Source organism: Castor canadensis, chromosome 8, assembly GCF_047511655.1.
Source record: "Castor canadensis chromosome 8, mCasCan1.hap1v2, whole genome shotgun sequence".
NCBI classification, from domain to species: Eukaryota; Metazoa; Chordata; class Mammalia; order Rodentia; family Castoridae; genus Castor; species Castor canadensis.
This window is the reverse complement of record NC_133393.1, coordinates 134,128,116-134,198,855: the sequence shown is the minus strand read 5'-3', so window position 1 is coordinate 134,198,855 and position 70,740 is coordinate 134,128,116. Positions and strand designations below refer to the sequence as shown.

At 39.9% G+C, this 70,740-nt stretch overlaps 1 protein-coding gene across 1 annotated transcript; it reads right to left on the bottom strand.

Moving 5' to 3' along the window:
- Window positions 1-32,666: 32,666 nt before the first annotated feature.
- On the bottom strand, window positions 32,667-67,938 carry LOC141425820 (cilia- and flagella-associated protein 54-like). Its single transcript, XM_074084171.1, has 3 exons — window positions 67,788-67,938; window positions 58,202-58,276; window positions 32,667-33,810 (listed from the first exon to the last, which is right to left on the bottom strand). Exons 1-3 carry the CDS (start codon window positions 67,818-67,820, stop codon window positions 33,691-33,693), a joined length of 228 nt encoding a protein of 75 aa, XP_073940272.1. The 5' UTR covers window positions 67,821-67,938; the 3' UTR covers window positions 32,667-33,690.
- Window positions 67,939-70,740: the final 2,802 nt, after the last annotated feature.

The following is a 70,740-nucleotide window of genomic DNA, read 5'->3' as shown; positions in this document are numbered from 1 at the left end:
AGTCTTGTGCTTTTGTCTAGGACTGGCCTCAGATCCAGATCCTCCTACACCTCTCAAGTAGTTGGACCACAGGCATGTACCATTATGCCCACCTTGCTTGTTGAGAGATGGGGGAGGGTCTCACTAACTCTTCTCCTCCCTCCCCCTCCCCCCATGGCTGTTCTTAAACCACGCTCCTCCTGATCGTCCCAGTAGGTAGAATTATAGTCGTGAGCCACGCACACCACCCCCCGAGATTTTATTTTCTAAATATCCTTCAAGCCAGTTCCTACTTTTTATACTAACACACCCTCCCTTCGTCCAGAAGATAATTTATTCCAATCTGGGTCACTGCTCTTATCTCCCAAAGAATCATCTCACCTTCAGGTCTGTCACGTTCTAATACAAGCCCCACAGTACTGGTACAAATCTGGTCACATCACTCCTCTCTTGAATGTGTTTCAATGGCCTCTCATGGCTTTCAGGATAAAGTTCCACATAGCCATTCACTCAGTTGCCAAATATTTTTAAACACTTGCTGTGTCCCAAGAGCTGTGGTAAACTGTGTAGTTGTAGAAAACAAAACAAAAACATAGTTTCTGCCTCAAAAAGTTACCAGTTTTGTTTATGTGTGTGTAGGCTTCAAGTCCCTTGGACAAAGTCATGAGGCACCAGAGACCTCATTGAAATTTGCAATGCAAAGGCTGTGATTCAGGTTTCTTTCACCCTTTCAAATTCTACAGAAAAACAACATCAAATAGATGATCCAAGAGGTCCCAACCTGAGTTTTTTGCCTACTGCAGGCCCACTCTTCCTATTACTCATTTTGTTTGAACTGAGATGAAGCTCTTCAAAAGATTAAAGGAAGATTCTGCCCCAAATGTGACTTTTTGCATTTCTCATAGCTGATTGATATTAACACTCAAGGAGACGCAAGCACCATAGCTCTGCATTTCTATCCCTTGATGGAGGACACTTTGTCTACCTGTATCTGTGGAGGTCCAGCTCTGGGTCAGATAGCTGTCCTGTGCTTTCTAAACACGGAATAAAAGATGTTCTCCCTCTCTTCACTTCTAACACCATGCCAGCAGCTTTGCTATGACATTACGATGGTACAGTATCTAATTGGTTCTGTGCATGCTCCCTGTGATAAAGGGTGCATTAAGTTTGCTTTATATGTATGACTTGCTTTTGAATAAAAACAGCCAAACTCATTTTAAACTTGTGAAAAAAACCTGGGAACCATATCAGTGGAAATCATCCTTCATCTATGGTTTTCTGATTTTCATGAGTCTAGCTAGATGCATCTTTTGTGAAGAAAAAATGCTTTCTGAGCTGTTAATTTGACAGAAAGTTTTGTTCTCATTCACCTGGACTTTCATCAATGATTCCAGCTGATGGGGAGGGGGAGTTTGTCAGAGAAACTATTTTTGTAGGCTGAGTAATAATGGTCTGAGGGTGACTCACAATGCAGGAAAGTCTACATTAAGCGGATTTTTGGATTTTTTTTAAATTGTTCGATATATTTCCTTTCCCCCTGCCAAAGTATAGAGCAGAAAAGGGTTTCTTGGGTACTAGTAAAATTGTTTTCTTATCTGTTTGCTGGCTACTAGGTAGGTTGAGTTTTAATAAATTCACCAAGCTGTACACTTAGAATTTGGGCAATCTTCTGTATGCATCTTATGGTTCAACAAGTTAAAACCTGTAACATCCTCTTCCCACCTAGAGGATAAACAGACATGTGAGCTCACACACACACACACACACACACACACACACTTTCCCTTCATGCAAAGGAGTTATTCTCTAAAAATATCTCTTTCTTATTAAGTTATCAATTCTCTTTCTTTATCAGACTCTAAAGTCTTTGTTGGTACAGTATATTCTTAATTATCTTGTACTCTCTATTGGAGCTAGCATATAGAAGCCACTTCCTAAATATATACTGAATGAATGAATGAGCAAAAAAATGAATGACAAAATTAGATAAATTGGGAACAGATGTCTCATAATAGGAAGATAGTAAATTAGTATTCTCTATAGTATAAAGTATAATTATATTTATAACTACCTTAGCCCTTGGCCAGATTCTACAGGCAGTCATGATTCTAGTAAGTGTTAAAATAATGTTTACCCACCAAACCATCTGATTCCTCAATCTTACCAAATAAATGTCACAAAGAGTAAGGTCTCTGTTACTTACTGTTTGCCTCTGAAGAGTGTTGTAAGAACAGCACTATAGAATACAATGGGTCTTATTTTGGTTTTTGTTTATTCATTTGCTAAAGTTGAATATCACAGATTGTGTAATTTATAAAGAACAGAGGCCCATTTAGCTCATGGTTCTGGAGGCTAGAAGTCCAAGATCATGGTGCAGGTATCTGCAGGACATCTGGTGATAGCCTTTCTTTTAAAAAAAAAAAAAAATTGGGGTGGTACTAGGGATTGAACCAAGGGCCTTGTGCATGCAAAGCAAATGCTCTCCCATTTAAGCTCTCCCCCAGACTCTACCTCCTCAAACCCTGAGATTACAGGTGTGAATTACCACACTCAGCTATGAGATGTTTTATTATTATTTTTTACTGTTGTGCTGGGTGAGGGTACCTTGTGGCATTTACAAAAGTTCTTGCCATATATCAAGTATATTGTACTTGAATTCATCTCCTCTACCATTCTCCTTCATTTCTCCCTCCCCCATTCCTGGAATCATTTCAACAGATATCATTTGCCCATTTACATACATATATACACAGCATTTGCACCATATTCACCCCTCTTCATCATTTCCCCCCTCCTCCCCTCCCCCACTGGTACCAATCCTCTCCCAGGCATGATCTGCTCCACCCTCAGCACAAGGCAATACAGAGTAAGTGAGCCAGAGACAGCATCTATATATGTATGTATGTATTATTCCTTTGATATTTCATTTAATCCATTAACCAATTTGGGAATCCATTAGAGCAGAACCCTTATGACCCAATCACCTCCAAATGTCACTAACATATCACTGATATATGACTTTGAAGAAGTTTCCAATGCTTGAGTTCCAGGGGACATGCAAACAATACAATCAGCTTAGATCTGGAGTGAGAGACACAGCGCAGCAACTGTCCCTCATATCATAAAAACTTGACTTATGTTCTTATGATATTAGAGGGACCTGACAAGATAAGTGCAGCTTGGTCAGTTTGGTTTGTTTCTTTAGTCTTTATGTTAAATAAAAATCCCATTCTTAGACTACTGAAGAACCAATAGAAGAGAACAAGGAAAATGCTTTTTAAGTGTCTCCATTTTTAAAACATTGTTTTAATATCCTATTAGGTGTTTACAAAGTCCCTTGGGAATAATGGCTATTATACCATAATTTGAAAGCAGGGATGGAGGGGAGATACGTTGATTATCTATTTCTCTGTAATCTATTAAGCTTAATGGCCCAAAACAATGACAAACATTTATTTCTCACAGTTTCTATGAGTCAGGAATTGGAGATCAGGTTTGCTGGGCAATTGAGGTTCTAAAATGTTAAGTAATTCTCCCCAGGATTATAAACCTAATGAATAGTAGATTCAGGATTTGAAACCAGGTTCTCTCTTTTATGACTGGGGGTGACTCTGTTGGCCAGAGTACCAGTTAGGAAACGATAATAATAACCCAAGTGAGAAATGACTTCAGACAATTTCAGCTTACATTGTGAGTGAAAATATCTTGGCAGCAGAGGACCAGGAGAGAGGACCTCTTGCCATAGGTGTAGTACTTTAGGAGGCAGCATTCTGGCGCTCCCCTCTCCAGGGAGAGATGTCCACAGCTCTAAGGAGACTGGCTTCCCTTTAATCTCAGGTGCCTAGTGATGCACAGATGACACACGCAGGAATTTCAGGTGCTCAGAGTTCTTGAGCCCGCTCTGAGGATGAAAGCACAGGAGGACTCCAACAGCAGAGGTCGGAAAGATTTTATTTGTAGAGAAGAGAAGAGAAAGACTGCATATTGGAGAATGCAGGGAGACCGGGAAACCAGTGATTCCGTGGGCCAGAGTGGGGAATTATAGCCTATTTTTGCATTGCCTGATGGCAGTAGATGCCTTTCAGATGCAAACAGGCATTTCCAAGGGAGGAGAAGTGTCTCCTTGACCATTTATCACCTTATTGGGACCTCCTGCAGTCTGTCCTTCAGTCCTTCACTAGGACCCTGGAAATCCCTTGGTCATCTCCAGGGCATGGGACTTTTTTGTAGGTCCTTCCTGCTGAGACCATACTTGCTATTTGTAAATACAGCTTTAGGCCTGAGACGTGATCATGAGTGGTTGAAATGTTTGGACAGTCCTTATAGCAGGAAGATGGGAAGAGGTCTACACACCTATGCATGAGACAGCTCACTGTGAAGGTGGTAGAAAGAGAAAGGAAACAGGCCACAGCTGGCTCCTCATGCAGACTAGTTCCTACGCAGAACTCCAAGGACACTGTGAGTACTACTTTGCAATTTGACCTTCCAGGTCATTGCGAAAGAGTATTTGTAAATTAGGAGGACACAATACATTTTAGTGAAAAAAATTGTACCTTGATTTGTAACTTTTATGTGTTTAGATATATGCTCTATGTGCCTCTATTTGTATCCTGGTTTGTCAACTATGATCATATTGGAGATTTATTTTTCTGACCATATTGTTGGCTAAACAATTCCCAAATTCTCACACTATGAATTCCTAGACATATAACAAGCATGCCATTAAATTATAGCCAAGCTTAGAAGAAAAAATAAGAAATTACCAATGAAATGAAGGAAAAGAAACCTAAGGTAGAGATTATATAAACTAGCACTGCAGCTTCACTGGGTGAAGCTTTTGGATTTATTAAGAGAAAGGCATAGGTTTTAATGCCTTGAGGTCTAGAACTGCAGAGAGTTTGCAAGTTAGAACTGAGATCCTTATATAAAGCTGAGACCCTCAAAAGATTGTAGGGTAGGCAGAAAAATGGCTTTCTAAGCATATCCACATCCTAATTGCTAGAACTTGTGACTATTTTACCACACCTGGAAAAGAGGAAAGTAAGGTTACAGATGGAATTGAAGGTTGCTTTATCAGTTGACCTGGCTTACTCAGGTGGTCCCCAGGTCATCACAAAAGTCCTCTTGAAAGTAGAAGGGGAAGGCAGAAGAGGTCAGTTATGTGTGTGAGAGACTTAACTACTATTGCTAGCCGTGAAGGTGTTGTTAGGACCCGGAATCCTATTCCCCCGAGAGACAGAGAGCCAGGCGTGAATGCAATCAACAAAGCAGAGTTTATTGGACTGGCTAGCCAGGGTCGAGCTCCCACACGGACACGCAGGACCGGTTAGGAAAGCAAGACCCTGAGCCTCTTAGGGGGAAATCTTATATAGACTGCAGTGGCATGCATATTTTTGTTATCAACATTAGACAAGCAGGCAGAGCACATCCTGCACGTACTTCACATCTTGCTCGTACCTCACATCTTGCTCGTATCTCACATCTTGCTCGTATCTCACATCTTGCATTCCTCACATTCTATATGCCCTAACTGAGCCCTGCCTCATTGCTTATCTTATCTACATGGGATGTTTGGTACTGGTTTCTCCAACAAGGGGGTTGGGGCCCGCTGAGACCTCATATTCCTTTCATTCCCCCCTTTCTTATGGCCTAAATTGAGGAATCATCCTCGAGAGGATGAAGAGCCTGATATTGTTGGCGGAGGACCAGAAGTTGGATAGTATTAATTCGACTTTTGACAAAAGTCATAAGTCGGTTTAGAATCCAGGGTCCTATGGTAACAAGCAGTAGGATGATTATTATTGGCCCTGCCAGTGCAGATAAAAGGGTAGCCAACCATGGGGACTGGTTAAACCAAGACTCGAACCAGCTTTCCCCTGCCTCTTTTTCTCGTTTTCTTTGTTCCAGGCTCTTTCGGAGTTTAGACATGGAGTCACGAACAACTCCGGTATGGTCAGCGTAAAAACAACATTCTTCCCCTAGAGCAACACATAGTCCCCCCTTTTGGAGGAACAACAAGTCCAGACCTCGTCGGTTTTGAAGTACTACCTCAGACAGAGAAGTGAGGGATTTTTCTAGGTGGCTAATGGAGGTTTCTATTCTCTCTATATCTTCGTCTATGGCTGCGCGCAGCGAAGACATCCCTTTATGTTGAGTAGCCAGGGAGGCTATGCCGGTCCCTGCCCCAGCCACCCCTAGGCTAAGTAGGGTAGCAATGGTTAGTGTAGAAATAGGCTCTCTCTTCTTTCTCTCACCTGTTCCTATATTCCAGTATGAATATAGACTTTCCTCCGAATGATAGAGGATGCGGGGCAGCACAACCACTATAACACAGAATTCTTTAGAGCTGTTAAACACCTTAGTTGATAGGCATGGGGTGAGTCCGGACCGCGAGCTTAGCCACCACCCATTGTCCTTTGGAATTACCCATTTAATAGCATTTCCCCAGGTAGAACTGGCGTTAATAACAGTACATAAGTCCCGTCTGTTCTTTGGCACTTTTCCTAAGCAGGTTCCTTGGCCGTTTACCTGCTGTATGGTCAGACCTCTCTTACGGTCTCCCCAGGAACATTGAGTAGGGTTTTCCTCAGATGAGGTATCGTGAGTGGTGTTTAGCCCTATTGCCTCATAGAATGGGGGCCTCACATCATAACATAACCAACAGGAGTTAGTCATGTTAGGGTTGGTGTGGTTTAACGTCAGGAAGGCAGCACCCACTAGCTCCCAGAGGGGGTCTTTAGATGCGGTCATGAGACTGGGCCTCACCAGGGGAGGGCTGGTTTCTGATGGTCTTGGAGTTGTAACATTAGCCCGAGCTATGGTTGAGGGAAGGTGGTGAGTTGTGGAAGGTTGGGGAGATGGCTTTACATTGGGCGGCCTAAGTACCTTATTGGGGCCTACTGCTGTGGACGGTGGCCCTATGGGCTCAATTTTTAATCTGACCACTATGGTCGAGCCAGCATGTCCACCATATTTATAAAATACAAGTCCCCATACCTTACCTTGTATCCACCCAGGGGTGTCCTTCTTGCCAGTTTCAGTGAAAGTGACCTTGATTCTATCTAGATCCGTGGGCTGGCATTTATGGGTGGGTATTGGAATTCTGTGCCCCCTTAATATCCCATTTACAAAGGCAAATTTGACTAGGTCTGATTTTGATATCCCCCATTTCCATTCACTATCATTGGATGTGACACATGCCCATGACCTACAGAAGGAGTATTGTATCCCCCCACATTCCTGGTTCTTTTTGTGGCCGGGGCAGGCATAAAACCCATAACGTCGGGCTGACTCCGGGGCAGTAGACTTGTAGGCAGGATTGATGTCTCTGAAGCAGAACTGAAGCTCCGGCCACCAAGTTCCTATGGGGGCAGTGCGAGTAGTCTCGTTGAGGGTGGTATGAGTCTCCCCATCGGTGAGTATCCAGGTTTGCTTATAGGGCTGGTGAGGGTTGGTTTCTGCGAGGCTCCCGCTCTGGGCATTGAGCAAGATCAGAGCGATCAGCCACCCCATCCGTGGCTGCTCCTGAAGGCTCTGCATGTTCCCGGGGCCACAAAAGCTTTAGCTTTAATGGGTTGTCTGGGTGCCGCCGTACAGTCCACTCCATGACCCCTTCTTGTTTTTGATGATTGGCTCGACGCACGTGGGAGTGGTGGATCCAAGGTCCGATGCCATCAACCTTGAGGGCGGTAGGGGTAGTAAACAGTACAACATAAGGTCCTTTCCATCTAGGCTCTAGGGTTTTGGACTGATGCCTTTTAACCCATACCATGTCACCCGGGACTATGCCATGTTCCGGAGCCGGGTCCCTCTTAACAGCGTGGTATGCTTGAATTAAGGGCCAAATCCGTTGTTGCACTTTAGCTAAAGCCTGCAACATGGTCAGGTAATTTGGGGCCAGATCACCTAGTTCTGGGCTTAAGGTCCTCTGAATGATGGGGGGTGGAGCCCCATACAGGATCTCAAAGGGAGTTAGCCCATGGACATAGGGGGAGTTCCGGACTCGGAAGATGGCCAAGGGAAGGAGCGTCACCCAATCACCGCCAGTCTCCAGGGCCAATTTGGCTAAAGTCTCCTTTAGTGTCCTATTCATCCTTTCTACTTGCCCTGAGCTCTGGGGGTTATATTCACAATGTAGCTTCCAATTGGCCCCCATAGCCTGGGCTAGTCCCTGCAGGACCTTACTAACAAAAGCCGGACCGTTATCTGACCCAATTGCCTCGGGCACCCCATATCTGGGTATGATTTCCTCTAGCAAAGCCTTTGCCACTACCTGACTCGTCTCCTTCTTTGTAGGAAAAGCCTCCACCCATCCTGAAAAGGTATCTATGAATACCAGCAAATATTTGTACCCAAACTTTCCCGGTTTTACCTCAGTAAAATCCACTTCCCAACTTCTTCCAGGAGCCCTCCCCCGTTCCCGAGTACCTGTATGGTGCCCCTCCCTTCGTCCTGGTTTCATGATTGTGCAGCTGGCACAATCTTCCACAATTTGGCGGACTGCTATGGTCTGGTTCGGAAATCGGAGCTGCGCAGATGTCAACAAGTCTAGTAATTTTCTCCGCCCCAAATGGGTGGACTTATGTAAGTTAGCCAACAGGAATCGTCCGAGTTTTTCAGGCAGAATTAACTTGCCTTCCAAGTCGCTTTTCCATCCGTCTTCCCCTTCTCTAAAGGGGGAGTGGGCTCTCATCCAAGTGAAATCCTCTGTGGAGTATTCTGGTCGGGGGGGTAGCGGAGGGAGCTCTGGGACCGGCACGTCTATCGCCGCAACAGTGGAAGGTTGCCCTGTCTCCATGGGAGGACTCACCATTGCTACTCTCTTTGCTTCTTGATCTGCTCTGTTGTTACCGACAGCTTCCGGCGTCTTGGCAGACTGGTGGCCTGGGACATACATCACTGCCACTGCCTTCGGTTTTTCCACTGCCATTAATAGATGCTGGACTTCGGCTAGGTTCTTTAGATGTTTTCCTTCTGCTGTGCGGAATCCTCTTTCGCGATAGATGGCCCCGTGGACATGGATGGTACCGAAAGCATAGCGGCTATCGGTGTAGATATTGACTCGCTTTCCTTTTGCCCTCTCCAGGGCCTCTGCCAAGGCAATTAATTCCGCTTTTTGGGCTGATGTTCCGGGTGGGAGGGCGCTGCTCCATACCGTATTTCCTTCTTGGTCGACTACAGCTGCCCCTGCCCTTCGGGCTCCATCTTGGAAAAAACTGCTTCCATCCGTGTACCAGTTTAATTTGCAGCCGGACAGGGGGGTATCCTTTAGGTCAGCCCGTACCTGTGTAACTTCGGAGAGGAATTCTTTGCAGTTATGGACAGGTGTCTGCAGTTCCGGGTTAGGCAACAAGGTGGCAGGGTTCAGGATTACGGGATCTGTGAATGTGATCCGAGGGGAATCCAACAAGAGCCCCTGGTAGTGGGTGAGCCTGGCATTCGTCATCCATTTCCCAGGGGGTTGTTTAAGGATTCCCTCCACCGGGTGAGGGGCCGTTACCCAGAGGGCCTGTCCAAAGGTTAGTTTATCGGCTTCTCTCACCAGCACGGCAATGGCCGCTATGATGCGGAGGCAGGGGGGCCATCCTGCCGCTACTGCGTCTAATTTCTTGGAAAAGTATGCCACTGGTCTCTTCCAGGGACCTAGCTGTTGGGTCAAGACTCCTTTGGCTACCCCCTTTTTCTCATCTACAAACAGAGTGAATGGTCTTGTAGGATCTGGCAAGGCTAAGGCAGGGGCCTGCAAAAGAGCGTCTTTTAGCTGATCAAAGGCCTGTTGTTCTCTCTCTCCCCAACTCCAATCTGGAGCTTCTTTGGTGGCCTCATATAGGGGTCTGGCTATTTCCGCAAATCCTGGAATCCAGAGTCTACAGAACCCCGCGGAGCCCAGGAATTCTCTCACCCCCCTAGTGGATGTCGGGGATGGGATAGCCAGAATAGTCTGTTTCATGGCATCAGTCAGCCACCTTGCCCCATCTGCAATCCGATAACCCAAATACGTCACTGACCTTTTACAGATGTGAGTTTTCTTGGCACTTGCCCGATACCCCAGCTCACCCAATTCCGTTAGCAGGTGTTCAGTAGCCTTGATGCACTCCTCTCGGGTTTCTGCCGCTAACAGTAAGTCATCAACATACTGTAATAGAGTGACTCGTGGGTGGCTCCGACGAAAAGGTTCCAGGTCCTGGCTCAGGGCCTCATTAAACAGGGTGGGAGAGTTTTTAAATCCTTGCGGCAGTCTGGTCCAAGTGAGCTGTCCGGATTGGCCCCCATCTTCTTGCCATTCAAAAGCAAATAGCGGCTGACTAATTTCTGACAATGGAATGCTGAAGAAAGCATCTTTCAAATCAAGGGTTGTATACCATACTTGCGAGGGGGGTAGGTGGCTGAGCAAGGTATAGGGATTCGGAACGGTGGGATGAATGTCCTCCGTCCGCTCGTTTACCTTTCGTAGGTCTTGCACAGGCCTATAGTCCCCGCTTCCCGGCTTTCGGACGGGGAGCAGAGGAGTATTCCAGGCAGACTGACAAGGTCGCAGTACTCCTTCCTTTATTAGCCTGTGGATATGAGGGGCTATGCCTCTTCGGGCCTCCTCAGGCATAGGATACTGTTTCACCCAAATGGGGAGAGCAGAAGCCTTCAATTGTATAACTACGGGCGGGAGGTGTTTGGCGAGGCCGGTTCCCGCAGTCTCCGCCCAGGCCGTGGGAAATCTTTTTACCCAATGAGTCATGTCCCCTCCTGGTTCCTGTTGACTCTCAAACAGACGATGCTCGTCAGCCAATGATAGGGACAAGACATGAATCGGGCTCCCTTCTCGATCAGTCACAATTATTCCATCTGGTTCAAAATGGATATGGGCCCCTATTTTGGTGAGTAGGTCCCGTCCGAGCAGGGGAGCGGGGCTCTCAGGGACGACCAAGAAGGAGTGTGTGACCTGGTGTTTTCCTAAGTTCACCTTTCTTTTGGTAGTCCATGTACATAACTGCGTACCGGTGGCCCCCTGAACAACACTTGTTCGTGCCTTGTTCAAAGGTCCATGTGCCTTGTTTAAAACCGAATATTGGGCGCCGGTATCCACCATGAACCCCATCGGCTTCCCCTCCACATGCATTGTTACCCAGGACTCGGGGAGGGGGTCTGAGCCCCGTCTCCTTCAGTCCTCTTCTCCGGCTAGTAGGACTCTGGCCTGCTCTACTGCTCGTTCCCTTTCCCTGTTTTCCCCCGGTCTCCTTCCAAACCCTCTTCTTCCCTTTAACTTAGGACATTCTCTCTTCCAATGCCCCGTTTCCTTACAGTAAAAACAGTGTTCCTTATCCGGGGTCCTGGCATGGCCCCCTCCTCTGGGTTGGTCCCGGACACCCGCTAGGAAAATACGAGCCATTTCTCTCTGTTGCTTTCGGTTTTCCTTAGCCTGGAACTCCCGGTCCTCCTTTCTCAATTTCTCCTGGGCTTCCCTGTCTTCCTTTCTCTGTCTTTCCTCCCTTTCTTCTGGAGTTTCCCTAGCGGTAAAGACCTTTTCTGCTACCTGTAGCATTTCCCTTATAGTCATCTCCCCTAAGTTTTCCTGTTTATTGAGTTTTCTCCTAATGTCTGGGGCTGCCTGATTAATGAATGAGAGTACCACAGCAGACCGGTGGAGGTCCGCCTCAGGGTCAATCGGGGTGTACTGACGGTATGCCTCATGGAGGCGCTCTAAGAAACCGGCTGGGCTTTCGTTTTCCCCTTGAATGACTGCTTTTACTTTTGCAAAATTGGTGGGCCTTCTAGCGGCCGCTCGGAGACCGGCCATAAGAGTCTGGCGGTAGATCCGAAGACGCTCCCTACCTTCTGCGGTCCCGAAATCCCAATCAGGGCGGCGTAGGGGAAAAGCCTCGTCTATGGCCGGTTGGAGAGTTGTGGGTCTCCCATTATCCCCCAAGACGTTCTTCCTCGCTTCGTTGAGGATGCGCTCTCGTTCCTCCGTCGTAAAAAGAGTATTGAGCAGCTGATGACAGTCATCCCAAGTGGGGCGGTGTGTATGCATGATGGACTCCAGGAGATCTATGAGACACTTGGGGGTCTTCAGAAAAGGGCGGGTTCTGCATCCTCCAGTTATATAGATCACTGGAGGAGAAGGGCCAGTACTGAAACTGTTGCCCTCCTCCCGGTCCCCCTTGGCCCACCATCCGGACTGGAAGTGTAGGGACAGTTTCCTCCCCCTGTGTTGATGAGGGGGGCCCGTCTTCCCCCTCCCTTTCCCGGATCCCTCGGGGGCGAAGTCTTCGACCCATTCCTCCTCCTGCTGCCAGTCCTGTTGAGGAGGATGAGGAAATTTCCTCCTCCGGGGCACTGGCTTGGCCAGGGGGAGTCACGTATGGAGGCGGCCGATCTTCCTCTGCCCCTGCGAGGGATGGGTAAAGGGGGGAACTCTCTGGTAAGACCGGAGATGGTGAAGGAGATGCCCTAATTTGAGGACCGGTCAAGGTGGGAAGAGGAAGTTTTTCCTCCTCCTTTATGACCAAGGCGGGCATGACTGGGGTTTTAGCCCCGGGGGCCGAACTGGAGGGGTGGGTCAGAAAAACTGTTAACCAAGGGGGAGGGTTCCTCACCAGATCCTCCCAAACCAAAATGTAAGGAACTTGGTCTGGATGGCCTCGATTGTCTGGCTGAAAAATGACTGCTTTAACCTTAGTGATCAGGTCTAGGGAGAGGGAACCTTGAATGGGCCACCCGACTCCAAAGGTGGGCCACTCTGCAGAACAAAAGGTGTCGAACTTACCTTTCTTGATGACCAGACCCGCATTTAAGGCCCTTTCTTTAACTTCTGGAAAGTGAGAAAGGATCAGAGACTTTGGGGTTGTTTGTCCCTGTCCCATTGTGGAAGGAGACTCAAACACCAAGAGAGATAGAACAAAAAGGGTAAAGGCAACAATAATTCCACACACACACAACACTCTCCAGCACTCGCTCGGACCGGTCCTTCTCTCACACTGGTGCGCACCCCATTCAACCTCCTCACCGTCCAACTGGGATATCAGGCCGAAAGGCATCCACTTGACGGGTGGTCGGTCGACTAGCTCAATTAGTTCTTCACCTGGCGCCAGGGTTCCTAAAATGCTCGAGCCCAAATGAGAGGAAAGCCTCTCCCAATAGGACCCTGTGGTCCTCCTTGCAAGATTCCCAGAATGAATCTCCCTGGGGATTGGCCGAATCCCCGCCGCGGCCCAAATGGAACACTCAAGTTCCTCCAAATGAGGGTCTGGGATCCCCTCCCAACGCCTAGGACTTGGGATCGCCCCTGCTTTCTCGCAGGCAGGTTCTGTCTCTCGAGAAAATGAAATCTCGGTGGGACCTCCAAATGTTAGGACCCGGAATCCTATTCCCCCGAGAGACAGAGAGCCAGGCGTGAATGCAATCAACAAAGCAGAGTTTATTGGGCTGGCTAGCCAGGGTCGAGCTCCCACACGGACACGCAGGACCGGTTAGGAAAGCAAGACCCTGAGCCTCTTAGGGGGAAATCTTATATAGACTGCAGTGGCGTGCATATTTTTGTTATCAACATTAGACAAGCAGGCAGAGCACATCCTGCACGTACTTCACATCTTGCTCGTACCTCACATCTTGCTCGTATCTCACATCTTGCTCGTATCTCACATCTTGCATTCCTCACATTCTATATGCCCTAACTGAGCCCTGCCTCATTGCTTATCTTATCTACATGGGATGTTTGGTACTGGTTTCTCCAACAAGGGGGTTGGGGCCCGCTGAGACCTCATATTCCTTTCAGTGTAAGGAGTCTAGAAACTAGAAAAGGTCATAAAACGGATTCTACCTTGACCTTCCAGAAGGAATCAGACTGTAGACACCTTGATTTTAACCCAGAGACACATTTTGAACTGCTGACCAAAAAGACTGAGATAATAAGTTTCTGGGGTTTTTCTCATCTTTCTGGTACTTCCTCCCTCCCTCCCTCCCTCCCTTCCTCTCTCCTTTCCTTCCTTTCTTCCTTCCTTCTTTCCTTTCTTCATTCCTTCCTTCCTTCCTCCCTCCCTCCCTTCCTCCCTCCCTTCCTTCCTAGTAGCAGTTAGACATAAATACAAAGGGGACCTAAAAAAAGGATTCTTTAGAGTCCTTGACTGGGGGAAAATGTTAGGTATCAGGTAAATGTAAGCAGCCAGCAAGTGTTTGGTGCATGCCTAGCAACATATTGCTCTTAAAGGATAAATCAATCAGCTATACAAAAGTTACCCACATCATCCTGTCCAGAAGGTAGTGGCTGCCAATTCCCACTGCCGGATCTCCAGGTTAAACCAGTTGGAGTGAATACAAGTTACTTTTGGGTCATTAACATGTCATTTTGTTAATGGCACCGGAGCAGTTTGTGATCAGAGGGCTTCCAAATTCTTTGTATCTCACCAGAAAGAATCTATGGCAGGACACGTGGGTGTAAAGGAAGTTTATTAAAAGTTAAGGAAGAGAAACGCAAAGGGAAGCATGTTGGGGCCCAGGTGAAACTGCTTTTCAGGTGTGTTTGAAACCTATGATAACATATGGGAAGGGGAGAAGGAGATTCCTAGCCAATGATCAATGATTGGGGAGGGGAATGGGTGGTTCCTGGCCAGGTGAGGGTGGTTCCGGAGCAATTTTTATCTAATTGTAATTGCAGATTTTCTTCCCCTTCTATTGGGTTTTTCTTAGGTGGTCATGGGAAATCACACGCACAGAATGATTCTTAAGTCATGTCATAATTCTTACAGAACGTTCATGTCAGTCACACCCCAAGGGATGATCCTGGGAAGAACTTGATGCTCCAGGACCTTATGCTTCTATAAATGTCTTGAGTTGAGGCAAAAATAATTGTCACTCTTGACCTCTTTCTAGACAACTCATTTTCACCTCTAAAAGTGCCTTTGTATTCTAATAAACTTTACCGTTCTTAATAAGCTATAGTTTTTACTATTCTGCCCTCCCATCTTACCTGAAATCTTCTGTGGCCAGATGCAAGGATCAAGACAGCTATGCTGACTTTCCAGTCACACTTCTTTTCCTTTCAATCCTCTTTCTTTTCCCTTGCCTCAAATTTGTGTCGTTTTAAGCCAGTTTGTGGTAATTTATTAATCAAAAATAGGAAAATAATGTAGACTTCATCTTTCCTAAAATATTAAACTAGAAGAAGACTGCTGTTAGCTCAGGTTAAGAAGGAAGTTTATCTAACTGCCTTGGGTCTCTAAGTAAAGTCTCCTTGAGAATTCATTACCATGATCCCACCCTTTACTACTTGCTAGGGTTGATATTCCCAAACTCAGAAATTATCAAAATAATGGCTCCCAGGGAGAGGTTCCTGGCAAATGTAAAATCTCCTCTGGAAAGCTCCACCATAGCCTAGGCCACACAAGATTTACACAGATAAAATTCTGATAAAACCCTGGTCAGAATAACAATTCAAATTAAAACAAAAGGGAGAGAGAGAAGAGACAGAGAAAGAGGATTCTTCCTTTATAAACAGATGGATCAGGCATAACAAGCAGCTGAATCAATACCATGACAGTGCCATATAATAGAAAAATATGACAGAGAAAAGAAAATAGAGATGTTTAAAATAATTAGCAACTTTAAAGAAATATCAGAATCATAAAACAAGACACTGAGAGGAAAGAACAGGCAGATTTAATAAGAAGCAAATAGACATTCTAGAGAAAAATAGACTTTGAAATTAAAAATTCTGTGGATAAGTCAAACAGCAAATTTGACAGTATTAAAAACTATATCACCAAACTGAAAATAAACCTTAAGATACTATCCAGAATGTAGTTTTAAAGGGGGAAATGATGAATAATATGAGAAAGATAAACAGAGGAATATAAGAAGATCCAAAATAAGATCCCCAAAGCAGAGAAGAGAGTGAATGGGAGAGTATATTGCATCTGTCACAAATTCAATAGCCATGTCAATCAGGGACCAGTGATGAGAACAGATGGTAATATTCTCCTGAGTCCCATTTATAGCATGATTAAAGAAAATAAAACACCACACATTCAACAAGTACTGTCATTCTTTCCTATATTGTGTACTGTGTGTTTATTCCCTGTCAAAGTATCATTTTCAAAAGTTAGAAACATGACACTTATAAAAATATAAAATGAATATGGGTTTTATTCAACTTATTAATTTAATAAAAGAGGGAAGCTATAAGACGGTGAGGCTTTTTTTGAAAGAAGATTTTTGAAGTGTTAGGAAAGTTTGGGACTGAGACTCCTCCTTGACACACCTTAAGAGCTCCATTGTAATTACAATCAGAAAGAATGGGACCTTCCTTCCTCATAGGTGGGGCACCTGAGAATTAGCATAGGTCAGTTCCTCTCTGACACAAAGGCCAAGGGAGGTAATGACATGCCCAGCTCCTCCCCTGGCTCTAAGGTCATTGGAGCCAGGTAATAACATACACTCACTTGGCTTGGGAACTGCTCACGCCCCTCCCCATTCATTGATTATTGGATGGGAATCACCTTGTTCTTCCCTTCCCATTGGTAATCGTTGGTTTTTAAAGTGCCTGAAGAGCAGAAACACACTCTCTTGGCTTCTGGCTTCTACCTGGGCCCCACCATGCTTCCTTTGGTATTTCTCTTCCCTAGCTTTTAATAAACTCCATTTATACCCATGTATCCTACCATGGATTCTTCCCGGTAGAATACAAAGAGTTTGACATTTGTAATTTAGGCACAAAACTAGATGCAGCTACCAGGCCACTAAATGATAACCTTTGGGTTATATTCTTATCACTTATATTACACTATTATGAATCAAGACCATTTACATTGCTATCAGTTTTTATAAGCTAGCTTCTATCCTTAAAGAGATGTAAGACTTTCTAATGGAAAGTAAATAAGATGTCAAGCAAAGCTTGCTGAAGAATCACACAATGCTCTTTGATGATTACTTTTACGTGCTAATTTGACTAGGCCATGGTTCCAAGGCATTTGGTCAAACACCAGTCTAGATGTGTTGCTGTGAAAGTACTTTTTAAGTGAGAGTAACATTTAAATCAGTAAATTTTTGAGTAAAGCAGACTAGCCTTCATAATATAATCAGTTAAAGACTTTGAGAGAAAAGACTGAGCTCATCAAAGGAAGAGGAAGTCTACCTTCAACCTGCCTGAGGCTTGAGCTGCAACGTCGACTCTTCCCTGATTCTCTAGACTAGGAAGCTGTCTGCAGGTTGTGGTCTTCAATCCTCAAAATTGAGTAAGCTATTTCTCTTCTTCTCCTCCTCCTCCTCCCTTATTCTTTCTCAAATACATCCTATTTATTCTGTTTCTCTGGAGAATTCCAACACACCTCCCACTTGGGCAAGTTAGGCAATGCCCAGCATGAAACTGAACACTGAGAGGCTGTCCAGTAATCCATTTTGCCTATTTCCAAGTTTTGGATAATTTTTCTAAACGTCTCCATAGAGAGTGACAGACTTCTAATAAATTTCATTTAAATATTTATCCACATCTGTCAAAGGAAAAAAAATTACAACAATTTAGTTTGGAGATCTTAATTGAATTTTTTTGTTCTAGAATCAGGCAATACTTCATTTCATATGATAAAATTAGTGTTCAGATGAGATAAGCACAAGAGCTTGGGTTTATGGGCTGAAAAAATAAAGAAGGAACAAAGCCCCAAAAACAGATTAGTCATTTCAAAGTAACTTTCCATGTATGGCAGAGACAGGGAGACCAAACAGTAGAAAAGAATATGATTGGTTAATACAAGGTTGCTTTAGGCCACTTTTTTTGTATAAGGATTAAAGCAGAGGGAACTTTAGTATTATGCTGACTGAAAATAGAAATGTGTTTGTTATCTCTCATTTTTCTTGATTTCTTGAAAGGTCAGATAAAAAGGTTAGATGCTACTTGGAGGCATGGGTGACTCCATTTTGACTTTTACTCTGCTCTGTTAGAGCCCAGTGAAAGATCTTAGTCCAAAACAATGATCTTTTGTAATTTTTATTCAACACACCAAAATTAGTCCTTTATTGTGCTTCTTGAGCCTTTCTCATGGTAACCCCCTCCCCACCCCACCTCCTTTTGGGTACAAGATCTCACTATGTAGCCTAGGCTGGACTTGAACTCAGGATCCTCCTGCCTCTACCTCCTGAGTGCTGGAGTTACAGACTCTCATAATAACTTTGAAGAGAATTAGTATACTTGGGTTGGTAATAAACCACATGATTACTTAATTAAAATTGGTATAGCTAATGTATAATAGGCTCCTTGCATTGTAGTATAAAAATTGACACCAATGCCACAACCCTAGTAAACATTTGCAAGGCTAGCTCCATTTTCCCTGCCCACTTTCAACCCACCTCCCTTCTACAGCCAGATTGATCAGATATGCAAATCTTCCCTTGTCACTCCTTGGCTTCAACTCCTTCTCTAACTTCCCAACCTCCTTACCATGGCCCATTCCATAATTTGTGTACCTGTCTAACCTCTTTTCTCCCAATCCCTTCACCACCACCCCAGCCATGCCAAGACATCTCCAGCCATTTCTGGAGAAGTGCAGTGCAATGACTGCTTATCTCCAAAATGCATAGGTTGAAAGCCTAATTCCCAAGGTGATGGTACTAGGAAATGAACCCTTGGGATGTGATTAGGTCATGAGGATAGAGTCCACATGATTGGAATTTGTACCCTTATAAAAGAAACACCAGAGAACTAGTAGGTCCCTTCCACTGTGTAAGGACACAATTAAAAGGTGCCATCTATAAATCAGAATGTGGGCCTTTCCCAGGCACTGAATTTACCCGCACCTTGATCTTGGACCTCCAGCCTCTGAAAAATAAATTTCTTATTTATAAGGCATCCAGTTTATGGAATTTTGTTATATACCCTGAATAGAGTAAGATGAAAAGTCACACTTCAATTTGCCTTTAGGTCTCCAAATAAGTATTCCGTAAGTCTAGAATATTATCCTATATCTTCACCAGGCCATTTCTTATTTCTGTATCTGGTATTAGTTTAAAAGTTGTTGTAGTCCAGGTTTCCTAGACAACAGAGCCTAAGGCAAGAAATCAGTGGAGATTCTTTATGGAGGGGTAGTAGTATATAATCCAAGGGCAGGCAAGTGTGAAAAAATTGAGCAAAGCAAGAAAGGATTTTAAATGTGTTAGCACACTGGCCATTGCTTCACAGCAATCCTCAAAGAGACACAGTTTTGTCAGCACATATGTCAGCACATATGACCATATGACTCTGACTTCTCAGAGTGACTGTCCAGGAAACAGTGCTTCAGAATGGGAGGATGGAGAAGTGGAATCTATTTGCCCCATCCCAACTGGCTGTTGTTTCCCATTGATTAATGCCTGGAAGTGAGGGATAGGCCAGGGAGAGGGCATCAGAGGGGGTCCACATTTGGGTTCTTGCCACTTAAGAGGGCACAGGCAAGTTACAAGGACATATAAGTCACCTGAGGTTTTTACCCTTACCTCATCTACCTTCCTTCTGGGCCACATAAATTCAGGAAGTCAGAAACAGAAGCAGCAGGATGAAATGATGAGAAGAGTCAAGAAAGCATGCCTTACCTTCTTCTTCACTGCAGAGCACAGGCTTCTTTGGAGGGCGGAGAGACTTTTAATTGGATGGAAAGTTGAAACCTTGAATTATACTGGATTGGTTCTTGTAATCTTGGGTGTGAATTGCAATTCCCCAAATGGGATGTGTTCATGTGTTGAAAGTGACTGGAAAATAATAAAGGATTCTGGCCAGAAAATACCCACTGTGTGAAAAGGACATTCAACAGAGCTTGTTCAACAGAATGTAAGAGTAACAGAACGTAAAAGTAACCCCAGGCCTTTTGGAGGGTTGAAGGAATAGTAAAATAATAATAATAATAATAAAAAAATATTTAAACAAATGAAATTGTTATGCAAACTTCCACACAAGCTGTCAGAATATAACTTCTTATTGCATTAAAAAAAAAATTAAAAACTATATGTGGCTATTTCTATTTTCTACAAGAATTTTGTTTTTGTAAGGTCATCAAGGTGTTTGTTCTATAGAACTCGCAGATATCTTTTAAATTTGACCAAGAGCAGGGTTTCTAAATGGCCTACAGTCTGTGCAGCATAAACCAAACTCAAATTTGAAGCCTTCATGTTACACTCAAAGTAACAGCCACACTAAAATGAAAAAGCATGCTTCAGTATGCAATTGTAGGTGGTACACCATTACTGAAGAGCAAATATAGCTGAAATTCCATCCAGAACAACAGTGTGCCTGTCACCTGCCCTCCTGGTCACATCTTGCAGGTTGGTTTCTGGGACTGGAGTGTGGTTTTGCATGTTTATATGGCCTTTGACTCAGAACTCCTACAACTCTGAATCAGTTCAGGGTATGTGTCATCTTCCCAAACTCAGGCTGTTCCCTAGATACGGGCCAGCAGCCTTTCCTTGATTTCCCCATTTATGTCTGCCTCACACAGAAGACCTCTCGATCTGGGCACAGAAGAAGAAGAGACTTGAGGACTGTCTTTTGCTTCTCACCCTTTCTTCCTCCAGGCTCTTCTTTGCCTTTGTCCCCTTTCTACCCTCTCCCCAAGAAATTAAAGTCCTTTACTCATCCTGCAAACATTACCTCCTCTGGTTACCCTGGTTACCTACACTTAACATGCTATGTCAACAATGAGCCATTTTATCCCAGGTCATCCTTGTGCAACACTAAGAAATGTCAGAGGCTTTGTCATTTCAGCCTCTCTCTTTTTTGCCTGCTATCAATCTCTGAAACCATTCAGCTAAAACAAAAGATTCAGAGATAACAGAAAAATAATCAATAAGCCAGTCCCCTCTCCTTCCCTGCCTAGTTCCCTAGAGAGGTTGATAAGAGGCACAGCAACCCTACTGGGCTTGGGATGGGTCTCTAGGCAACCTCAAAGGGGAAAGAAAACAACACAGTATTTTCCCACTAGATAAACTACCCCTAAGACAGACAGACACAGACAGAAAGACACACACACACACACTTTTGAAAGCAGATACTGCTAAAGTCAATTTTGATTTTAAATAACTCATTTTGTCCTCTTCAGTTCACATTCGTCACGTGAACCATGCCAGAAAATATTTAATAAAGAGCTCTATTTTAATCATTAATTATAGGAATAGACCAGTTGTATTGTATTCTAATGTAACTCGCACTTGTGGATTTCGAAGCGCTCCCCCAGATTTAATTAATCATCAGCTTTGCTAATGAAAAGCATTGCTTCTAACCGGCATGAGTTTGGGTTTCTAATCTGTTCCTTAAGGTCGCCTCATTTTTCTTGAAAACCTACATTTATAATTTAACACCACAGATCTTTCACATTCCCCATTAAGCAATTATTTTGATTACTTCATTATCTTTCACTTTTTTTTCCTAGACTATTTAGGTTGGTTCCTGCCTACCATGGGCCAAGTGTAATTCCGACATTCTCTCTCGCTCCCTTTATTAGCGTGATCTACATTAGCAAGGGATTCATTTTCATTCCGAAGACTGAAAACAATTTCATTATCTGATAAAAATGATCTTCTCATACACTATAAGAAGCAATTCTCCTCATTTATGGTCTCATTAGGCATTTCATCTACCCGATATATCTTCTCAATACTTCTTTTCGGAAGTTATCATCTTGTGACTCAATTCACAATATTTTGGACTAGGGAGTCTCGTTTGCACTTTCTCTTTCCCTTTTCTCTTTTCTTAACGCAATCACTGCCTCACCTCCTCCGTGAACCCATGCTGCTGCTCTATTTTCTTAAAACATTTCATTCAGGCTTCATTCTAATGTCTCACTGTTGTCTTGTGAACTTGTAGTTCGATTGCCCTTCGTATACTTTGAGAACCTTTCAGGCTGGGCCACAGCACACAGATTTTTGTGTCTTTGAGCCTGGCACTATGTCTAGTATATAGCAATGTTATATTGAATAAACAAAGGCCTAAATACACATGTATCCTTATTTTTATCAGGATGTAGTTTTAATTTACTTGAAAACCTGTTCTTTTCAAAACACAGGAGAGAATAAGGAAACTAAGGCAACTTGATAAGAAATTACATGTGTTGGACAAACTAAGAGCAACCTGGAGAGACATACAGATCTGTAAATAACAAGAAATAAAGAAGCTAAACTGCCCTGCTGGTTGCTGAAACATCTCTGAAGCTCCAGGAGGCCACCTGAGTAATGGCAAAACTTCAAAGCACTATGTGGTGTATTTGGATCTCCTCAGTGATCAGACAGGGCAAGATCCAAGCCTTAGATGGACCTTCTGTGCAAGCAAGGCACTGAAAGGTATAACCAGGTCTTCTCAACACATGTGCAAAGGCTGAGATACTGCTGAAAAATTCCTCAGTCTGATAGCACACTTCTTGTTCATTTTTCAGTTTTATGCATCCTAGAGGAGTTAAAAAGAGCAATCAGAATACCTCCTTATTTCACCACACATAGGTTAGGAATGCAAGCACTGCTGAAGCATATCCTGTGGCATTAAGGATCAATTCTGTGGGAATGTCACTGTTCCTCTCTACCTGCTGCTTAGAGCTGGATCCCTAAGGAAGAAGAATTCCAGATATGTTTATTATGGTAAATTTAAAAAGCTATTTAACTTTTAAGTGGAGATGTTGAGTAGGCAGGCAAGCATGAGAAGGCTGGAGATAGGGGAACAGTCTGGGTTGGAGACAAAAATTTAGAGGATTTTGGCATTGAGTAGGGTCATCTTAGATGATAATATAGAGAAAAGCAAATATATGTCAAAGAAAGAGACGTTTTGCTTATAACTGATCATATAATCTTTTAGGTCAGGAATCAGCAAACTATGCCTGTGAGTAAAATCTGTCCCAAACCTACTTTTTTTCAGTCCTTGAGTTAAGAATGGTTGGGGGAGGGAGGGCAATTCAAAAAGTATTATTTCAGGACATATACAATTTTATGATATTCAAATTAGTAAATAACACTCTATTGGAACACAGTCATGCTATTTGTTTACACATTGTCTATGGTTCTTTTGTGCTACAATGGTAGAGTTGACTAGACATAAGTCTTAAGATATTTTCTATCTGGTCTTTTATAGAAAAAGTTTGCTGACCCATTGGTCTTGTGTGAGATAGTCAGTCCTGGGACCACTGTGTGCATTGCTCCATATATAATAAGGGAAGCCATCCTGAAGATGAAATATGGAGGAGACAGTCTGAGAAATGGATCAGAGCCCAGATGTGATGGGGAAACTTCTCATTGAAAAGTCAGCTTTGTTAATTTGCTTTATAGTAAATATTGCTACATACTTGCAATATGTGATGTTTTGGGAGACTTACACATTGAATTTCTTAATAGCTGTTAGTAAACCATTTGTATTTTTGGATTCTGTTTTACAAAATAGGACTAAGTGAGATTTTGCAAATCAGATTATGTTTAAACCATAAGACTATCTACTTTATCTAAAAGAATCTTGAGGTAGAAAATATTGTAAAATCTAAAGTAATTTATTTTTGTAATAAACTTTTTCATATATAAATATTCTCTAAAGTGGACACACATTACTTCAGCATTTCAAGTGAAAGGAAAACAAAATGGACAGTAATTAACTCTCAAAAAAAAAAAAGAAAGAAAGAAAAGCCAGCCTTATATGTGGACTTTTCAGTGACCTAAGTGAATAATTCCCTTTATTTGTGTGATTCAGTTGAAGGTAGAGTTCTATCATCTAAAACTAAGAGTCTTAACTAATACAGTTGTAAGATCTACATGTAACCTCAGTCTTTCTTAACCCTTATTATACCAATCTTGATGCAGATCTATTCCATAGCCTATGAGACTCCAAAGTCATTCTCAAGATTTCTACAAATCCCCAAAGACATCATTGCCATTGTCTTTGGACCACAAACACCATGTCCATGATGTGTGCTATCTATTTTCACACATTCTACCCCATCGTAGTTTCCGAGGCACATACCCACATTTTAGATCAATCATTTTTTGTACATTTAGTCATTTTACTTAAGTTTGAGGAATCATTGAAAGGAGCAACTGCATCAACTTTATTATCTCCTATTGTCTCATAGCTGTCCATTTTTTTCTTTCTCCTTTCGTTACTCTCTTCTTCCTCCATTTCAAGGCAAACTAACTCCTCTCTTCATAGAATTGAGCAACTGTTCCAGTTTGCCTGGAACCATCTAAATTCAAGGCAGTCCTGGTACTGTACAGTTATATACAGGAGGTATGTACTAAGTACACTTGAAGGTGTTTAGGCAACAATGAAATTGCTTAAGGATGCATTTCTCAGAACATATCCCCATCATTAAGTGACACACGACTATACTTGGCAAGATGAAGAGGAGTGTCCTCAGAGAAAAAGCTATTAAATGTGGATCTCACCTATTTTTTCCCCATATTTCAGGGATATTTCCCCAGCACTTTCAAACAACCATTTTAATCTGATTTTATAATTGTTTGCATTGGGTTTATTTTTGGTCCCGAGTTCAGAATTGTTATTGGCAAATGGAGTTCTATAAATTTTACTCTGCTAATACAAGAAGTGAATTCTCGCTATTACTAAAGAAAGCAAAACAAAACAAAACCCTTTGCTCTTTTTAGGCAGAACTGAGCATTCCTGAAAGATGGGATAATACAAGAATGTAATAAAGTAAGAGGTAATAGCTACGGAGCATTCAGTATGTGCCAGACTCTAAGTGTTCCAAACATACTGATGAGAAAACTGAAGTACAGAGAAGTTAAGAAACTTGCCCAAGTTCATGTGGGAAGGAAATCCAGGACTCCAGTTCAGACCTTCTGATGTCATGGATGGCTCTCTTAACTACCATGCTACGTGGCTGTCCAAGCTGGTTGTTTCTTGAGGGAAACTGTTTACAGGGAATTTAAACTGGTGGTAGAGAATGAACTGAATAACCTCTATGGTCCCTTGATATTTATGAATCTAGCATCCTATGAAAATTATCATCCCAAGTGAGTTAAAAATATTGTCATGTCAGAAAAATCATTCTCCATTAATCAGAAACCCAGACAATGTACACATAGGACAGTGTTTCCATTTATACTCTGCTCCTGCAGAATCATTTCTCTTTACTTTATAATTTGACTTCTGGCACCTCAGACAGAACTATGTGTTGTTCTTTGGGCTGCTGCTGTGCTATTTGGACACTGTGCTCATTCTTAATCCAGTGTCAAGACTGATCAACCAGCTTACTTTCAGCAGCTCAAAGCATCAGCCTTTGAAGTCTGAAAAATAGTCATTTGGTATGTTTCTCTATCCACCTTAAATATATTTTAAAAGTATTTTTAACCAGTGAAATTGCTCCAAGGTAAAGGCCACAATGAAGTGTTTTTCCTCATACAAAACTGAAACTATTTTTAAGATCAGTAAAAAAAATATTCCTTTCCTTGTCATCCCTCCCTTGTTGCCTGTCTCCATTTTAAACTAGTTAATCAGAAGTGGATATTATTTTACAAAATTAAAATAACAAATTCTTGAGAAATTAGTCTGAAATCCTTGAAATGACCTATGAACTGTGCTGCATTTTCTCTAGGTTACTGTTAAGCACATGGTTTATTTACAGTATGGTTTCATGAGGACTCCCAGGGAAAACGTTTTGGGGAATTAGTACCAGGCTTAGGAATTCTAGACTCCTCACAACACTGTTGATCCTTGAGTGCATTTTTTATGTTAACACCCACTGCAGAAAAGCATATAACCAAATCTGTGGCCGGTCCCTAGTGGTACAAAGAGTGGGATGTCATCCTTTTAAAAACAAACAAACAAACAAAGAATTGATTCAGTTTCCAGCTCCATCTCACTTTCATATCTTCATTTGTTTTCTTTGCCTAAATTTTCTCATTTGCCTTTAATTAATCATATTCTTGAATTGAATGCATACTTGTAAGTATCTCACTTCTCTTTTTGAGAGCAAATATGGATATAAATAATTAAATAGTCCAAATTTGACTACCACAGTTTAAAAAATAAGAATCATTGAACAGTAAACAGAAACTGAGAAGCAAATGAAAAACCTTAGAAAAAGAGAAAAACCTTCATAAAACAAAAAGGATTAATATCCTTGATATTGAGGAGTCTTAGAGATCAGCTTTTTAAAAGATGAACATAAAAGTAAAAAATTGAACCGGGCACGGTGGTACATTGCTATAATCCCAGCCACATGAGAGGCAAAGGGAGGAGGATCATATGAGGCTGGCCCAAAAAAAAAGTGAGACTCTACCTGAAAAATAACCTAAAATTAAAAAGGACTGGAGATGTGGCTCAAGTGGTAGAGCACTTGCTTAGCAAGTGTGAGGCCCTGAGTTCAAATCCCAGTCCCACCTAAAAAAAGAAATTGAGCAAAGGTCCTGAAAGGGCATGAGGCATGAAAAGTAGAAAAAAAGCAATACAAATGTAGAAAACTGTTCAGCTGTAGTTGTAGTCAAAGAAATATAAATCTTAATTTAATGAGAAACTTCTATAAAATGGGAATACAAGTTCGTTAAGCTCATTATTTCCTTGATATCTGCCTGCCTTGTTCCCTGACCTCAGGCAATGCAAATAAGCATTGCTAAATGGTGAGAAATATGGCACCAGCACCTGTGCATTTCATGGAGGCCTCGGGGAGGAAATGGTAAAGACAGGCTCTGTGGTGGGGAAGATGCCTGAGTCGAGTCTGGATGAAACAATGGGGTCAGTAGATTTGAGCTATGTTTTTTTTAAATTAAGCTAACTAATAAAAATTACATATATTTATCATGTTTGACATGTTGTTTGAATAGTGTATATATCATGGAAGGGTCAAATAGAGCTAACTGACATACACATTGTCTCAGATATTTACATTTTTGGGGTGAGAACACTTAAAATCTACTCAGCGATTTTCAAAAGTATGTTGTGATTAACTAGTCACCACCTTGTACAACAGCTCTTTTGACTATATTCCTCCTAACTGAAAATTTGTGTGCTTAGACCAACATTATCTCCAACCATCCCCCCCCATGATCCTGGCAGCCACTATTCAGCTCCCTCTGTAACTTCAACTTTTTACATTCCACGTATAAGTGAAACCATGAGGTATTTGTCTCTGTGTGCCTGGTTTATCTCACTTAACATAATGTCCTCCAGCTTCATCCATGTAGTCACAAGCGACAGGCAGAATAGTATTCCATTGTGGATATATACCACGTTTTTCTTTCTCTCTCCATTAGTTGTTGGACACTTGTTTCCAAATCTTGGCTATTGTGAACAATACTGCAATGAACATGGGAGTGCCAATGTCTCTTTAATGTCCTGATTCCATTTCCATTGGGTTTACATCCGGAAGTGGGATTGGTTTGGTCAGATGTGAACTTTCAAAGGAAGGGACTGCTTATGTGACATTCTTCATGTGTACAGTCCCTTGCCTACAGTGGACATTTGATATATATTTTTTAAAAATAAAAAAGAGTGAGAAAGTAGTTTTTTTTTCAGGAACCAAAGGCACAGAGTAATGGATAAAATCTATCAAACGAAAAAACAATCCATCAAAAGAACAAATGTATGCTTGAATGAATGAGTTCAGTTTGTCAGGGAAATACTAATGTATTTATAACAGAGAGATGAAACGACCAGCCTCCAAAGGACGAAATGAAGATTTCATTTTCCCTCTTCGATGGATCATTACCATATTGTTTATTACTAAGAAGAAGAACTCTGGACAATTCCTTTGGACCTCATTACATCTTGATTATTCTAATATATTTCCTCCAACTCATCAGGTCTAAACACTCCCAACTTGAGCATTTTCCCAGCCAATAAGCTCTAAAAAGACCCGTCTATGCTACACTTAGGGAGTATGGAGAGTTGCCTCAAATCTTTAGTCTGGACATTGTTTGAAAATTGCTTGTTTGTTTTTCCCTGGCTGTTGGGAAGACGCGACAGGCTAGAAGAAGCATATTTAAAAGTTATCACTGGTTACTCCAGAGTGGTGGGCTTCTGGGTAACTTTTATTTTCTACTTTGCACCTTTAACATTTTACAGATTCTTTCCATTAGTTCTGAATTGCTTTGATAATGCTGAGAAATCAGTCCAAGAAATTCCTGTGAATCTTGTGGGAGAGAATTCAATTAGCAAAGTTATGAAACTACTGAGAATTCTCTGAATCTCAGAAATCTACTGAGTTTTCACTTTGTGGACAATTCAGAGGGAGGCATCAAGGTTGATTGCACTTGGGGCAAATCTGGTTTTAGATCTAAGGTGCTGAACACAAAATATGTGAATGCTATCTTAAATATCAAGCAGGAGAAAACACAATTCATTTCCAATTAATTTTCTATTGTCTCCAAAGTTCCAGCTGAAGACGTACTTGTAATAAAATCCCTATACCTCTTAACCCAGCTTATTAACTAATGAATTTAATTAAGAAGAAAACTGCTGTCAGTAAAGGCTTGTTCTTACCATGCCTGTGTTTATGACAGAAAATATCTGTTGCCATGGAAATGACAGTGTCAAAGTTGCAACTCATAAAGCTCCACTGAAGTGGGAAGCAAAAATAGAAAATGAGTCTTTAGTAAAGAGAAACTTCTTAATATTTTTTTAAAGAATATTAAAACTATGGATGGTAGATGGATCTTACACATGAACCTCCTTTTACATAACAGGCAGTCATGTAAAAAATGCTTCATGTATCTAATTTTGGAAAATCAAATAACTTAAAGAATAATGAAGGAACTTACAATTGATAGAAATTGCACAGGGAATCTGCCTCAATCTAATTAAACATTTATTAAGGCACTACCATTTTATATTAAAATTAATATTTTAATAGATTGAGTTTTCTAAAATTGGGAATAAGTATATAGTTCAACATTAGTCTCAAAATGATTTTTAGTTGTCATTAAAATCCAAAATTAATGGAACCAGATGTGAGCCTCTTGTTGCAGTCATATAATGAGACCAGAATCACAGCTTGCATTTAAGAGTTGTTTACTCTGAATACCTGTGAGTCAATACCTGTACTAAGCTTACCAGCCAAGAAATTAAAGGTATTTGTTTTTAATTATGAAACATATCATGCATTCAAAAAAGTAGAGACCAATATAACAAATATCCAGCTTAAAAAAGAAAATATTACAAATACAAATGAAATCTCTCAGGAGTTCTCCTAGAGCTCATTTTCCCTTCTTTGTACAAGAAGTAACTGCAAGCAGAATTTGGTGTGGACCATTAACTTGTGTTCAAAGTATGTACGGAAATACCACAATGAAGTCCCTTTGTATAACTAATGTATGCTAACAAAAAAGTCAAAAAATTTTAGTATATATGTGTGCATCCATAAATACTATGCCATTTTTCCTGCTTTTAAACTTTATAAAATGTTATCTTCCTATATTTTCTTTTGCAACACTGTTTTTCTTTTGCTCAACCTGCTTTTGAAGTGAGTCCATATTGATACAGGTGTCTCTAATTAATTTACAAATGTTGTTTGGATTCTCTAGTTCATTTTTTTGTTTGTTTTTGGCAGCACTGGGGTTTGAACTCAGGGCCTCACACTTACTAGGCAGGCATTCTTATCACTTGAGCCACTCTGCCAGCTTTTTTTTTTTTTTCTTTTTTTTTTTGTGATTGGTTTTTCTTGAGACAGTGTCTTGGAAACTATTTGTCCAGGGCTGGCTTCGAACCTTGATCCTCCAGATCTCTGCCTCTTGAGTAGCTAGGATTACAGACACCACTGGTGCCCTACTTATTCATTCTTTTATAACTTCTGTATAATATTCTTCTGCCTAACTACACCACTGCGTCCACTGTTTTTTCCCCTAGCCCACAGTTAGATGTGCCCAACCATGTCTAAAACTGAATTTAACCCAAAAGAACGTGGAGCAGGCTCCTACACTATGACACCCTTGAGTCAAGGCTAGAAGACCGTTGTGTGGGAATCTGACCTTACAAAACTATGTAGCAGAGGGCACCTTTAGGAGCCAAGTGTGCAGGGCATCCTGAAGTGTGCTAGAACTCCAGGAAGGCAGACACCCTTCTGCCCACTCATTTAAACTAGGATGGAGGGATTTGCAAGATGTTATCCACAGAAGGAAAGAAGGGGAATGCAAGCCAGAGCTGAAACCAAGTTTCTAGTACTCTCCAGAAACATACCATTTCCTCCTGCAATTCAGTGAAGGAGAACAAGTCAACTAGGCTGGGGAATGTGTGAGATGCCCCCACATGAAATGAACCAAGACCATTGCATTTAAGCCTCTGAATAGCTGGCAGGTGGTCCATTTCATAGCAAGCTCCTGCATGTGGATAAGGAAAAGCTCTGGGAAGCAAATGTGTTTTATTACCTGTCACTTACCTGCGGGCAGTGACTCCTCTTCCCTCCCATTCCCCGCTTCCCTCTCCTTTTCTCCCCCTTTTGGTTTGCTTTGCGCCATTCTCTGTTATAATTAAAACAAACAGAAACACCACAGGTGTCTGCTATAAAGTATTTGCAGATACTGAATACAGCATTAAAAAAAGCAGCTGCAAATTTATAATTTGCTTTAAAAAAAAACTCTGAAAGACATTTCTGGAAATAAACAAATCTTTCATACTGGTAGATTTGGAGTTTAATTTTTGTTTGTACTTCAGCCAAGTGTACCATCATTTTCTCAGTTCCTTGCACAGAAAGTTCCAGCTTTAACTAGTGAGTGCCACTCCTATTTTAGAAGGGAAGTTTCTAAAATGATATTTAAAATAGGGAAACTGTGACTTCAAGGTCTGGTATGGTTTTAGACAGTGTTTTTCTCAGGCAAAACAACACCCAAGAATAACAGCATCTGTAAATAACTGAAAGTGGAGAATTTTTAAAAATGTACTGAAATATTATGTAATCTGCAATAGTTGGAAGGGACATGCCTTCCCCAGAAGAAACTAGTACACTAGCATAGGCAACATTGCACCTCACCATCTTCATGCCTTCTGGAGGCACCTGTTCAGGTCTGAAAGTCAGCTCCAGGGCAGATGATAGGTGTTCCAGTTTTAGGTTGGGGTTCAGCTATGTCTTACGCTCTGTTTACTTACAAATGTCCCAGACCAATACACTGGTGCAAGGGAAGGGGAAGCAAGCTTAGCAGTGAAGAGCACAGAATCCCAAGTCAGGATTTAAATTCTGGCTCCATCTCTGACCGACCGTGATCACTGAGCCAGTTATGTAACTACTTTCCACTTCCTTTCCTCTTCTGTAACACAGGGTCAGTAATACTTTGTGAATCACGGTCATAATTCCTATGAAGACGGGGAGATAATGCATGTGAAGCAATTACTAATACTGCGTGGTAAATGCTCCAGAAAGGGTAGGGAATAATGGTAGTGATCGTGACGATAGAAGTATAAGCAATTATCTTTGCCTCCTTCTTTTCAGAGCACCACAGTACTACTTTGCCTGGGTCACATCCATCGCTCCTTCCATTCACTGGTTCAACAATATTATAGATCTCTACTATGTGCTGGGCATTGTTCTAGGGTTCTATAAAATAGTACAAGTATTGCTAATATTTAAAATACAAATAAGAAACACTCAACTAGTAAAAACTTAACAGACAAGAATGGAAGATGGACATATACATTCTCAGGAAATTATTAGGTGGAAGTGAACAGCATTGGTTGTAGTCATGTCAAACTTTCACACCTGTGTTAAATGTGTGGACAATCTACTGTACGTTCCTTGTCCTGGATGGCTAAGCTTTGCATAATAAATTAAACTCCCTCTATTAAGAAGAACAAACTCTTCAAGTGCTTTCTATCCCAACAGAGACAGTTATAAACCCTAGGCCCGGGCCAAAAGGACTGGGAAGTCTTCATTGAATAAGAGCTATCACCATCCAAATGCTTTCTTATTTGAGTCAAATTTCGTATGAGGTTAGTTATAGTCATCCAATAGAGTTTCTTTGCCTTAAACTCACCAGTAACTGTTTTATTCTTTTCTCTTTCCTTTTGACATTGCTTCCTTTAGGTCTTCTGGCCTCTCCCATTATATCCTGCATGTTTATCTTCCCTGGAGAGCAGGCCATCATCATTCATTCTGCTTATTCTTTTTACTCAGTATTTATTGAATGTCTACCAGTGCCAGAAAATTCTCTCTTCTCAATGACCTGCAATGGTACCCTCTCATCTACTGCTTCAGCCTCAAGTCTTCATCCTACTTCATTCTTAGAGTGATTATCATTTTCCATCATAACTGGACACACTCTATACAGATAGCAGGCAGATTCTTCACACATGAACCATATGCATTTTCATTTTTTTGTCTCTGTTCTCCTACAGTGTTCTTGCTTCTAGCAAAAAAATAAATTTTTTTGAGATAGTGTCTTGCTATATAGCCTAGGCTAGCCTCAAATTTACAATTCTCCAGCCTCCACAGTACTGGCATTACAGGCATGAAGTACCACACCTGGTTTAGCTTCTAGAAAAACTTTATGGCACACTTTCATCCACCAAACTCTTCTCGTACTTAAATGTCTTGCTAAAGACTCACTTCCTTTATGTAATACTGTAGGGCAATTCTAGTTCAAGTCTTCTCACATTTTGGATCTTTATGAATATTTACATTTAGAATATTGGGTACCAAAATAAAGCTACTCTTTTTTTTTTCTTTTATTATCAAGTTAAAGCATCTTAAACTGCTGGTTAACACCTGCTATTACCATTTCTTCATAAAAGGAAGACTTTTTAACACCATTAGAAAGTAGAAAATTCATAATCTTATAATAAAGGACAATACATTAAAACCATTTAGCTTTAAAAAACACACTTTCATTATTCTTTTATTATTGTTTATTTACTTTTTACTATGAGTGTCCATTTGTGGGCCAGGATCTGGGAGGCACATATGCTTCTAGCACTGTTAGATGCTAGAAAATGCATAATCCCCTTTCACCCCAGCAATCATTTTCCCACACTGTGTTATTACATCAGGCCTCGTGCTTAACACATTACTGTACCAATTCATTTAATCTAATAATATAGTAGTCCTGTAAGATGGATACTCATATCCCCATTGTATAGATGGAAAAACAATGGCTTAAGAAGTAGCAAAGCTAGCAAGAGGTTAATTTTTTATTCAAACCAAGGTCTGTATAATTTCAAAGTCAACTCAATAAAATTGTGTGCAATGTACATCTCAGAAGTATAAAATATACTACAAACTTCTTTCCAAGACAAACAGACAAAGTTCCAGAGTTGAGCTTACCACACATTGAGGTTTAATCCAGGGTTTCTCAACCCTGGCAATATTTGGGGCCTGATAACTCTTTGCTGTAGGGGCCTATCTTGTAAATCACAGGATTTTTGCAGCATCTATGGCCTCTACACAGTAGGTGACACTAATACTCTCCTTACAGTTATAACAACCAAAACTGCCCTCAGACATTGTCAAGAGTCACTTAAGGGGAAAACTACTCTCAGTTGAGCATCACCAGTTTAACCCAATCTTGCTGTACAGATTCATCTAAAGACAACCTAACATAAACTACCACAAATATTAGGAGAGCTGTGCTGTGCACAAACATGTTTTCTACAAAGAGCTCTGTAAGATATTGTGCCAAGCAAGAGCACTAGCATTTAATTCAAATACTATTTAAAACGTTCATTGAAATTATATTTTCTAAAGAACTTCAACTTGTGTGAGAAACTAATTTTATTTTGATAGTTTCAGAAACTTATTTCAAACCAAGAAAAACAATGTCAATTAAATCTCTGGAAGGTCACTGTGTAAGGAATGTTCAGGAAATAACTGACACCATCCAGTTGAAGAGGCTTCCTCCCGATACAATACAACCATTAGCAAGATCAAAAAGTCTCTCGAGGCTAAATATAGAAGGCAAGGAGACATCAAATGGGACCTGAAAGAAAGAGAATAAAAGTATTTGTGAAATGCATTGCTTCAAATTGATGACTGAAGTAAAGTTCTCAAAACACCCAAATACAATTTCATAGAACAATTTTACATAAAAAGTACTTAACTTTTGTGCCTAAGGTAAGGCGCAAAGGTGTACTGTTGAAATGTCTCATATGTCATTCAATGTCCTATTACGATTTATAGATCAGCCTATAAAATTTCAAATACTTCTAGAAATAGGGACTGTTTGCATTTATATAATCTCTGTACATGGTTCTGAGTGAAGTACTTTTGGCTGTGTTCCAAATAAAATGCTCTCCTTTATAGCAGGCTGGCAGGTTGATGAAAGTCCCCCTCTCATTTTGAATGTAAGGCTACCACAGTCACAGGGAAGATGGGGAGAAAGTAACCACAAATTATGTTTGGAAATCATTCCACCTTTCGAGGCACTGAGTTGCTAAGGCCAAGGGCGGTGCAGTTAAGTCATCCTGACAAGGCTTAAAGTGGAAAATAAAGACAGCTTTTGAGGTCGTAACATTGGTTATTTACTTGGGGGAAAGGCAAAGAAGAGAGAACAAAAATTTTCAACAGGAAATGAGCATTTACTGGGACCCACTTCATGCTGACCTAAATACTTTTGATAATGAAAGAGTAATGCCCACAAAGAATTTGAGCTTTGTGGATCTGAATCCTGGTATGAAATTACAGGACAAGTTTTATTAATTTCTTGTCTGCTTATTAAGTGAATCATCCATTCCTTTTACTCTCAAGAAAGCATAATGGACCTAAAAGTAGAAGCTGGTTTTTGTTAATTTTTTCTTCACATCATTAAATTAAAAAACTAACAATGTATTCCAGCACTTTCTAGAACTTCAAGAATAAGGAAGCAAATAAATAAAAAGTTAATAACATCTCTCTTCCTTGATCAATCCAGATGTAACCAATGTTTCCAGCTTGGGGAATATTCTTGCATATGACTTTTGCTTTGCTTTTTTTAATGGGATAATTACATTTCCATTACTTGATTATTCAATTAACAACATGTAAGAGAAATTCTTCCTTAATTCAGGAAGGCAGAATAACTACATGCTGGTTAAGAGTGTGCATTCCAGAGGAAGCCAGGCCGATTCAAATTCAGATCTCACCACACATGAACAGGTAAAATATTTTATCTGCCTGAACTTTAATTTCATCATTCATAAAATAGAACTGATATCGTTGTTACAGGAATTGGATGAATGGGCCTAGACAGATAAAACACCTAGAATGGTACCTAACATACAATGACCACTCGATAGAGGCCACAGAATACAACCGTTACTGAGCACATCCTTTTTAATGGCTGCCATCTCCTAATCCAGTCACATATTCTCCAGACTGGTGTTTTCACTTTTGTACATGATTGGGTAAGATACCTTTAATTTCTATATTGCTGAGTCCCTACAGTTGTTTTGCTTAATCAAAGGGTGTTTACCTTTTACATTTAACTTTTTTTTTTTTTGCCAGAATTACTTTCCCAATAGGTTGTGGCAATTAACGTTTCAACCAGAAATACATGAGGGTTTCCCCAAACTCAAGGTAGTCCATTATTGGAATGCTACAAATGTTTATTGTTGTTATTTTTGTTATTTCATTGCCTTTTTTTCAGAAAAGGGGAAACATTTGGCAATCTAATACTAAATGCTTTATTAATTTGTTGAAACTATTTGTGCTTAGCATGTTTATTTGAGTTGTATTTCATTGCTATTTAACTGAACAGAACATGTAGGCTATTTTATAGATGAAACATTCCATGCCCAATTTAAATAGCCTTTAGCAGATGAATTTCAAAGTAGTTTGCAAATAAATATAATTGGTACTAAGATATTCATATTGTCTATTGTATTGTACCTTTCTTATTGTGGTATCCTTCCCATATTAAAACTAGGAATAGGTTTTTTTTAAGTGTCCAAGTCAGTTTTATCTAACATTAGAGTTCTATTCATGACATAATTTATATACTAGATACAAACAGAGCATTTTGACTTCTGACCCTTTCCATTGAAACTCCAGAAACAAGAGGCCATTTGTCAAAGGATGAAGATTAATTGTTGAGTTTATTTATGGAGGCCACAGGTGAAACCTTCACATTACAAGGATAAAATAAAGCAGCTGTCAAGCAGGAGTCACTAATCTATGTTTGTCCTCAGGAGAAAACAAACTGCTCTAAAATGTTATAAACCCCCCCCCACACACACACACGCACACGCACACGCACATGCACACACCTTTATGAACAGCATGGGAATTTAAGCCCTTTGGTGGACAAGTCAAATAACCTCAAATTCTACTTACTTGTATCATGATAAAACAGTATTCTATATTTTCCTATTGCTGGGCACATTTTTAAGGTAAGCTTCTGGCTGAGTTATAACAAATGGAAAGAGTGGAGAAATTATAAGTGCACAATTTGATATATATTTTTTGAAATGAATATATTCCTGAAACTATTACCCAGATCAAGAAAAAAAGCATATACACAAAAGTGTGATTAGCTGGACCTAAAATTAGTTTTCTAATTTATTCTCCCTACCAACAACATATGAGAGCTGCAGTTATTCCACCCCTCCACAAGTTGGGATAATTTCAGCTGAAAACTTTGGCCACTCTGATGTGTTTTGTATGCATCTAGACTCCTCATGTTTTTAATGCAATGTTGCTGATAACTAATGACTCTATACTTATGGTGTATGTCTCTCTGTTGAAGTGCAAGTCTTTCATCCAACTTATTAATAACGTGTTGTCTTTTTCTCATTGATATATAAAAATATATATGATTATATATGAATATATGATTTTTAAATATATTCTACAAGCCAGTCCTTTGCTGTACATTTGCTGGAACTATTGTCTCCCACTTCATGGCTTGCCAATTTGCAGCCTTTCTTTTGAGATCAGTACTTTTTTCAGAGGGTCTTATTTATGAAAGCTTTGCACTACCAAGGTCATGAAGAGAATCCCTATGATTTCCTTTCCTTTAGCAGCTTTATTGTTTTATCTTACAAACTTATTCTACAATCAATTTGGAATTGCTTTTGAATATTATGTAAGGTAGAGACTGAGAAGTATTGCTTTTCCATATGGATATCCAATTGACCCAGACTCATTTATTGAAAAGATTGTTTCTTGCTGACTCCACTAAAGAGTCACCTTTGTCATAAGTCATGTGTCTGGGTCCCTTTCTAGACTCTATTCTATTCACATATTTGTGTATCTTTCTATCTGGATTCTCTATTTATTTGTACTACTCCAGTTCCATTCTGTGTTATGGTAGCTCTTTCATAAGACTTTTGTAGCTAGAAGTTTAAGTTCATCCTCTTTGTTCTTTTTTTAAATGATCATAGCCATTCTAAGTCCTTATATATCATTGTCAATATTCTGACACTACTATAAATGATAGTTTAAAAATTTTCTTTTCTAATTGTTGCTTCTTCTATATAGAAATAAAATTTACATTTGCATTGATATTATATATTGCAACATTGTTAAATGTACTTACATCATCCTAAAAGTTTATCTGAAAACTATTTTGGATTTTCTGTCTGTGAATAATGATAGCTTCATCTCCTCCTTTCTCACACCTGTACCTTTTCAAAATTTTGTATTTCACCAATTAAGAACTTCCATACAATGTCAATTAGAGTGATGGTAATATAATTAACATATGATTCACTGATATGTGTGTGTGTGTGTGTGTGTGTGTGTGTGTGTGTGTGTGTGTAGCTGGGGTTCGAACTCAGAGTTTGCACTTGCAAAGCAAGTACCACTTGAGCCACACCTCCAGCCCATTTTGCTCTGGTTATTTTGGAGATGGGGTCTCATGATCTATTTGCCTGGGCTAGTCTCAAACTGCAATCCTCCCAATCTCAGCCTCCCAAGTAGCTAGGCTTACAGCCATGAGCTGCAGGTACCTGGCTTGACTTTTCAGTTCTGGGGAAAGAGGAAAATTTATTTAATGAATGGCATTGTAAAATTGTCTGCAACTACAGCTGAATCTATGTTTACTACAGCTTATACTATATTTATTAAATTTATTCCTTGGCTTTTATAAATTTGCCACTATTGTGAATAGAGTTTTAAATTCCCATTTTAAATTATTTTTTCTAGAATTAGGAAAATCACCTAAACATGGCTAAGGAAATTTATGAAATAAACATCTAATCATATATTAAAATTAAAAAGCCACTATCATAAAGAGTTGTTTTTGTTTTATTCTGCAATACTGGGGTTTGAACTCAGGGCCTCATGCTTTCAAGGCAGGAGCTCTACCACTTGAGTCACTCTCATCAAAATCATGAAGGCCAGTTTTTCAAGTGTTTAGGTAGATGAAAATGCTAAATTTGCCTCCCAATCAAAGCACACCAGTGCTGTAAATATTAAGACAATCTGAATGTGCTTTGTGGAGTCAAGTTACATCTTTTTACCAGGGAGTTCAAGGTTTAAAAAAGTAAGATTTTCAGAACTTCAAATAAAATTATAAGGCTCAAAGATAAAGTTTTTCTTTGGAGATATTTCTTGATCTGTATGCATGTAATCTTGATTTATCTAGATACTTAAAGTGAGCCCACATAAGTTTTTACAAAGTGAATCTGGAGATTTTAAGTGACTTGCCCTGTGTCTCTCATCTAATCAGTGTCAAGGTCAGGATCCATGCCTGGGTAGACAGCTCCTCAGAACACATTCCTAACCACTGTGTTTGCTTCCTCTCCTTTAGCACCTAATATGGCGGAAGGAGCTCCCTTCCGCCATATCTGCCAACCCCTGCAGGACCCACGCTCTCTGTGAAATGCTCCCACTGCCCACTCCTTTCTCCCACGCCCACCTGACTTCATTCTTCTCAGAGGGCTCAGTAGCACCCTGGGCACCCACACTCTTGCAGCTTAGCTTTTGAAATTTCATGGAAGGTTCTAGGGCTTCATGGGGAATTCCTCAAGTAAAATGAGGATTCAAATGTAATTATAGAATTTTTTTTCATATTAATGTTTGCAGACGATATTACTTGAGTGTAGATATTAGTTCTGGGTGTTCTTCCTACTGTTCTTTAATCTCTTCTTTTCCTCACACTCCAGAAGGGGTAATGTTCCTAAGGCTGAGCAAATAGAGTGATTAACAGAAGTGATGTTGGAAATGTATTGGGTTCATTTTACCATGACCTAGAAAAGCAGCATCTGGATACCTGGCATAAGAATTAAAATTCTTATTTTAGATTTCTTTGGCTTATGTTGACTGTATACTAATATGTACTTTGCCATCTTGCCATTTAGTGATTCTACAGTAATTACTGAATTAAATATTTGTACTTCTCATGACCCCCACATTGAGCCACTCAGAGCTCCTCTTTGAGGCTTAATTTTCCCAGCTCTAGGAATATGCCGGCTGACAGCCCTCACTCTCAACCCTCTCCAACAATTGCTTTCAGCTGAAGTTTATAATCTCTGTTTTGGGGGAAGCTTATATCCAATTACTGGTTGATATGGCAGTAGAAACAGCGGACCCCACCATGATTCACAAGTCTGAAGGGCCATCCCAGCTTTAGAACTCTCCTTGGGGTTGCTCAGTCCTTTGTTGTGACTGCATTTCAGCCCAACTTCTTCTGATGCTTAATCCTGCTTCCTTCACTTTCCCCAAGGGTATTGATCTCATGCGTATTTCCTCATCCTAATAAACTTTTTTTTTTTTTTTGCAGTACTGGGCCTTGAACCCAGGGGCTGTGCATGCTAGGCAAACACTTATCCACTGAGCTATATCCTCAGCCCACCTAATAAACTTCTTGAAAGCTAAATTCCATTTTAGAATATGCTCCCCTACATATATTAGTCAGCTGTCCATCACTATAACAAACTTCTGAGATAATCGACTTATAAAGAGAAAAGATTTATTTTGGTCTACAGTTTTGGAGAGTGTAGTCCATGATCAATTGGTCCCATGACTTTAGGCCTGTGGTGAGGCAACACAACATGGAAGGTGCACATGGCAGAGCAAAACCATTTACCTTATCATGAGCCAGGGAGCAGGCCCCCAATGACCTAAAGACCTCCACTACCCCTTACCTTCTAAAAGTTCTGCCACCTCCCAATAGTGCCACTCTGGGGACCAAGCTATTACCATATGGGTCTTTTGGGGGACACTTAACAGCCAAACTGTAGCACCAGAAAACTGAACCTACAACATGACGGAAAAAAAAATAAGAAATGATCCTGAGTGGGGGGGTGAATATCTAACAGCAGTCAATTGATCCTTATTTATTGGAATTAGAAGAGTCTAAAGGAAGCTGTGAACACACTTTTCAGCTTAAAAGTTTATTTTCTAATGAAGAAGAAGAAAGCATCATATACATGTTACCCACTCATGAGTAAAAATACTTTGTGCAATATAACCTATAGTCAATCACATTTTCTTCTGACCTCTACTATAGTTCATTTACAAGTGAAATAGAACTCTCTAAAACAAAGATACAAGCCCATGTCCTGTACTTAATAAACACAGTCTTCCTCTCAGAAAAAAACTAATTTCCCAGAGTGTAAAAATGTCTGTCAACAGTGTGCAAGCCCAAGGCTTTCCATGAAACACAAAGCTTTAAAATAATTCTTTGAAAATAAAGCAATGAGATAAAGTGAAATGTAATCATATGCAAGTTCTTTATTAGAGTTCATTTTTTCACATGTCTACTCATTATGAAGAATGAGCATTCAGCCTCATGACATGTCAAATATTAGGTGATTCTGTTCAATTCTCTGTCTAGCAGAACTTTTCCTTTAACTCCTCCATGTAACTCCTGATAGTAGGAACCCGGTCCTGAACATGCGTCTGATCCAGCCTTCATGCCCTATACACTTGATTGTTAGATTGTTGGCTGTGTAACTCATGCTTCCTGTTCTACTTAGAGCTTTCGATATTTTAAAGGGAATTTTACCTGTTTGGGACCCTGTATTATTCCTTGAATATTGTTTCTAACATTCCAAAGAGGCTTTTCTTTATGCACAATAGGGTGTTAGACTTCAAATGTTCTTTTCTTTGGGCCTTGGGTCTGAAGCAGTCAGAATAAGTCTGGGTATATATAGCCTAAAGTTTCATTATTTTCATAAGAGTTTCTTTTGGTCTTGAAGGATTGTTTTCTTAAATAGTTCTCTATAAAAACAAGCAGCTGGATTAGTAAGGTCCTTGCCTGGGTCTGGAGTGTGGTAGGAAGGGCAATGTGTGCAGAATGGGTGCCAAGGAGGGAAAAAGGGCTGTGGCAGGAGCCACCAAAGCTACATAGACATTAGTTGGGCTCTGACATTAGGGCTGAGGATGTGCCTCAAGTGGTAGAGCACTTGCCTAGCATATGCAAGGTTTTGGGTTCAATCCCCAGTACCAGGAAAAGAAAAAAAAAAAAAGTAGTGCTTTTTAAGTAAAAGGATTGATGACCATACATATTCACTACCCAGAGTTAGCAGGGACCCCACAGGTTTAGGTCTCAGTCCTGTAAGACTGTCTGCATTGCAGATACTAGCTGCAAATGGGTATGCACTGTACTTACTCTTTTTTCTCCCTGGCCACCTACAAATTTTGGAGTTGTCATGATCCTCCCTTTGAGTTTGCAATGGAATTCAACTTTACTTATGATTATCAACTTGTTATAAAGGATACAACCCAGGAACACCAGATGGCAGAGATACATATATACTGCAAGGTGCAAGGGAAAGGGGGAACTTCGTTCATGCCCTCTCTGTGGGTACCACTTTTCTGGCACCTCCACGTCTCTACCTAGAAGCAACCCAAAACAGTTTCTTTTGGAAGTTTCATTATGAAGGAATGATTGCTTAAATTATTAGCTATTCATGGGCTGAGGGCATAACTCAGTGGTAGAAGTGATGATAATGATGATTAAAAATGAATTATTCTTCTATTCTTAGACAAAATGCCATTTGAACCAATTCCTTGCACAAATGCTTTCTCTACTACATCTTGTCTTTAATTTCCAATTTTCTTGTTCTCTGCAAAATGCCTTTTATAATAATGTTATTTCTTTAAAATTTAATAGCAAAAGATTCCTACCATCTTACCAATATGACCATTTGATCTCCGATTACATGAAAATTCTTTTTCTGTCATATTTAAAATTTTATTAACACAAAAATTAGAGTGATGAAAAGATAATTTCATTCTCAGAAAAGTGTGAAATTTCCTGTGATTTGGTAGAGTTGTATAAAAGCCCTTCTCACCTTCCTAAGAGTTGAGTGTTATATCTGTTAGAGTGGGGAGAATGATATCCATCCTTGCTGGCATGAGGACATTCTTAATCACATAAAGTACAGTGAAACAAAGTATGTCTATTTCTCTCCCATCTAAAACTTTTATTAGGTGGATCACCAGTTGAATGATATTGATTCTTAAGTAAGCTGGAATCTTATCCTTTCTCCTTTGAAATTTGTGTTTTTTCCCAGTCCAGAGAAAATCCAATAAATCATTAACTTTGGAGAAAGGTGATATATTAAGAAGGGTAGAAAGCATGGTAGAGCTACTTATATATGTGAGAATGCTGGATAAAAATACTATTTGCTTTCTTACCTTGAGGCTATTAAAAATTCCCCCCTCCCCACCCACACACATTGCTCTTTCTCTGTTTTAAGGTTTTTGAAAGGAGGCTGTTAAATTCCTCCATATCACAAAGCTCCCAGCAGTTCAAGCTCCAACTTAACAATTACAGTGGAAGGATAGGCACACCTAATTGATTAGTGGAAATGTGTCCCCTCACACCCTTTTTGGTCACTTAACACTTAGAATCAATGAAAAGGCAACTGACATTGTGGCTGAGAGAAGTCAGAATAGGTTTCAGAGAAAGTGCTCAGTAAAAACTCATTAGCTTGAGAAAACTGTAGATATTTTGAACAATATATGGTTTTCCTTTTGGTTGAGAAAAATTATTGGAACAGATAAACACAAGTAATAAAATCTTCATTTCAATAACATCTAGTTTTCACACAGAAACTCATATAAAATATGATTCTGGCAAATAACCTTTAGCTCTAGAGCTTTCAAAACTGCCAAACAAGTTCAAATGTGGGCCAGATTTTAATGAACTCTTTCAGTATGTCCTTCCTTGATTAAATTCCTTTTCCTTCTTTTTACTATTTCAGTCTTTTATTCTCACCAGCCTGACAAAAATCATCATTTCTTTAATGTTGTTCTTTAAAATTGAACTAATTTATAGTTACTTGCCAATTTTTTTTTCCAAAAGACTTTCTTATCTAGAAAAAGAAACCAGAATTCCTCAGGATAATTTGGATTCAGAATTATTTACAAAACAAAAAAAACCAAAAATCATTTTAAAAAAAAATTTCTATGTTGCATGACAAAGAAATTCATCAATTTCATTTGAAGGTCAACTTTATCCGAGAAATTCCCTACTGAAGCCTTAGAACCTCTCACAAATTTCAAAAAAACTGAGGCTGGAAAGGCATGGGTGCCCAGGGTACTGCTGAGCCCCCTGAGAAGAATGAAGTCAGGTGGGCGTGGGAGAAAGGAGTGGGCAGTGGGAGCATTTCACAGAGAGCGTGGGTCCTGCAGGGGTTGGCAGATATGGCGGAAGGGAGCTCCTTCCGCCATATTAGGTGCTAAAGGAGAGGAAGCAAACACAGTGGTTAGGAATGTGTTCTGAGGAGCTGTCTACCCAGGCATGGATCCTGACCTTGACACTGATTAGATGAGAGACACAGGGCAAGTCACTTAAAATCTCCAGATTCACTTTGTAAAAACTTATGTGGGCTCACTTTAAGTATCTAGATAAATCAAGATTACATGCATACAGATCAAGAAATATCTCCAAAGAAAAACTTTATCTTTGAGCCTTATAATTTTATTTGAAGTTCTGAAAATCTTACTTTTTTAAACCTTGAACTCCCTGGTAAAAAGATGTAACTTGACTCCACAAAGCACATTCAGATTGTCTTAATATTTACAGCACTGGTGTGCTTTGATTGGGAGGCAAATTTAACATTTTCATCTACCTAAACACCTGAAAAACTGGCCTTCATGATTTTGATGAGAGTGACTCAAGTGGTAGAGCTCCTGCCTTGAAAGCATGAGGCCCTGAGTTCAAACCCCAGTATTGCAGAATAAAACAAAAACAACTCTTGATGATAGTGGCTTTTTAATTTTAATATAAGATCAGATGTTTATTTCATAAATTTCCTTAGCCATGTTTAGGTGATTTTCCTAATTCTAGAAAAAATAATTTAAAATGGGAATTTAAAACTCTATTCACAATAGTGGCAAATTTATAAAAGCCAAGGAATAAATTTAATAAATATAGTATAGGCTGTAAGTAAACATAGATTCAGCTGTAGTTGCAGACAATTTTACAATGCCATTCATTAAATAAATTTTCCTCTTTCCCCAGAACTGAAAAGTCAAGCCAGGTACCTGCAGCTCATGGCTATAAGCCTAGCTACTTGGGAGGCTGAGATTGGGAGGATTGCAGTTTGAGACTAGCCCAGGCAAATAGATCATGAGACCCCATCTCCAAAATAACCAGAGCAAAATGGGCTGGAGGTGTGGCTCAAGTGGTACTTGCTTTGCAAGTGCAAACTCTGAGTTCGAACCCCAGCTACACACACACACACACACACACACACACATCAGTGAATCATATGTTAATTATATTACCATCACTCTAATTGACATTGTATGGAAGTTTTTAATTGGTGAAATACAAAAGTTTGAAAAGGTACAGGTGTGAGAAAGGAGGAAACGAAGCTATCATTATTCACAGACAGAAAATCCAAAATAGTTTTCAGATAAACTTTTAGGATGATGTAAGTACATTTAACAATGTTGCAATATATAATATCAATGCAAATGTAAATTTTATTTCTATATAGAAGAAGCAACAATTAGAAAAGAAAAATTTTAAACTATCATTTATAGTAGTGTCAGAAAATTGATAATGATATATAAGGACTTAGAATGGCTATGATCATTTAAAAAAAGAACAAAGAGGATGAACTTAAACTTCTAGCTACAAAAGTCTTATGAAAGAGCTACCATACACAGAATGGAACTGGAGTAAGTACAAATAAATACAGAATCCAGATAGAAAGATACACAAATATGTGAATAGAATAGAGTCTAGAAAGGGACCCAGACACATGACTTATGACAAAGGTGACTCTTTAGTGGAGTCAGCAAGAAACAATCTTTTCAATGAATGAGTCTGGGTCAATTGGATATCTATATGGAAAAGCAAAACTTTTCCGTATTGGCAGACATGGCAGGAGGGAGCTCAGAGGATAGTTGGGTGCTAGGGGAGAGGCAGGTGGGCACAGTGGTTAGGAATGAGTTCTGAGGAGCTCTACCTAGGTGTGGATCCTGACCTTGACACTGATTAGATGAGGGACCCTGGGAAAGTCACTTAAAGTCTTTAGGCCTCAATTTCTTACGTACAAAAAATGATGACAAAGTACCTATCTTAACTAGAAACAGGAATCTGAAGTCAGATGCTTAACTTCAGAATGCTCTTGTGTATTAGTTTCCTATTGCTGCCTAACAATTTCCCACAAGCTTAGAGGTTTACAACAATATGGATTTATTCTCTTATTCTGTTCTTATAGTCAGAAAGCCAAAACCAGTTTAATTGGGATAAAGTCACGGTATCAGCTGGTCTGGTTCCTTCTGCTGGCTCAAAGGGCTCGGAGGGCTTCGAGTCCTTTAGGGAAGCAGGCTTCCCTCTTTTCCTTGACTTATAGTCCCCTTTCTCTTAAATGCCAGGCCCATGGCTCCCAACTTCAGTTTCAGCTTCTCTTCCTTTTTTTTTTTTTTTGTGGTATTGGGGTTTGAACTCAGGGTCTACACCTTGAGCCATTCCACCAGTCCTTTTTTGTAATGGTTTTTTTTTTGAGATAGGGTTTTCATAAACTATTTGCCCAGGCTGGCTTCAAACTGCAATCCTCCTGATCTCTGCCTCTTGAGTAGCTAGGATTACAGGAGTGAGCTGCCAGTGCCCAGCTAGCTTCCCTTCTTATGTTGTCAATTCTCCCTCTTAGAAGGGTACTTCTAACTGCATTTAGGGATTACCTGGATGGTGCAAGATGAGCCCCCCATTATTACATCCTTAACTTAATCACATTTGCAAAGTGCCTTTGGCATAGACGGTACCAGGTTCTGGGGGTCAGAATGTGGATTCTGAGGAATACTATTTTTCAGCCTAAAACATGTGATTAAATAAGATGATTTTGTCAATACAAATATATTTATATCTTATCTGTTCAACAGGGTTTTGGTACTTTGAAGTTATTGTATTATTTTTATTTAAAAATTCATGACATTCCTACAAAGGCCTATTGTACCAAAATTATTAGTGTTCAACAAAATACATATGTGCTTCTCTATTCTGCTATATTTCACATCCTTGATATAAGCAGGAATTATAATAGCTATTCTATGATGGCTCTTAGAAATGGTCACCCCAAGAAAAATAGGGGGGAGGGACCAATTTGGGTTATAATACATACATACATAGAAATGTAACAATGAAACTCCCTTATAGCTAGCTTATACAAACCAAAATGGAGAACAGGAAGATCAAACAGGTCCTTTCTGAAGGTTGGCACCGGTGTAAGGGGGGGATACAAGGAAAGGGTGTAGGAGGTTATATGGTGGAAATCTTATGTACTCATGTATGAAAATGGAACAATGAGTCCTGTTTAAGCTATCCCAGGAATGGGAGTGCAGGGATAAAGGAGAGTGATTGAGGGGATGAATTCAACTACGACATAATGTTAGAACTTTGGTAAATGTCACAATGTACCCCCAGTGCAACAATAATTTTAAAAAGGAAATAAAAAAAAAAAAGTAATGGCCACCCAAATTTTTTACCAAAACTGGGACATATCTCAGAATAGACAAGAAGTATATGAGCTGTCACTTCAAATCAGCTAGTACATATTGTGATGCTGGATACTGGAATATATGGTCACCTTCCATAAAAATGTCCTGTAAAATCCTGCAACCCTCTCCTGCAGTGGTTCTCTTGGAGGCCAAGCGGTTCAGATAGCAAAGTTCCAAGTTGGATGGCAGGTGCCCAATATTCATTAGATGTGGAACATCTGGGATTTGGAGTTTACTTGTTAGTACAGCATAGTCTGCTCTATGCTAACTAAAAGTTCTTACACGCTGGCAAGCTTGTTCTTTCCCCACTGCATTTCTGAAGAAGGGAAATTCCATCAGACTAAGAGTTTAACTCCACTTAAAGGTCAGAGCTTTGAATCTCAGCAGCAAAGTTAGAGGACGAATGCTGTAGGTACCCCATAGCTGGGTTCCCTCCTGAGAGGCTCTGTGGGGTCTGCCTGTGCACTTTTGACCTGAGACACAGAAATGAAAACTCCAGAGTTCTAACAATACTTGGCATTTCTTGATGCTTTTTCATGAGGGAGCTCACTGGGCTTAACTTCTGGCAACTAGGAACCGGAGGCTCTTTTTTAAAAAAATTTTTTAGAGCAAATGCTCTATAAAGAACTGAAGTTCACATTTTGTTCCAGGGACTTTGTTGCCTGGAATCAAAGCAGGCCTGGCTTTGTTAGTTAGCGGCTCCCACTGCAGCAGCAAACCAGAGGGCAGACCAGACGTGCACAGTGTGGAAAGAAACTGCTCATGCTGACTTCTCTGTTCACGTCAGCACACACCACAAGCAGCTGCAAACCCCTCTTACGAGGCGGCCAACAATGGCTGGCAATTTCTCATAGAAAAGTCTAACCAAGTCTGCAATTTACAAAGACATTTCACACCCATTATTCATTTAGCACTTTTTAGTATTTGGAGCTGGAATGATTAGATTTTGTCAGTTAATAAGGGGCTGCAGAGAAGAAAGGGGAAAGAAAAGAGGAAGAGGAAGAAGGATAATATTGGTGGAGTAGGAAGAGCGCCACTCACCCACTGAGCACTTAATCTTTACTGTGTGCCAGGCACTGAATCAAGCACTTGGGTTGAATGACAAATCTGTTGCCAAAATCAAATGTGTCAATTTTCACACAGAGGTTTCTTTTCATCAAAAAGGATAATTTAATGGCTATGGAATTATACTAAATGAATAAAGGCCAATTCCAAATGGTTGCACAATGCATGATTCCTCTTAGATAACATTCTTGAAATGACAAGATTATAGAATGGAGAACAGATTGGTGGTTGCCAGGGGTTAAGGAGGAGATGGGGCAGAGGGGAAGTGCATGTGTCTATAAAGGAGTGATGGGGAGCCTTGTGATAAAGAGAAATGTTTTGTATTTTGAGTGTATCAAAGTCAATTCACTGGTTGTGATGTTAGAATGTAGTTTTGTAAGACAGAGCTCACTATAAACTCTCACTCTCTTTCTCTCTCTCTTTCTCTCTCTCTCTCTTTCCCTCTGCTTTACCATGGAGTTACACCCCCAGTCCTCTGTATTATTCCTTATAACTGCATGTGAATTTATAGTTGATTTAAAAAGCATGGTTGACAGCAAAAACCCTTGTTCCTTCCTATTATTGCTTATACTCTCTCTACAACAAAATTAGAAATAAGGGCAAAATAGTTTCTGCTGGGTATTGAGGGGGGGGAGAGGGAGGGGGTGGAGTGGGTGGTAAGGGAGGGGGTGGGGGCAGGGGGGAGAAATGAACCAAGCCTTGTATGCACATATGAATAATAAAAGAAAAATTAAAATAAATAAATAAATAAATAAAATAAAAAGCATGGTTGACAGAATATATAGGGAACTTAAAAAACTAAATTCTCCCAAAACTAATGAACCAATAAAGAAATGGGCAAGTGAACTAAACAGAACTTTCTCAAAAGAAGAAATTCAAATGGCCAAAAAACACATGAAAAAATGCTCACCATCTCTAGCAATAAAGGAAATGCAAATTAAAACCACGCTAAGATTCCACCTCACCCCTGTTAGAATAGCCATCATCAGCGACACCACCAACAACAGGTGTTGGCGAGGATGCGGGGAAAAAGGAACCCTCTTACGCTGTTGGTGGGAATGTAGACTAGTACAACCACTCTGGAAAAAAATTTGGAGGCTACTTAAAAAGCTAGACATTGATCTACCATTTGATCCAGCAATACCACTCTTGGGGATATACCCAAAAGACTGTGACACAGGTTACTCCAGAGGCACCTGCACACCCATGTTTATTGCGGCACTATTCACAATAGCCAAGTTATGGAAACAGCCAAGATGCCCCACCACTGACGAATGGATCAAGAAAATGTGGTATCTATACACAATGGAATTTTATGCAGCCATGAAGAAGAATGAAATGTTATCATTCGCTGGTAAATGGATGGAATTGGAGAACATCATTCTGAGTGAGGTTAGCCTGGCCCAAAAAGACCAAAAATCGTATGTTCTCCCTCATATGTGGACATTAAATCAAGGGCAAACACAACAATGGGATTGGACTTTGAGCACATGATAAAAGCGAGAGCACACAAGGGAGGGGTGAGGATAGGTAAGACACCTAAAAAACTAGCTAGCATTTGTTGCCCTTAACGCAGAGAAACTAAAGCAGATACCTTAAAAGCAACTGAGGCCAATAGGAAAAGGGGAACAGGTACTAGAGAAAAGGTTAGATCAAAAAGAATTAACCTAGAAGGTAACACCCATGCACAGGAAATCAATGTGAGTCAATGCCCTGTATAGCTATCCTTATCTCAACCAGCAAAAACCCTTGTCCCTTCCTGTTATTGCTTATACTCTCTCTACAACAAAATTAGAAATAAGGGCAAAATAGTTTCTGCTGGGTATTGAGGGTGGGGGGAGAGGAAGGGGGCGGAGTGGGTGGTAAGGGAGGGGGTGGGGGCGGGGGGAGAAATGACCCAAGCCTTGTATGCACATATGAATAATAAAAGAAAAAAAAAGCATGGTTGAAAATAACATTAAGGATACATCTATTAAATTATCATTTACTCCTTGAAAATTAGCAAACATTTGGATGGGCTAAAAGTCACTAACGAATGGAGCTAATGGTCAAATGAGTCATTATTTTAAAGAAAAATAAAGATGACCACATTGTATTGAGTGCCTCCCACAGACATTGTACTGTGTTAAATATTGTTTCTGATGTGCTTCCACATGAGAATAGCTATCAGTAATCTACAGATAAGGAACTGAAGCTTCAAGTACAGTAACTTGCTCATGGTCACACACCAATAGGTGGTGAAACTAGGAATCAAACTTTGTTTTTACCCACTAAGATACATTGCTTCTGAGACCTTCAACAGAAACTAATTGACCCAGGGTCTTTAAGGATTAATAACCTGTCTGCAAGGGCAGAACTTGTACTGAGTACTCCTCCCACAATTGTGTGCTATCATGGTGGCTGAGAAAGGAAAATAATGGCATGACTTCCTATGATGAAGGAAGAGTAAATGCACAATCCTCAAGTAGCTACTGTCCAAAACAAACAAGGAACATGGATGGACAGGTTTACACCTGTGCTTTGTGCATTTACCTAAATTTAAAGAACATTTGTCAAAAGAATTTCCAAAGGTTTGTCAAGTGATTCAGCTCTAGGAGGCAAAAACCAAAGATTCTCCTAAAGTGAAAGTATAATTCTATTGTTAAGGGTCCTGTTTTTTAAATTGAGGCTAAATCATTTAACAAACTGAATGACGGAAATGAAACTCCAGTTTTAGCAAAACAGCGAGAAATGAACAGATATACTAATTGTCCCTCACCTCCTCTGAAGTTAAATAAAGTGACCAGCCTTTCAGGAAATTGTCTGAGACTGATGTGCAATTGTATCCAAAATGAAGCCAGGCTTGGTTTATCAAGGAGTACACATACTTCTTGTTATATTTTTATAGTAAATCAAAATATCAGGCTCATGATGATATATCTAAGTACCATTATACCCCTAAGTTGCCCCTCTCACAAAACTGGGACTGGTACTTTGAGCACAGGTAACACAAAGGCTTGGCTCCTTGATGAATGAGAGTGTATTTCACCTTGACACTATTGCCAGCAAATCTCTGAGAGATGAACATTTTGGAAATACTATAAACAGCTTAGCCTTTTCTTAGCAATCTGAGAGCACATTAATAGCCTGGCCTTTTCTTAAGGGCTTTCTTTTTCCCTTAGCCAAATTTGACAGTTCGAAGTGAATAGTGAGTGGATGGAATCAAAGTCAGCTACTGTGTTTTAAAAGCAGTGTGGAACTGATGTCATCTGGCATTGTCTTCAAAAGAATATAAGAATATTAAGTGGATGGCTCATGAACTTACACACAAAGGATACTCTCCACTTGAGGATGGAATAATAATGTCTCACAGAATGAAGATGTAATTCTAGATGCCCATAAAATCTATTCAGACAGCCCTTGGCTGGTACAAAAAAAAAAGAGAAAGAAAGAGGAAGAATGAAAGAAAGAAAGAAACCCTGCAATTCTCAACCAAAAAATGATACATTAATATAATTAATTTTTAATACTTATTAAATACCTACTATGGCATATGTGCAACCTTGCACTCAATGCTGTAAGTGAAAATTAGAATGTGTCATTACTATTACTTGGGAAGTTTTGTTAAAGAGAAACTAAGAGGCATACAGTAATGTTAAAAAAAATAGCTAAAGGGAGTTAAATATCCTAGCACAACCTTAGGATTTAGCATTCTTAAAAAAAGAGAAGAGTAGCTGTTCCACGTTTACAAGAGCACATGCAACCCCACCTAACACCCAGAAAGACAGCAGAGGTTATCTGAAAGGGAGCATTGAGAATTCACTTAGTTGGTCCTCTACACTGTGTGCATAAACACATTCAGCAACTCCATGACGTCACCTCGTATATTTAGGGAAGATCTCTTACCAACCTTAAAAACTGCCTGAGCAGGTTCCCAGGAGCAGCTTCCTCTCAGGAGAGGAACAGGTCTAGAATTTTTGTGAACACTTCATTCGGATGCTGTGGCACAGTAGTTTTCCCACAATATCTGCAACAACAGCTCCCAACCAGCTTGCCCTTCTTACAATTTGACTTTGATATTCTTCCCACAAATGGGTGGAGTCTGTGCCTAACCTTGAGTCTGGGTGGATTTGGAACAAGCAGGGAAGAGTCTTTAGGGAATTTTCAAAGCTAGGGCATAAATGGTGATAGAGATTTTGCCTGGTTCTCTTGGGAGGATCATTCTTGAAATTCAGGCCTCCATGTAAGGAGGTGCAACCAGCCACAGAGGAAGGTCTCATGCTGTGTTGTAGTCCCCAGCCACACTGTGTTCCCACACTCAGCTGACATGTCAGAATAAACTACCAGACCAAATGAGCCTGCAGTGATTCCACCCCTTCCCACCGCCCAGAACCTTCAAGTCTTCCCAGCCAATGCTCCAGATACCATGGGACAAAGACATACTGCCCCCTTCCCCAAATGACACCAACAGAATCCTTGAGCCGAATGTAATGGCAGTCATTTTACGACATTAAGTTTGGAATGCTTTATTGCGTAACAACAGTAATCAGAACAGATGAGAATGGGAACACATGTGGTTAAGTGACACATATAGCCACTCCTGTCACTTGCATTACGACTCCAGCCTCTTGTGAATGTACTGTGTTCTTGGTATTATGTTGTTTTTCTGCTATGGCCACTTCTAAGGGACCCTTCAAGGATCTCATCCAAGTGAACTCAGGTAGCTTTCAGATGATATATAATATTAATTATTTTGCTTAGTATGTGCCAGGCACTGCTAAGAGTTTTATATGTTAATTCACTTAATCCACACAAAAACCCTATGTGAAAATTGAGTCACTTGTGTCAAACCCTACCAAAACAAAAAATATAGCCAGGAAGCTGTGAAGGAGGCTATCTCCTACACATACATCAGATAACAAGAACTATCACAAAAGCTTCTTCAGAACTGCAACCTTGTACAACAGCCACTACAACCTTACACAAAGTACACCTCTTGCAAAGATGTTCACCCAACCTGTTCAACTTTGGACTAACACCATCCTTGTTAATTCTTGTAGCAAAGAACTATTATTTCAAAACAACTTTATTTTGCCTTTAAAAAACTCCTCTTGCTTCAGCCTCCTTGGTTATGCTCACAGTGTTTATTCCTGAATAAAGTTTCTAGTCTTTGGAGAGTCTATTTGTTACACAGGTTGACATCTATGTATTAAGTATTATTTTACAAATAGGGAAACCAAAGTATTGAAGTTAAACAACTTGCCTAAGGTTGTGTAACTAGAAAGAAGCAGAGTTGGGCTGGGATTTGGAGCCAAGCAATTCTGTTCTCCATCCTGTCTATTAACCATCACGTATGCTACTTTGTAAACTGACTCTAACTCTCACTTGGGGACATGTTGTTAATCTAGCCCCTCAACCTACATGGCCAAGAATCCCCAAACTGAAAAAGCTGAGCAGGACTGGCATCAGGATAATGATATGGTTGACAGCAGGCCCTGGAGTCTGCTAGTTTGGGCTGAGTCAGTTATCTGCTGTGTGACTTTGGACAGGTCTTTTAAACTCTCCCCCTCATTTTCCCCAACTTCGTGTACAACAATCATCTGAATCATCTGTTTAAAACTACAGTCATCATCTTCCCCTATGTAAGCATAAGCCCCATCCATTCTTTCTAGACTATCAGACTCTTATGGGCAAGGACCATCTTTGTCATCTCTGATTCCTCCAGTGGCTCCAGTCCTGGGCCTTGCACTCAGCTGCAGTTCTTAAATGGAGATGACTCAGCTGACATTTTTTTTCCCTCATTGTCTCCATCCTTATAGCAAAACCATAAATCATGCCCTCACTGCTAAGCCTACTGCCAGAGCCGAGGCTTGTTTTGTGCCTTATCTCTCAAAGACTTTTCTAATCAGAGGAAAATGCATCCATAAATGCCCTTGATCATGTTTGTATTTTCTGAAGGATACTCTATTACCTTGCAATCACTTTTAAAAGTGATTAAAAACTTTAACAATGGGACACTAACTTAATTTCATAGAGGGAACTAGTAAACCCTTCTAAAAAGATACCAAAGCTATAGTGAGAGACTGTGATAGGAACCGAGGAGTGGGCTCAAGTCTCAGGTCTGTTTCCACTCTGTACTGCAATTGCTTCTGTGACATCTATCACTTACACTAACCTGTGGACTCTCTTGAGGCAGAGACTCTGTTTTTCACTTCTGCATCCCTGTGCCTATCCCAATGGCTGCCACAAGAGGAGGCACTTCACAGATGTTTACTGTACAAATGACTGAAACCGATGGCCCCACATTCAATGTTAATGTCAGGGCTAGAACTGCAATCAAGGACTATATCTGGAAAACGTGTCATGAGTTACTCATTCATTTAACACTTATTGAACACCTGCTAGGGCCAGACACTGGACAAAGCACTGAGAATAAAAAACATAAGATCCAATCTTATTATGCAAGATCCAATCAGCACCAGTAGGGGCGACAAATATGGAAGCACGTCATTGTAACACATTTTCATTAAAAGCTATTAACTGCAGAGCTAGAAGCCAAGGGCTTAAGAAGGAAGTAATGAAGACACCAGCCTTGGTTAACTTAACACAGGTTGAATGTATTATTACCCACTTTTACACAATAACTCATTAAGAGGCTAGCATTATAGAGTGATTATTTAGGACACTAAAAAGTCATAAGGGTTGATAAGGTACAGACAGTAACATAGTGAAATCACTATATCAGACATAAAGGAACAAATGACTAAATAAACTAAGGGATGTTAACATAGTGGAATAATAATTATTTTAATCACTAGTGAATGGTTGATGTCAATATCTTAGCATCAACATATCAAAATGATAATTTGAAAAAATAAGAAAGAACAGAATTGGGCACACTAAATTTGGCCATGTAAAAAGAAATATACATTCATAATGCACATAATAACAAGGTGAAAGTTATTAAAGAATTTATAGATCACATTGAAAATATTTTTTCAGTTCTTTTCTCTCTTTCACAAAGTGTTTCATTGCGATATTTCCATACATACATATAATGTGCTTTGATCAAATTCAATCGCTCTTATACTCCCATCCCCACTTAAATTGAAAATATTCTTAAGAAAGCAGGTTGCATCAGCTAATTTATGTTCGATAGGGACTTGAGAGATAATGGCACATGTCTGGCTATAGTGGTGATTTCTCAGAGTGAAGGAGAAGGAGAAGCACTTCCATTGATGATGAGATAAATTTAGAGCTGCTCCAACCCACCCAGCCTCCTCAAGGTTGTCACTGTGTCATCAGTACTCTTACTTCCCATGTATCTGGTTGGTCCATAAAACAATATGCCTCTATGGGCATTTTTCCATTTCTGTATGAAAGAAGCCAAGTGCTACTGGAGAAAAATCACAAGCCAAGAGGCCTAGTGCCCTAACAAATTTATGACTTTCAAGTCTCAATGGGGCTATCCATTTTGTTATTTGTCCTGCATCCGCCTTTTCACCTACTGCACTCAAAGTCCATGAGATTCAAGATCCTCCCCCTCTCTTGGAAGACTGTGTCCTCAACCTTCTTGCCTCGTTCCAATAGACACACTTGCCTCCACTTCACTGGGAAAACTGAAACCACTGGAGAAACTGCCCTAGCTTCCCATACCTTTTTCTTACAAACTTACTTATATCCCTTCCCACCATGATCAGTCCTAGAGGGTGAAGTGTTTTCCCTCTGCTTCCAGGCCTTTCTCACTTGTGTGACTCAGGTCTTCCTGATCCTTGCCATCTCTTTGACCTGCTCCATCCATTGTCCTTCCAGGTAACCTCTACCCCTCCTAATTCCTTTCCCTTATGACTGCTCTATTGGAACATCCTCCTTGGACTCTGTCTCCCTCAAGTAGTTTTCCTACAGTCCCAAACTGTCTTAAAGATTAATCCACACCACCAATCTTTACTTTCTCATCCTCACTTTCTCAACTGGTCCCACTATTCTAGTATAACACTCCCTGACTCTGGATTTAAGCAGCCCTGTATTTGACTCTTGACTCCTCCACACGTAAGTTGTGAGATCTTTAGAATTCAGTTAATTTTCCTGTGCATCAGTTTCCCCATCTCTAACATGGGGATAGTAATAGTAACCAACTTTAAGATTCTTGTAACATTAAATGAGGTAATGCATTTCAAATGCTTAACAATGTTTGCACATGCCATGTGCTCAATAAATATTGACTATTGTTATTATCACTATTGCTAAAAAATAAAAGAATGAATAAAAAAAGAAAAAAAATTACTGCTAGTAGTATTTGCATTTCAATTATTACTAACATTATTATTATCAGGTACTCTGCTAAAAATTCTGAGTGAAAAACAATAGTCCAACTACACTTGTACAGCCAAGAAAAATTACTGTGCAATTTCTGTATGATGTATCTTATCTCTTGATCGAGGATCACCTTTTTTATCTTCAAACCAGTAAGGAACCAAATTACACAGCAAAATTACATACTGGTGACAAAAATAAAACAAAACAAAAAAAAACAACCCTCCCAACCCCCCCCCCCAAAAAAAACAGCTTCACTAAAGCATGTAGTTTTATTTAACAATTTATTTCTTGGGGTAAGTTCATAAATGCTCATGTCCCAACCCAGCACCGTCAGTCTTTCTTTCAGTGGAAGTACAGCCTGAGGTTCAAGTGGGAGGCACCCTTCCTTAGGTGGGTGAATCCTGCCCTACTGGGATCCCATGGTGGCCTCCTGCACACTAGCCTAATTCCTATAGATTTGACAATAAATTACATCGCAAGCAAAGAAAATGATTACTAATGTTTCTTCTACTTTTAGCTCTTCAAAATAAATTTGGCTACTAAAAATCTAATTAAAATTAGTTGACCAGCGGTTGAAGTGCCTCTTCTCATCTACTATTGATGGCAGAAAAGAACTGATGTAACATTTCTGAAGGGCCATTTGCAATCATACATCAAAATGTATCTACCAATTCAAAAATGGGCAAACGATGGAATAGATCTGTCCCTAAGGAAGATATACAAATGGCTAATAGACACATGACAAGAAGCTTAATATCATTAATCATCAAAGAAATACAAATCAAAATAAGATACCGCTCCACACCTATTAGGAGGGCATTATGAAATAACAAGTGTTTTTCCAGAATGTGGAGAAATTGGAGCACTTGTGCCTTGTTAGTAGGAGTATAAATTGTACAGCTGCTGGGGAAAACAGTTTGGGGATTCCTCAAAAAGTTAAGCATTGAATTACCATGTTATTTAGTAATTCCACTCCTAGGTATAAACCCCAAGAACTGAAAATAAGACTCAAAAATCTACTTGTACACCCATATTCACACCAATATTATTACAAAAGCCAAAAGCAAAAAAATCCAAATATCTATTAACAGATGGATAAACAAATGAGGCATACAAATGCAATGCTGTGTTATTCAGCCTTAAAAAGGAATAAAAAAATACTGATACATGCCACAGCATAGGTAAGTTTGAAAACATTGTGCTAAATGAATTAAACCAGATACATACATATTCCTATTACATGAGTTCATTTATCTGAAGCACCTAGGAGAGGCAAATTCAGAAAGACAGAAAGTAGAAGAGAGATCACTAGGCATTAGGGAAGGAGGGGTGGTACGAGCACGGGAAAGTCAATTACTCAGTGGACACAAAGCTTCCGTTTGTAGGTGGATAATGGTAATGGCTGTACAGCATCGTGAGTGTACTTCATGTCACTAAACTACATATATACTTCCAAATGGCAAAATTAGAAGGTTTTGTATAAGCCATATTCTACTGTATAGATGATATAATATATAGTACATAGTAAAATGTATTTTATATGTAAATATAATCTATAAATATGTATACATATATATGTACCTCAAGATCCATCAGTAAGTATCTAGCTATGTAAACAGTGTCTAGCACTATAATACACAAAACTATTAAGTAGGCATTAAATCCAACAAGGTAAACTTCCTAGAAAATATTTCCATGATATCATTGGTCAATGAAAAAGCAAGTTACAGAATGTTTGTAAAGTGTAATATTATTGATTTAAAATTTTTAAAATTTTATTTATATATGGAGAAAATTCTAGATAGTCTCCAAAGGTCAGTAGGCATTGTTCTCTGAATGGTAGATGTGAAGTGATCTTAAAATGACCCTCTTCATAATCTTCTGTATTAGGTGAATTTTTACAAAGAATATTTTAACCAAAGTAGTATGGTATTGTAAGCTCGTATTTATTGCTTTTTCAGACTAATGAAGGAGGGTGAGGACCTTTCTATTTGCAATTAGATGCTTTCAGTTGCCGTTTCTGGGCAAAAGTAGCACCTGTGAATGAATCAGATAGCTTTATAGCATAGAGGAGTAAATTATGTCAGACATGTAAAAAAGATAGATAGTTGTATAGGAGATGTACATACCTCGGTGAGTGGTGTTGGTTCCTTATCAGTCACAAACAGAGCTTCTATTTCAGAGCAACATTTAATAATCATGCTCTAGAAATAAAAAAGAAGCAATACAGTGAGGTTAATATTATGGGCACGATTGGTGCATATTTAATTATAAAACTATTTTCTCTTATTTTGCATAAATCAACACAGGTTCCCAAGATGACAAAGGATGAGAAATCACAATTTCTGATACAAGATGTCCACAAAATATAAGATCTGCAACTAATTATGAATAATACATTAATTTAGGTTTCGTTCTCTGTATATTCATTGCTAAAATTCATTTGTTACAGAGAATAATAGCAAAATAATTCACACCAAAATAAGGTTTTGGAAAATCACTGTTCTTTTGAGAAGAGAGCCCTGGAATGAAGAGACTCAGTTTCACAAAAAGGCTTTAAGTACAAAAGAATGACTGGTAGTTGAGAAAGAAATGGGAAGAGTGAATGAAAAAGGAGAGAGGTGTCAACACATGCAGACACCATCTACTGATGATACTGCCCATGGCTGTCACTGCACTGACACAGCTGTGTTTATGGGTGGACATCTGACCCAAGACAGACCTACCCATGGGCAGGGCTGAATCAGTCAGATTCCCCAGCATTGTGACTTCATGGGAAGAAGGATAACAGAGGAGAACTTTGGTCAGTACTGGCTGTGTGAGCTGAGAGGTCAGGTGCTGAGTTGGAGAAGTCAATCACTGGGTCACTTGCAAAACAGGTAAGAGGAGGAACAAGAGATGAGAAAGAAGTTACATCTATTGCACACCAGAGGGCAGCTATGGCTCCTGACTCTCTAGTTGCACTTTCTGTGAGCTTTTTTTTTTTAGTCCTTGGCCTCCTCCCTCCAAATCTACATTACTTGAGGGCAGTGTTTTTTTAATTTACTTACAACTAAAGGAATTATGACTATGAGATTGTCAGAGATAAGCTATGCCTACCTCACAATGTTGCTAGCATCCATTCCTGAAGGAAGCAATAATTTGTTTTTAAGGTAGTATTGACACATATAAGTACTAGCATTCAGAATATTGAAATGATAAAAAATACATTAGTTTTTAAGTTAGAACTGGGCAATGTTGGTTAAAACCTTAAAATGAAGACATAAACAATAGACTTTTACAGCCCCAAACCATGTCCTATCTAAGTTTTAATAAATGTAAGCACATGGAAAAGATCCAATTTTAGAGTTATAAAACAACAGCTAATACAATTCAATTTAACGAACATTCAATATATTATATTAGGTGCTTTTGGACACAAAGATGAAGAAACAGACCTTATCCTCACAAAATTTACAATTACTGAGAAAAATGAGTTCATGCATAACTAAATTAAATACCAAGTAGAATGTAGTCAGAACACAGGTAGTTATGACAGGTTATCAGATCCTAGAGGTGGGAGAGAGCAATTCTTGGTATGATGAATAAGAAAGAACTTCCTGGAAGAAGGTTCACATGAACTGAAAGAGTAATAGGATTTAAACCTGTAGATAAAGGGGACAGGAACAATCCAGGAGGAAAGACCCTGTGAGCAAGGAGCAGTGAGCATTCGAGGAACACAAGGAATCTAACTGTCTTTTCAGTAGGCATGTCTAAGAAGTATGGAGAGTGGTAACAAATAGGCTAGACAGTAAATTTATAATAGATCACATACTAATAAGGAATTTGGATTTTATTGTGTGGGAAATTGGGAGGAGGTAGGGATTGCCTTAAAAATGTAATTCTGATTGATGAAGATTGGGAGAACTGTGGTTCAAGGCCAGGCCAGGCAAAAAGTTAGCAAGACTACATCATTAACAGATAAGTCAAGCATGGTGGTGCATGCCTGTAACCCAGCTATTCAGAAGGCACAGATAGGAAGACTGCAGTCTGAGGCCTGCCCCAGGCAAAAACACAAGACCCTATCTTAAAAATAACTAAAGTGAAAAGGGGCTGAGGTATAGTTCAAAAGGTAGAGCACCTCTAGCAAGAATGAGGCCCTGAGTTCAAACCTTAGTACTGTCCAAAAATGTATTTATGTGTGTACTCATACATATATATTATATAATTATGTATATATTATATAAATTATATATTATATAAATTTTATATATGTATATAAAATTTTGACCACAATTTAATGGTGAATTTTCCTGGTAAGAGACAAGAGGAAGAGAAATTAGCTAGGAGGCTACTCAAACCATTTGGGCAGGAAGTGACCATGGTCTAAAAAGGATAGAGGGCAGGCAGGAGGCCCAGCACTGATCAGGGGATACCCTGATGATGGACCTTCCAGGTTCCTGGTCCACTTTACTAGGTAGAGGGGATCATACATCCACTTATCTGCTCCTGATTTATTTATATCTCTGTCTCTAATTGAGTTCTTGGCACTGGTTAATCTCTCTCTATATAAGATTTTGGTAACACCCATGGTGGGTTATTGTCATGATTTCATCAAGAACTATCAAACAAAATAACGCTGCCTATACCATTAATCATTTCATCTAACGACAGATGAAGACAGCAATGTTACCTGACAAATGTCTCCCACTGCCTGTCTCAACATTTATCAAGTAGAAATTTCACCTCAGCAACATTTTATTGCTCTGGTGTTATTTGAGGTGAACCACATAGACACACTGTGAAATTGGCTGACTAGAGGTTGGCGTTGTGAGCACCTCACATGACCTGCTGCCATGTTCATGGAGACAGAAAGCACAGAGCTCATCAATCCTAGTCAGAAAGTAGTAGGAGGCATACTGTAGTTACTGGGGGGGCAGGGAGAGCCTGGCTCAGGCTTTGCCACCTTTCCCTTAAAAGGAAAACACCTGTGATTCTAGGGGGGAATGGCTCTCTCAGTGACTTGAAGATATTAAAGCCTATTCTTACACTTAGTTGAAATCATCATCTTTCACCTGTAACATGGAAATCTTCCTGTTTTCCAACCTTTGAACTCCTACTTCCTTCTTTTCTCCTACACATACCACCATGGTTGTCTTACCAAACTGTAGGTAAATTGTGAGATGCCTTTCTAAGTAAGATGCCCTTCTAGGTGAGATACTGCCTCCACATTCTCCTACTCCCCCAATCCAACTCACCATTGCAAAGCCCTTTCCTACAGAAAAAGTTCATGCACCATTTATTCACTGAACACCTGTGGACTGCCTCCTACATGCTATGGGGTGAGAACAGGGATGAAGAAGACACAAAGAGCCTTAAGGGGGCTTGGTCCAGTGAGAGGAACAGGAGACAGACTCCTCCAGCATGGTATGGTGAGACCCGAGAAGAGGAGCTAATGCCACCCATCTCTCCAGCTCCGCCTCCCACCACATGCCCTCCCTGTTCTGCCACAACAGCTGTCTTATTGGTGTCCCCTGAATAGAAGATTCAGTTCCAAAACCTCGTATCTCATCTCTTTTGCTCTATCCTCAGTCTGAAATGAGCTTTCTCCACAGGCCTCCAACTAGAAGTTTCTCAAACAACTATTGAGGAGGCACTCCATGTCAGTTCCGGGGTTGACACTGGAGATATAAAAACAAATCCATAAGCAAAGGAATTCAGTCAAGGAACAGAAAGAGATTATTAAAGCAATACAGTAAAAGTATAGAATATTTGGGGGTATAAGGAAAAACAGCCTTTATTTCAGTCTACAGAAGCCATAAAATGCTGTCTTAACTACTTAACAAGTACATAGTCAGATTTCTCTCTCATCACACAAATAATCTATGTAAGTGAAATTTAAAAAATGATCAAGTAGAATAGTTTAATCAACAGCTCTACCATTGAGAGAAGGAATATTCCAGAACCCTCACCCTTCTATGTAGTATGAATCCAACTAATGAGAAAATAAGAAGACTGAAAATCAGAAACACTAAGTTGAACTAGATAAGAAATTGCTGAGTTAGGGCAGGAAGCAGAAAAGAAACAAAATACTCTGAGTTGGAGGGACAGTTTTGGAGTGTGAAGGAAATGAAACAGACGTTGGAGGGCTGTGGATGTTGGCAAGATACCAGAGCAAGATGGTTGGTGCTACAGTTTGGATATGGTGTAATTGTGTCCCCCGCAAAGGTTCATGTAATTGAAGGCTTGGTCCCCAGAGTGGCGGTACTGGGGACTGAAAGGCCCTGAGATCACAGGGCACCTGTTCTCATGCAACCCCTTGAATTCTCTTGAGAGGACTGTTATGAAGGAGGAAGCCTAGCTCCACCCAGGTTTCTCTCTTCTGGACTTCAGATGCGATCCTCTTCAGCTGGTGCTCTACCATCTGCCATCCACCAGGGGGTCCCTCATCAGTCATTTAAACTTCGAATCTCCAAAACAGCAAGCTAAATAAACCTCTTTTCTATATAAATAACTATGTCAGGTATTTCATTATAGTTTCAAAACAAATCTAGCAAAAACAGTTAAAAAAAAAAGATTTAAAGGAAGTTTTGCTATGCCAAGCACAGTGATGTGTATCTGTAATCCCAGCTTCTTAGGAGGCTGAAGCAGGAAGATGGAGAGTTCAAGGCCAGTCTGGGCCACCTAGCAAGCCCCTGTCTCAAAATAAAAAGGGTGAGGTATCTTATTCTGTGGCAGGACACTTGCCTAGCATGTGCAATCCTTAGTACAACAACAAAAGTTCTGTTGTGTGTTATTGAAAGATTCACCCTTGGATGTTCCTATGAGAGACTGTAAATATTCAGATTATTTTCAGTGGTTGTGAATAGAGGGCTTTGAATGCTACAGGTTGCTAAGACAGGGCCACCATATGCCTGGGATCATAATGAACAACTTCTGGGTATCCCTGGACACACTCATATAGTGATTAAGCTCTTCTATGACAGGGACCCAGTTGTACTGACTTCCAGTTGTATTGACTTCCATATGTCCTCACTTCCCCAAACCTGGAAAGTTTTGCACATAATAGTTTCTCAGAAAGAATTTGAAAATTGATGCGTGTGTTCACAATTTTATTTTTCTTTGTGCTTCCACAGTACTTTGAGATTTGAGATAGACTATATGCTAATTTTAAGTGTTCTGTACCATACAAGCATTCCAAAAATATTTGCTAAACTAACTTAGGCAACTTGGCAAATGTATTAAGTTTCTATATCTTAAAATCAGGATAATTGGCATCTTTCAGTTTTTAGTTTTTAAGCACCTGATAGACTTGAAATATACCTTGAGCTGTGAAATGACAAATTAATAGAATTCAGTCATTCTGAGACTTTGTTTTTCATTTTAGAAGGAAACACAAAGTTTTCAAGCCAGAGGTGATTGAACACCTGTTCTGTACTCCTCCTAGTTCATTTTAAATTTATATTTGTGTTCTAAAGTGTCTGGATTATTCTGGACATTAGGAAATTTGCAAAAAAAAAAAAAGAAGGAAGTGAGAAAGAATAAATGAAGGGAGTGAGAAATAACAAGATTCACTACCCCACATACAAACCAATGGCCCCTGTTTCTGGCTCTTAGAGTCAATATACACTATAATAGAGATAAATTTATCAAATTAGAGAAGTCATGAAATCCTGTCCAATTTGAGACTGGAATTGTTTTCCTCAAGTGTCCTAGTTAACTTCTAATTAGCTCCAAGCGAAGGTTGTCATGACAGCAAACTAACAAATTTAGTCAATGAGATTTATTTAATATAGCCCAGAATATAGCCTCTTCTTAAGAGCTGGTTAGTATTGTGGAAAAAAAAGAAAAATTTCTATGTTACTTTCATTTCTCAACTTTCAAATGCTGAGCTAATTTGCTTGCAAATTCACCTAGACGTTAGTATTAGTTCTATCTGGTGACCTTCTTTAACATACAAGAACTAACAACTGGAGCTTACATAAAATCCCCCACTTTGAAGCTAAAGAAACACTTTCTAAGTGAATAAAACAAATTTATAAATACAGAGGAGAACATCAAGATTGAAAGGAGTTTGTTCTACTCAAAGTTTGACCCAGTCACACGTAACCAAGTCAGGACATAAAAGCGAGCCACAAGCCTTCCTTAAGACAAGGTAGGTCCTCTGGATTCCTCCTTGACTTGCATTCAAACACCATCTCTTTATTCCCATTTATTCCTGATTTGTTAATATTCACAGTCAACCTCTTGACTCAGATATTCAGTTCATTGTGATGAATTTTACACCTGCATCTGACTACCAGGGATTTTTTGATGACTCACATTCTACTCAAAGAAACCATCTTTACATCTCACAGTAGTACTTGAGTGAAAAGATTATTGATTTTAGAGATGAGAGGAAAGTTAGTCCCTGAAAAGAGCAACTGACTGACCCTAGGTAGTAATGCCAACTGGCATAGCACACTCTGGAATCCTTACTCTATGGACATTCCTTCTCCTGTCTCAGACAATCTAAATTGGAAAAAAAAAAGATGCATTGGGAGAAAATAACCATTTTCCATATGAACTATGTAGGGGTACATTTGGGGCACTTTTAGCAAAGAATATTCTAGACTATGGCTCAAAGATAGCACTTTGATAACTTTATGACTGAAAAACTATGACTGTAAGTACTCTTCACAAAAAAAAGTGTGAAATGAAGAGAGCTGAGTTATTCTCGAAAATAGACGTGAGGACAATGTGCATTTGATAAGAGAAATGTGTGACTATATCTGTACGTAAAATTCCCAGGGTTTGAGAGAGTTCAAGCTATATGACCTATTGGAGAATTTCTTATAAGCACTCAGTATTTCAATAAGCACCATTCATGTTCTAACATCTGAATGTTACCAAAAATCTAAATCCAGGCATAGAGCACAGAAGATGTAGGTGCTGGAAAGTGGCATTGTGCAAAGGCTAAGACACTTGCCTGATACATTCTCTTGCATCCAGCTGGCTACTTTCATAATAATGAAAAACGCATTTTACTCATGGTACTGGTAAATTGAGCTGAAAATGCCAACATACATACTCTGAAAATCAGGAAAGTTGCCAGCTTTTACATTATCATTTAATAAAAGTACACAGATGAGGTAAGCGAGAAAAAAAAGAGCCATATAAATAATATTATTTAAGAATTAAAACTACCTTGTTATTGATAACCAATCAAATAGTAACCTAGCCAAAAATGACTTAAGGAAAAAGACCTACAAGATAAAAAATAAAGAAGAGATCCTAAAAGCTTTCAGAGAAGAAAATCAGGGATACAACCCAAATTGGAAGTATCTCAACCCTTCAGGAAAGCAAGAAGGGGAGGCTGAGAATCAGGCCATGACACACAGGCCACTGAGCAGCCAGGCTTCGACTGGAATGGGAGGTTGGAAGGGTTGAGAGAGAAAATAGAGACATTATGTGACTAGTATCAACCCTTGAGTAAAATAAAAATCGATGGATGGAACACATTAGAGATCTGATGTAATAAATGGGAAGTGTTAGGAATAAAAGTCAAGTCAAAGAGAACCAAACAGCTGGGCATGGCAATGAAGCCTCTGTTCCAGTTACTCAGGATGCAGAAGGAGGAGGGTCCTGCTCAAGGCCAGCCTGGGCAAAGTCACTTCAAGACCCTGTCTGAAAACAAATAAAAAAAAAGTACAAGGGCTGAAGGCATGGCTTAAGTGGTAGAATACTTGCCCAACAAGTACAAGGCCCTGATTTCAATCCCCAGCACCACAAAAAGAAAAACAATGAAACCTACAAGAAAGGATAAAAACCATAGTATACAAACCTGATAAAACTGTGAACAGTTAGAGGGTCATTATAATGTGAATATTAAATTTTGCTTTAGTTAAAATTTGGAATATAACATTTAGAAGGGAAGTAGAAAGTAACAAATTAGCTAAATTGTTGTATATAACAACAAAAAAAGCAATAGATTATCTCCTAAAATGGATGCCTCAAGAAAAATTAATTAATGATTTATGGCTATCATCTGGATGATTCAACAATATCTCATGCTTCCTTTCCTTATTCCAAGCTGGTAGTGATACTGTTAGTATAACATGTTGTCGGAGACAAGGCTCCCTTTGTGAGCCATTCTGTCTTGACCTTGCCCTGGAACATTTTGCGGTTGTTTGTCCCAACTTCTCCATCTCCAGCACAAGATGGCGCCGTCCCTGCTTCTCTTCCGGGAGTTTACCTTGCCAAAGGCGCGAACGTGTACCCTATCAGAAGTCCTATAGCAGAACCAGCCAACCAGCCTGCACCTCGTCGTACCCCTTACTCCCTCAGCACATAAATACCCCTGTGTGAACAATAAAATTTTGCAGCTTGATCAGAACTCCTGTCTTGCTGTCTCCTTTGTGTCTCTTGTCCCTTCATTCTTCCCCTTCTAGGTTCGCTACCCACGCTGATGTGTCCTGCAGGACGGGACAACATGTGACTTGTTTGGCCAGTTAAATGTTAGTGGAAATGACATGACGGAAACTTTAATGACAGTGTGTGATCTGACCCCTTTCCTCCCTTCTGCCACAGTGACTACAATGTTCCACATGATGCGTATGACACCAGTCTGGATGCTCTCAGGAACAGACATGGAGCAGGTTCCCACTTAACAATGGGGCTGACCTAAACAGCCCGGGGTGGAGAGTGACACCTTTCACAACTGATACTGCAGAGTATTTATAGGCATGGAGGCAAACAATGAAAGAAACAGCTATTCCATGATAACTATAGATGTATATCTCAAGAAAATGGATTCATAAACAAATGGAAACTTTTTAAAGACATAGTGAGAACATGTATTTTCTACTCCTACCCCATACAGGGTGAACGATTTCCACTCTACTTCCAAGAGAAGAGGGACACTTCAACTGCTTTTGGACTCTTCACTAACTTACCCCAGGAGAAAGGAGTGAATTATCTGATGGGTGAGCTTGGGAAAACACAACCAAGTATCCTAGGCTAGTTGTTGGCAATCTCTGTTTATAAGAACCCTACCTGCAGTAAGCCTGGCAGGAGGCAGAAGGGGATAGGGAAGCTCTGCAGTAACAAGTGTGTGCTATAAAACTGTGTGCCTAGGTGGGCAAGTCTGGCAAATTCAGCAGTAAAATGTTAATTAGCTCATTTGGCCACAGATCTAAAACCAAGTTTGCTAATCAGCTGTATCAGTAATGATGTTGATATTTCTATCTCCGTATATCTATCTCCTGTGCCCCATTTCTCAATAGGTTCAGAACTCCAGGGGGCAGAAGGGAAATGACCCTTTTCTCCAAAACATAAACATCAGTTGGCATAAAACCCACTGAGCCTGTGATCAAATTAATAGTATAAAGTAAGGATAATCATCCCTCCCCGAATCTGGTGAGAATGCATACGCACAAAAGTGACTCAAAGAATTTATGCTTATCTGTATTTTCTAGCTCCTCTTCACAGACTTGGGCAATAAAAATATTTAATAATAGATTTAGTGTGAAAAATAAAAGTAATTTTTTAAAGTTACAAGGCACTGTTTCTTGGAATTCAGTTATATCTGAACAATTTCCCTGGATTGGTTCTTCGCATTCACTTTCAGATTCCTGCAGTCAATACATTTGGAAGAGCTTCTGCTTTGGTGGAGGAAACAATAATTTAAATAATTATATTTAATGACATCATCATGCAATAGCAATGCCATTTTCCGTTATTTAATAACGTACTTACTTCCAGGTCTGTGTCAACTGGTTTCTCTTCCATTTCTTCTGGTTCACATATGTCTTCACTTGAATTAATTTCAGGAACTGAGGGCAATGATATTTCAGCTATCTGTGCAAGACTAGATAGTTTCTCATGAATTGAAATGACTCTAAAAACAGCAAATGCATATGAATTTTATTTGAAAAGTTAAGAAAGACATGGCTTATTTTTAGAACCAATAAGATGTGTAAAATAAGCCTTCATTTATTTAACAGTCAGATTTCTGACATCCCAAAACATCATACATTCAGTCATTTCTTAATTCAAGAAACACGAGCAAAGAGTGCAGTCTTAACTCTCATAACATTTATACAGTCAGGTCGATATATATTGCAAAGTGACAGAGGCACAGTGATTCAAAGATACACACCCAAATTTTTGCATGGGCAAGGAAAGTCTGGGTAACAAACAGGAGGTTTTGTCTGGCTGACCTGAAGGTAAGAGTATGACAGGTCGGCAAGGACTTGTAAAGGACAATCAATGACCCCACAGTACTTCAACGTGCTGGGGTGGGGTGGAGTGGGGAGAGTAGGCAGAGGGACGTATGGAAGAAAATCAAAAAAGAGGGAAAAACAAGAGTCAAAGAGGAGGCAGAGGACACAGTATTGGTGATGCTGAAGATGGAAAACTCCTGGGGCCTCGAGGGAGTGGACAGTGGATGCTGTGAAGGAGAGGTAGACCAGTGAATGAGTGGAGGCCAAAGAGAGAAGGCTTACAGTGGAAGGAGGCAATGGTTACTTCGCAGCCCTCGTTGACTGCTGCAGGAACAGCATGAGTGTGCATGCCTGTGTGTGTCTGTGTTTGCATCTAAGGAAGGGAATTGTTATGAAAAATAAGCAAATGATCCATAAGCAAGATGACGTCAACAGTGTTGTAAGAATGTCAACTCTGGTTGTCCATGGCCTCCTCATCTGTAGCGCGGTGTAATACTTGATCATTTTAAAGATGGTTCTTGGCAAAAACAAAAAATGGGTGGCCTTTATAGTATGCATTAGAAACTTTTGTCCTAAAAAGGCAATGATTAAATAAGGATTTGTTGTTAAAAGTTTGCTTGGACACTTTCTCATTAAAAAGCAATGGGTCATCTCCAATAATGCTGCAACAAAGTGCATTGGGACTTACAGGACTGAGTCACGCTTGGCTCTATCTGGCTGGGGGACCCCCAACAACCACTTAACCAACCTCTCTGACCCTGGCATTCCTTCTGATGCAAGGCTGCAGTAACGAAACCCACTTCATCTAACTCAGGGAGTTTTTGTAAGGTGGACATAACATAAATACATATATCCTTAACCATTAAAAAATCTCATAAAGAGAAGATGCTATTCTAAAACACCCTTCTTCATTCTAACATCTAGAGACAGAATTATTCTTTCTCCTCCAGAAGTGGCAAAAGGCACTTGCTTGGAATGTACACACTGGGTTTGAGCCTCAGCACCTCAAAAAAAAAAAGTAGCTAGGCATGGTGGCTTACACATCTGTAATCACAGCTACTTTGGAGGTAGAGATGAGGACTGCATTTAAGAGCAGCCTGTGCAAAGTTAGTGAGACTCCATCTCAACAACTAGGCCATGCATGGTTCATATCTATAATCCCAGCTATATAGGAGGCATAAGGTAGGAGGATCATGGTCCAAGAATGACCCGGTGCAAAAAAGCATAAGACCCTATCTGAAAAATAACTAAAGCAAAAAAAGGATGGGGGTGAGGCTCAAGTGGTAGAGCACCTGCCTAGAAAGCATGAGGGCCTGAGTTCAATTCAAACAAAACATAAGGAAACATGCTGAAAACTGTTAAACAACATGGGTTGGGGGACAGTGGAGAGGATGTGTGGTGGGCGGGGGGCGGTCACACTGATTTAAGCACAATGAATGCACAGGCAAAAATTCCTGAGGCCAATGAACAGACACCTAAACAACAGAAGAAAAGAATGAAAAGCAGGTCATGCTAAGGGGAGGGCACTAACAGGAGGGGAAGGGTAAAAGAAAGAAGTAAAGGAGGTGAATATGGATGATGTACTTTCTATATAAGAATAAATATAGAATTTTTATACCTGTTTAAGAAGAAGTCTAAAGTAGAAAGGAGAAAATGGAGCAGATGAACCAATTTGGAATACAAAACATATACATGGAAATGTCTTAATGAACCTTTCCGTATAGATATCTTAAATAAAAATGTGGAAAACAAGAAGGTGAAACAGGTTCTATCTGGGGAGTTGGTGCCAGTGGGAGGAGGCGGATATAAGGAAAGGATATAGGAGGGCAAATATGGTGAAAATATTATGTACTCATGTACGGAAATGGAAAAATGAAAGCTGTAGAAACTATTCTAAGAATGGGGGAAGGGATAAAGGAAAATTATGGAGGGGTGAATTCAACTATAATATATTGTAAGAACTTTTGTAAATGTCACAATGTACCTCCAGTACAATAATAATATAGTTTAAAATGTTTTAACTAAAAAAAAATTATAACTCCACTAAAAAACCCAATTCTGCCAAAAATTATATATATATGTATGTACATATATATATATTCTTACAGACGCACACACACATATTTGCTTTCTTTCATACTTGGGATCGTAGGAAAGACAAATTATTCCTTGACATTGAGCTGCAGATTGTTCATGAATGCCAAACTGTAAAGTCCAGGGTAAATGGGTCAGTCTGGCCCTGTGAACAGCACTCTGAGACCAGAAAAAGCCAGCTGGGCATTTGAGGAAAAAAATTTCCAAATCTGTTGCTCAGCTGTGTACGTATCTGACTTGTGCTTATGTTTTCTGCTATTTGCTTAAAAAGAAAAAAAAGATCAACATCAGGTAACCCTAATCCAGTCCTTGTGACCTCACCTGCCTGACATCTTGCCCTGGCATCTCTCCTCACCACCTTTCACCACCTTTCTCCCTCATACTTTTCATCT

Coding starts and splice junctions, on each gene's coding strand:
- LOC141425820 (XM_074084171.1), bottom strand. CDS start 67,820: ATGGAAGAGAAACCAGTTGACACAGACCTGGAA. Junction 58,277..67,787: donor CAGTTGACACAGACCTGGAA/GTAAGTACGTTA, acceptor TTTTATTTCTAG/AGCATGATTATTAAATGTTG. Junction 33,811..58,201: donor AACCAACACCACTCACCGAG/GTATGTACATCT, acceptor TCTTTCTTTCAG/GTCCCATTTGATGTCTCCTT.